This window comes from Pseudophryne corroboree, chromosome 6 (assembly GCF_028390025.1).
Source record: "Pseudophryne corroboree isolate aPseCor3 chromosome 6, aPseCor3.hap2, whole genome shotgun sequence".
Taxonomy (NCBI): domain Eukaryota; kingdom Metazoa; phylum Chordata; class Amphibia; order Anura; family Myobatrachidae; genus Pseudophryne; species Pseudophryne corroboree.
In genome coordinates, this window is record NC_086449.1 from 8314602 (window position 1) to 8386690 (window position 72089).

Consider the following 72089-nt stretch of genomic DNA (forward strand, 5'->3'; position numbering starts at 1 on the left):
AGCATTCCCTAATAACACTGTGGCAGGGCATGCTGGGACTTGTAGTTTCACAACAGCTGGAGAGACACCGACTGGGTCATCCACTTGCAGCCCTCCAGCTGCTATGGAACTACACATCCCAGCATGCCCTGCCTCAGTTTTAGCACACTTTAGTAGCAAATCGGTGGCAGGGCATGCTGGGATGTGTAGTTCCACAGCAGCTGGAAAGCCATAGGTTGAAGACCCATTGCTCTATAGTGATCTCAGCAGGGATATAAAGGAATATGGGTCCTTGAGGGGAAGAATTCTTACTCTAAAACCCCCTGTAATCATTTACGTTCCGGTCCTGTGTTGCAAGCTCATAAAAATAATAAGAATTTACTTACCGATAATTCTATTTCTCATACTCCGTAGTGGATGCTAGGGACTCCGTAAGGACCATGGGGAATAGCAGCTCCGCAGGAGACTGGGCACATCTAAAGAAAGCTTTAGGACTATCTGGTGTGCACTGGCTCCTCCCCCCATGACCCTCCTCCTAGCCTCAGGATACTGTGCCCGGACGAGCGTACACAATAAGGAAGGATTTTGAATCCCGGGTAAGACTCATACCAGCCACACCAATCACACCGTATAACCTGTGATCTGAACCCAGAAAACAGAGGAGCCTCTGAAAGATGGCTCACAACAATAATAACCCAATTTTTGTAACAATAACTATGTACAAGTATTGCAGACAATCCGCACTTGGGATGGGCGCCCAGCATCCACTACGGACTACGAGAAATAGAATTATCGGTAAGTAAATTCTTATTTTCTCTGACGTCCTAGTGGATGCTGGGAACTCCGAAAGGACCATGGGGATTATACCAAAGCTCCCAAACGGGCGGGAGAGTGCGGATGACTCTGCAGCACCAAATGAGAGAACTCCAGGTCCTCCTCAGCCAGGGTATCAATTTTGTAGAATTTTACAAACGTATTTGCTCCTGACCAAGTAGCTGCTCGGCAAAGTTGTAAAGCCGAGACCCCTCGGGCAGCCGCCCAAGATGAGCCCACCTTCCTTGTGGAATGGGCATTTACAGATTTTTGGCTGTGGCAGGCCTGCCACAGAATGTGCAAGCTGAATTGTACTACAAATCCAACGAGCAATAGTCTGCTTAGAAGCAGGAGCACCCAGCTTGTTGGGTGCATACAGGATAAACAGCGAGTCAGATTTCCTGACTCCAGCCCTCCTGGAAACATATATTTTCAGGGCCCTGACAACATCTAGCAACTTGGAGTCCTCCAAGTCCCTAGTAGCCGCAGGCACCACAAATAGGTTGGTTCAGGTGAAACGCTGAAAACCACCTTAGGGAGAAACTGAGGACGAGTCCTCAATTCCGCCCTGTCCGAATGGAACATCAGATAAGGGCTTTTTCAGGATAAAGCCGCCAATTCTGACACACGCCTGGCCCAGGCCAGGGCCAACAGCATGACCACTTTCCATGTGAGATATTTTAACTCCACAGATTTAAGTGGTTCAAACCAATGTGACTTTTGGAACCCAAAACTACATTGAGATCTCAAAGTGCCACTGGAGGCACAAAAGGAGGCTGTATACGCAGTACCCCTTTTACAAACGTCTGAACTTCAGGGACTGAAGCTAGCTCTTTTTGGAAGAAAATTTACAGGGCCGAAATTTGAACCTTAATGGACCCCAATTTCAGGCCCATAGACCCTTCTGTTTGCAGGAAATGTAGGAATCGACCCAGTTGAATTTCCACCGTCGGGCCTTACTGGCCTCGCACCACGCAACATATTTTCGCCAATTGCGGTGATAATGTTTTTGCGGTAACATCCTTCCTGGCTTTGATCAGGATAGGGATGACTTCATCCGGAATGCCTTTTTTCCTTCAGGATCCGGTGTTCAACCGCCATGCCGTCAAACGCAGCCGCGGTAAATCTTGGAACAGACAGGGTCCTTGCTGGAGCAGGTCCCTTCTTAGAGGTAGAGGCCACGGATCCTCCGTGAGCATCTCTTGAAGTTCCGGTTACCAAGTCCTTCTTGGCCAATCCGGAGCCACGAATATAGTGCTTACTCCTCTCCATTTTATCAATCTCAGTACCTTGGGTATGAGAGGCAGAGGAGGGAACACATACCCTGACTGGTACACCCACGGTGTTACCAGAGCGTCTACAGCTATTGCCTGAGGGTCCCTGGACCTGGCGCAATACCTGTCGAGTTTTTTCCAACGGTTTATAATCATGTGGAAGACTTCTGGATGAAGTCCCCACTCTCCCGGGTGGAGGTCGTGCTGAGGAAGTCTGCTTCCCAGTTGTCCACTCCCGGAATGAATACTGCTGACAGTGCTATCACATGATTTTCCGCCCAGCGAAGAATCCTTGCAGCTTCTGCCATTACCCTCCTGCTTCTTGTGCCACCCTGTTTATGTGGGTGACTGCCGTGATGTTGTCCGACTGGATCAACACCGGCTGACCTTGAAGCAGAGGTCTTGCTAAGCTTAGAGCATTGTAAATGTCCCTTAGCTTCAGGATATTTATGAAGTGATGTCTCCAGGCTTGACCATAAGTCCTGGATATTCCTTCCCTGTGTGACTGCTCCCCAGCCTCGCAGGCTGGCATCCGTGGTTACCAGGACCCAGTCCTGAATGCCGAATCTGCGGCCCTCTAGAAGATGAGCACTCTGCAACCACCACAGGAGGGACACCCTTGTCCTTGGTGACAGGGTTATCCGCTGATGCATCTGAAGATGCAACCCGGACCATTTGTCCAGCAGGTCCCACTGGAAAGTTCTTGCGTGGAATCTGCCGAATGGGATTGCTTCGTAGGAAGCCACCATTTTACCCAGAACCCTTGTGCATTGATGCACTGAGACTTGGCTCGGTTTTAGGAGGTTCCTGACTAGCTCGGATAACTCCCTGGCTTTCTCCTCCGGGAGAAACACCTTTTTCTGGACTGTGTCCAGGATCATCCCTAGGAACAGAAAACAAGTCGTCGGAACCAGCTGCGATTTTGGAATATTGAGAATCCAACCGTGCTGCAGCAACACTACCTGAGATAGTGCTACACCGACCTCCAACTGTTCCCTGGATCTTACCCTTATCAGGGAATTGTCCAAGTAAGGGATAACTAAAATTCCCTTCCTTTGAAGGAATATCATCATTTCGGCCATTACCTTGGTAAAGACCTGGGGTGCCGTGGACCATCCATACGGCAGCGTCTGAACTGATAGTGACAGTTCTGTACCATAAACCTGAGGTACCCTTGGTGAGAAGGGTAAATTTTAACATGAAGGTAAGCATCCTTGATGTCCCGAGACATCATGTAGTCCCCTTCTTCCAGGTTCGCAATCACTGCTCTGAGTGACTCAATCTTGAATTTGAACCTCTGTATGTAAGTGTTCAAAGATTTTAGATTTAGAATCGGTCTTACCGAGCCGTCCGGCTTCGGTACCACAACAGTGTGGAATAATACCCCATTCCCTGTTGCAGGAGGGGTATCTTGATTATCACCTGCTGGGAATACAGCTTGTGAATGGCTTCCAAAACTGTCTCCCTGTCAGAAGGAGACAACGGTAAAGCCGACTTTAGGAAACGGCGAGGGGGAGACGTCTCAAATTCTAATTTGTACCCCTGAGATATCACCTGAAGGATCCAGGGGTCTACTTGCGAGTGAGCCCACCGCGCGCTGAAATTCATTGAGACGGGCCCCCCACCGTGCCTGATTCTGCTTGTAAAGCCCCAGCGTATACTGAGGGCTTGGCAGAGGCGGGAGAGGGTTTCTGTTCCTGGGAACTGGCTGATTTCTGCAGCCTTTTTCCTCTCCCTCTGTCACGGGGCAGAAATGAGGAACCTTTTGGCCGCTTATCCACGAAAAGACTGCGCCTGATAATACGGCGTCTTCTCATGTTGAGAGGCGACCTGGGGTACAAACGTGGATTTCCCAGCTGTTGCCGTGGCCACCAGGTCTGAAAGACCGACCCCAAATAACTCCTCCCCTTAATAAGGCAATACTTCCAAATGCCGTTTGGAATACGCATCACCTGACCACTGACGTGTCCATAACCCTCTACTGGTAGAAATGGACAACGCACTTAGACTTGATGCCAGTCGGCAAATATTCCGCTGTGCATCACGCATATATAGAAATGCATCTTTCAAATGCTCTATAAGCAAAAATATACTGTCCCTATCTAGGGTATCAATATTTTCAGTCAGGGAATCCGACCACGCCAACCCAGCACTGCACATCCAGGCTGAGGCGATTGCTGGTCGCAGTATAACACCAGTATGTGTGTAAATACATTTTAGGATACCCTCCTGCTTTCTATCAGCAGGATCCTTAAGGGCGGCCATCTCAGGAGAGGATAGAGCCCTTACAAGCGTGTGAGCGCTTTATCCACCCTAGGGGGTGTTTCCCAACGCACCCTAACCTCTGGCGGGAAAGGATATAATGCCAATAACATTTTAGAAATTATCAGTTGTTATCGGGGGAAACCCACGCATCATCACACACCTCATTTAATTTCTCAGATTCAGGAAAACTACAGGTAGTTTTTCCTCACCGAACATAATACCCCTTTTTGGTGGTACTCGTATTATCAGAAATGTGTAAAACATTTTTCATTGCCTCAATCATGTAATGTGTGGCCCTACTGGAAGTCACATTTGTCTCTTCACCGTCGACACTGGAGTCAGTATCCGTGTCGGCGTCTATATCTGCCATCTGAGGTAACGGGCGCTTTAGAGCCCCTGACGGCCTATGAGACGTCTGGACAGGCACAAGCTGAGTAGCCGGCTGTCTCATGTCAACCACTGTCTTTTATACAGAGCTGACACTGTCACGTAATTTCTTCCAACAGTTCATCCACTCAGGTGTCGACCCCCTAGGGGGTGACATCACTATTACAGGCAATCTGCCCCGTCTCCACATCATTTTTCTCCTCATACATGTCGACACAAAAGTACCGACATACAGCACACACACAGGGAATGCTCTGATAGAGGACAGGACCCCACTAGCCCTTTGGGGAGACAGAGGGAGAGTTTGCCAGCACACACCAGAGCGCTATATATATATACAGGGATAACCTTATATAAGTGTTTTTCCCCTTATAGCTGCTGTATAGTTAATACTGCGCCTAATTTGTGCCCCCCTCTCTTTTTTTAACCCTTTCTGTAGTGTAGTGACTGCAGGGGAGAGCCAGGGAGCTTCCCTCCAACGGAGCTGTGAGGGAAAATGGCGCCAGTGTGCTGAGGAGATAAGGCAGCCGATAAAGGGGCGGAGCCTATCTCCCGTTTTTTTATGTATTTTGGCAGGGGTTAAATGCATCCATATAGCCCAGGAGCTATATGTGATGCATTTTTTGCCATCCAAGGTGTTTATTATTGCGTCTCAGGGCGCCCCCCCCAGCGCCCTGCACCCTCAGTGACCGGAGTGTGAAGTGTGCTGAGAGCAATGGCGCACAGCTGCAGTGCTGTGCGCTACCTTGTTGAAGACAGGACGTCTTCTGCCGCCGATTTTCCGGACCTCTTCTGCCTTCTGGCTCTGTAAGGGGGCCGGCGGCGCGGCTCTGGGACCCATCCAAGCTGGGCCTGTGATCGTCCCTCTGGAGCTAATGTCCAGTAGCCTAAGAAGCCCAATCCACTCTGCACGCAGGTGAGTTCGCTTCTTCTCCCCTTAGTCCCTCGATGCAGTGAGCCTGTTGCCAGCAGGTCTCACTGAAAATAAAAAACCTAAACTAAAACTTTCACTAAGAAGCTCAGGAGAGCCCCTAGTGTGCACCCTTCTCGTTCGGGCACAGAGATCTAACTGAGGCTTGGAGGAGGGTCATGGGGGGAGGAGCCAGTGCACACCAGATAGTCCTAAAGCTTTCTTTAGATGTGCCCAGTCTCCTGCGGAGCCGCTATTCCCCATGGTCCTTACGGAGTCCCCAGCATCCACTTAGGACGTTAGAGAAAATATATTACTTCCAGCATGAAAACGGTCATAATTCGTTAAGAAATTTAATTTATATAAAACCTGTACAGGATAATTAGATTCAGATTAATTACAGAGGTAAGAGTGTAATACACACAGGGGGGAGGGGGGTCTGTGGTCCATGTAGCCGGCCCTAGATTGGGGGGGTGTAGGGTTGGAGTGCCTCCTCACAAGCAGCACAATTATTCCACAAAGTATCCATCCTAATGGCAGAGTAAGTCACGGGATGTGGGTGAAAAATCACACCGCAAAGGATTATGGGAACCAGAACCAACATCACAGTGTGGAAATAAAATATTGTCGGTGCATACACAAATGGGGAGTGGGTCAGTCACAGAGGGAGGGGGTTACCGGCGCTGGTCAGTGGCACCGGTAGTGTGGGATTGGGCCGGGCAGTCTATACCAGGCGAGGGCCTCACACCACAACCGCCGTGGTGGATACCGGCCCCCGCTCTTCCACTGGGACCGGTGGAGGAGAGTCCGCCATGCTTCCAAACGAGGGCGAAGGCCGCAGCAGAGGGGTGCGCTCGTCATCGCCGTCCGCGGCAGCCTCCCCGCCGCCCTCCGAGTCGGAGTCGTCGTCCGAGCGCAGGACGCGGTGTTTGCAGACGGGACAGCTTTTCTTGGTCTTCGTGAGCCAGGGGTCCACACAGCTGCAATGGTACGCTGCAAGGGGAAGAGCAGGGGACCATCACAAACATGCCTACTTCCAGTACACGCAGCTAATAGCCAGATAGAGTGAAAGCTCTTTGGCCGAGAGATTTCCTTTCTAACAAGCTTTGGCTATTCATGTTGTACGGTCATTATCCAGCAGCTGAGAGTGCGCACTGCGCAGATGCGGTTACCATGGGCCGTTTACCTGGCGCAGACTTACCGTGAGAACACGGGAGGACGCGCAACTTGTCACCTTCCTCGTACTCCTCCAGGCAGATGGCGCAGACGTCATACTCGTCCCCTGCCAGACAAGGAGACATGTCAGTCATGATGCACCAACGTCACTAGGGGTGCACAAGTAGGACTAGAGCCTCACATCCCTCTGTGCTGCTGGTAACATTCACAGGCTCTGATTGGCTGCTGGTTGTTCCAGTCACACCCGTTTTATACATCAGTCACTTGTAACTCTCCATAATCTCTAAGCATCTCTTGTAGGGAGCGCCTCTGGAACTACACCTCCCAGCATGCCCGGTCACAGAGCTGCTGGGACGTCTTTTTCCTCAGCAGCTGGAGTGCCACGGGCTGTGTAACACGCTAAGCACACGCAGCACGCAGAGGTGAGGTCCCAGCCGTGTGCAGATTATTACTGAGGAATGTTGGGATGTCATCTAGATAAAGAGCACTGCTGGAGATAAGGCGGCTGAGTGGAAGGTATTGCAGTTGCTGAGTCACCTCACCCCCTCCCTGTCCTCATTGTATGGGGCCCAGGGTTGTGTTTAGTCATTGTGGGTGTGCACTTACACCCGTCACACCCTTCCCCATTACTTCTACTGGGAGGGAAACTGGAAAACGCCAGGAATGAATCCGGAGAATAAACTCACACCTAAATCCAGGCATGTGTCTAGTCTCCTACATAGCAAATACACCACTGCCCCCTCTCAACCAGGCATGTGTCTAGTCTCCTACATAGTAAGTACACCACTGCCACCTCTCACCGAGGCATGTGTCTGGCCTGCCTACATAGCAAATACACCACTGCCCCCTCTCACCCAGGCATGTGTCTAGTCTCCTACATAGTAAGTACACCACTGCCCCCTCTCACCCAGGCATGTGTCTAGTCTACTACATAGCAAATACACCACTGCCCCCTCTCACCCAGGCATGTGCCTAGCCTGCCTACATAGTAAGTGCACCACTGCCCCCTCTCACCCAGGCATGTGTCTAGTCTCCTACATAGTAAGTACACCACTGCCACCTCTCACCGAGGCATGTGTCTGGCCTGCCTACATAGCAAATACACCACTGCCCCCTCTCACCCAGGCATGTGTCGTCTCCTACATAGTAAGTACACCACTGCCCCCTCTCACCCAGGCATGTGTCTAGTCTACTACATAGCAAATACACCACTGCCCCCTCTCACCCAGGCATGTGCCTAGCCTGCCTACATAGTAAGTGCACCACTGCCCCCTCTCACCCAGGCATGTGTCTAGTCTCCTACATAGTAAGTACACCACTGCCCCCTCTCACACAGCATGTGCCTAGCCTGCCTACATAGTAAGTGCACCACTGCCCCCTCTCACCCAGGCATGCGTCTAGTCTCCTACATAGCAAATACACCACTGCCCCTTCTCACCCAGGCATGCGTCTAGTCTCCTACATAGCAAATACACCACTGCCCCTTCTCACCCAGGCATGTGTCTAGCCTGCCTACATAGTAAGTGCACCACTGCCCCCTCTCACCCAGGCATGTGTCTAGTCTCCTACATAGTAAGTGCACCACTGCCCCCTCTCAACCAGGTCACCCCCTCTCACCCAGGCATGTGTCTGGCCTGCCTACATAGTAAGTGCACCACTGCCCCCTCTCACCCAGGCATGTGCCTAGCCTACCTACATAGTAAGTGCACCACTGCCCCCTCTCACCCAGGCATGCGTCTAGTCTCCTACATAGCAAATACACCACTGCCCCCTCTCACCCAGGCATGTGTCTAGTCTCCTACATAGTAAGTACACCACTACCTCTCACCAAGGCATGTGACTAGCCTGCCTACATAGTAACTGCACCACTGCCCCCTCTCACCCAGGCATGCGTCTAGTCTCCTACATAGTAAGTACACCACTGTCCCCTCTCACCCAGGCATGTGTCTAGTCTCCTACATAGTAAGTACACCACTGCCCCCTCTCACCCAGGCATGTGTCTAGCCTGCCTCCATAGCAAATACACCACTGCCCCCTCTCACCCAGGCATGTGTCTAGCCTGCCTACACAGTAAGTGCACCACTGCCCTCTCTCACCCAGGCATGTGCCTAGCCTGCCTACATAGTAACTGCACCACTGCCCCCTCTCACCCAGGCATGCGTCTAGTCTCCTACATAGCAAATACACCACTGCCCCCTCTCACCCAGGCATGTGTCTACTCTCCTACATAGTAAGTACACCACTGCCCCGTCTCACCCAGGCATGTGTCTAGTCTACTACATAGCAAATACACCACTGCCCCCTCTCACCCAGGCATGTGTCTAGTCTACTACATAGCAAATACACCACTGCCCCCTCTCACCCAGGCATGCGCCTAGCCTGCCTACATAGTAAGTACACCACTGCCCCCTCTCACACAGCATGTGCCTAGCCTGCCTACATAGTAAGTGCACCACTGCCCCCTCTCACCCAGGCATGCGTCTAGTCTCCTACATAGCAAATACACCACTGCCCCCTCTCACCCAGGCATGTGTCTAGTCTCCTACATAGTAAGTACACCACTACCTCTCACCAAGGCATGTGACTAGCCTGCCTACATAGTAACTGCACCACTGCCCCCTCTCACCCAGGCATGCGTCTAGTCTCCTACATAGTAAGTACACCACTGTCCCCTCTCACCCAGGCATGTGTCTAGCCTGCCTACATAGTAACTGCACCACTGCCCCCTCTCACCCAGGCATGTGCCTAGCCTGCCTACATAGTAACTGCACCACTGCCCCCTCTCACCCAGGCATGTGTCTAGTCTCCTACACAACAAATACACCACTGCCCCCTCTCACCCAGGCATGTGTCTAGCCTGCCTACACAGTAAGTGCACCACTGCCCCCTTCTCATCCAGGTCACCCCCTCTCACCCAGGCATGTGTCTGGCCTGCCTACATAGTAAGTACACCACTGCCCCCTCTCACCCAGGCATGTGTATAGCCTACCTACATAGTAAGTGCACCACTGCCCCCCTCTCACCCAGGTCACCCCCATCATACATACAGGCATGTGCCTAGCCTGCCTACATAGTAAATACACCACTGCCCCCTCTCACCCAGGCATGTGACTGGTCTGCCTACATAGCAAATACACCACTGCCCCCTCTCACCCAGGCATGTGTCTAGTCTCTTACATAGCAAATACACCACTGCCCCCTCTCACCCAGGCATGTGCCTAGCCTGCCTACATAGTAAGTACACCACTGCCCCCTCTCACCCAGGCATGTGTCTAGCCTGCCTATATAGCAAATACACCACTGCCCCCTCTCACCCAGGCATGTGCCTAGCCTGCCTACATAGTAAGTACACCACTGCCCCCTCTCACCCAGGCATGTGTCTAGCCTGCCTATATAGCAAATACACCACTGCCCCATCTCACCCAGGCATGTGTCTAGCCTGCCTATATAGCAAATACACCACTGCCCGCTCTCACCCAGATCACCTCCCCCCCCCCCCCCCCTCCCCCAATACATCCCCCCTACTCACCTTTCTTAAACTTATGAATGGGGATCTTCTTTAGCTGGTCCTTGGACAGGCGGTTCCTGCGCAGCTTCTTCCTGTGCTGGACGCATCGCGCCACCTGGGCGGAGACATAAACTGCGCAGTCAGTAACACGCAGAGCGCGTCTATTGGCTCTACATGGCTTCTATCAACCCGTGAGTCAGTGACCCTCTGATGGTACAGGACACAGGAGACCGTAACCTGTTGTGGAACTACAAGGCCCAGCATACCTTACCAAGCTGGCACCTTTACATTCAGCTGGATATTGGGGGATTATAATGGTGCAAACCCAGGCGACAGTGCAGCAGCTGTGGAACTACAAGTATAAGCAAGAGTGGGAGAGACGCACTGCCTGGCAGGGGGTGGCAGGGGGCACAGGAGACAGAATAATACAGGAGAGGGCACCGTGTCTGGTACATGAACACTCCTTATCTGACAGGTAATGTAACATGCACACACTCCCTATCCCCAGCCAACTGCACAGTATTCCTCCATAGGCTGCACTGCCCCCTGCAGGCCAACGGAATGCTTACATGAAGGCCAGTTACCAGGGGCAGGGAGAGACCATTGTCCATTTCATTACCTGCCTGTAGCTCCACACAGTTATACTAGAGCAGCAGCGCCAGTCACACAGCCCCAGGGAGAGACAGTCACACAGCCCCAGGGAGAGACAGTCACACAGCCCCAGGGAGAGACAGTCACACAGCCCCAGGGAGAGACAGCGGCGCCAGTCACACAGCCCCAGGGAGAGGCAGCGCCAGTCACACAGCCCCAGGGAGAGGCAGCGCCAGTCACACAGCCCCAGGGAGAGGCAGCGCCAGTCACACAGCCCCAGGGAGAGGCAGCGCCAGTCACATAGCCACAGGGAGAGACAGCGGGAGTCACACAGCCCCAGGGAGAGACAGCGGGAGTCACACAGCCCCAGGGAGAGACAGTCACACAGCCCCAGGGAGAGACAGTCACACAGCCCCAGGGAGAGACAGCGGCGCCAGTCACACAGCCCCAGGGAGAGGCAGCGCCAGTCACACAGCCCCAGGGAGAGGCAGCGCCAGTCACACAGCCCCAGGGAGAGGCAGCGCCAGTCACACAGCCCCAGGGAGAGGCAGCGCCAGTCACATAGCCACAGGGAGAGACAGCGGGAGTCACACAGCCCCAGGGAGAGACAGCGGGAGTCACACAGCCCCAGGGAGAGGCAGCGGGAGTCACACAGCCCCAGGGAGAGGCAGCGGGAGTCACACAGCCCCAGGGAGAGACAGCGCCAGTCACACAGCCACAGGAAGAGACAGCACTAGTCACACAGCCCCAGGGAGAGACAGCACTAGTCACACAGCCACAGGAAGAGACAGCACTAGTCACACAGCCACAGGAAGAGACAGCACTAGTCACACAGCCCCAGGGAGAGACAGCACTAGTCACACAGCCCCAGGGAGAGACAGCACTAGTCACACAGCCACAGGGAGAGACAGCACTAGTCACACAGCCACAGGAAGAGACAGCACTAGTCACACAGCCCCAGGGAGAGACAGCGGGAGTCACACAGCCCCAGGGAGAGACAGCGGGAGTCACACAGCCCCAGGGAGAGACAGCGGGAGTCACACAGCCCCAGGGAGAGACAGCGGGAGTCACACAGCCCCAGGGAGAGACAGCGGGAGTCACACAGCCCCAGGGAGAGACAGCGGGAGTCACACAGCCCCAGGGAGAGACAGCGGGAGTCACACAGCCCCAGGGAGAGACAGCGGGAGTCACACAGCCCCAGGGAGAGACAGCGGGAGTCACACAGCCCCAGGGAGAGACAGCGCCAGTCACACAGCCCCAGGGAGAGACAGCGCCAGTCACACAGCCCCAGGGAGAGACAGCGCCAGTCACACAGCCCCAGGGAGAGACAGCGCCAGTCACACAGCCCCAGGGAGAGACAGCACTAGTCACACAGCCCCAGGGAGAGACAGCGGGAGTCACACAGCACCAGGGAGAGACAGCGGGAGTCACACAGCCCCAGGGAGAGACAGCGGGAGTCACACAGCCCCAGGGAGAGACAGCACTAGTCACACAGCCCCAGGGAGAGACAGCACTAGTCACACAGCCCCAGGGAGAGACAGCAGCAGCGCCAGTCACACAGCCCCAGGGAGAGACAGCACTAGTCACACAGCCCCAGGGAGAGACAGCACTAGTCACACAGCCACAGGAAGAGACAGCACTAGTCACACAGCCCCAGGGAGAGGCAGCGGGAGTCACACAGCCCCAGGGAGAGACAGCGGGAGTCACACAGCCCCAGGGAGAGACAGCGGGAGTCACACAGCCCCAGGGAGAGACAGCGCCAGTCACACAGCCCCAGGGAGAGACAGCGCCAGTCACACAGCCCCAGGGAGAGACAGCGCCAGTCACACAGCCCCAGGGAGAGACAGCGCCAGTCACACAGCCCCAGGGAGAGACAGCGGGAGTCACACAGCCCCAGGGAGAGACAGCGGGAGTCACACAGCCCCAGGGAGAGACAGCGGGAGTCACACAGCCCCAGGGAGAGACAGCGGGAGTCACACAGCCCCAGGGAGAGACAGCGGGAGTCACACAGCCCCAGGGAGAGGCGGCGCCAGTCACACAGCCCCAGGGAGAGGCGGCGCCAGTCACACAGCCCCAGGGAGAGGCGGCGCCAGTCACACAGCCCCAGGGAGAGGCGGCGCCAGTCACACAGCCCCAGGGAGAGGCGGCGCCAGTCACACAGCCCCAGGGAGAGGCGGCGCCAGTCACACAGCCCCAGGGAGAGGCGGCGCCAGTCACACAGCCCCAGGGAGAGGCGGCGCCAGTCACACAGCCCCAGGGAGAGGCGGCGCCAGTCACACAGCCCCAGGGAGAGGCGGCGCCAGTCACACAGCCCCAGGGAGAGGCGGCGCCAGTCACACAGCCCCAGGGAGAGGCGGCGCCAGTCACACAGCCACAGGAAGAGACAGCACTAGTCACACAGCCCCAGGGAGAGACAGCACTAGTCACACAGCCCCAGGGAGAGACAGCGGGAGTCACACAGCCCCAGGGAGAGACAGCGGGAGTCACACAGCCCCAGGGAGAGACAGCGGGAGTCACACAGCCCCAGGGAGAGACAGCGGGAGTCACACAGCCCCAGGGAGAGACAGCGCCAGTCACACAGCCCCAGGGAGAGACAGCGCCAGTCACACAGCCCCAGGGAGAGACAGCGCCAGTCACACAGCCCCAGGGAGAGACAGCGCCAGTCACACAGCCCCAGGGAGAAACAGCGGGAGTCACACAGCCCCAGGGAGAGACAGCGGGAGTCACACAGCCCCAGGGAGAGACAGCGGGAGTCACACAGCCCCAGGGAGAGACAGCACTAGTCACACAGCCCCAAGGAGAGACAGCAGCAGCGCCAGTCACACAGCCCCAGGGAGAGACAGCACTAGTCACACAGCCCCAGGGAGAGACAGCACTAGTCACACAGCCACAGGAAGAGACAGCGGCAGTCACACAGCCCCAGGGAGAGGCAGCGGGAGTCACACAGCCCCAGGGAGAGAAAGCGGGAGTCACACAGCCCCAGGGAGAGACAGCGGGAGTCACACAGCCCCAGGGAGAGACAGCGGGAGTCACACAGCCCCAGGGAGAGACAGCGGGAGTCACACAGCCCCAGGGAGAGACAGCGGGAGTCACACAGCCCCAGGGAGAGACAGCGCCAGTCACACAGCCCCAGGGAGAGACAGCGCCAGTCACACAGCCCCAGGGAGAGACAGCGCCAGTCACACAGCCCCAGGGAGAGACAGCGCCAGTCACACAGCCCCAGGGAGAGACAGCGCCAGTCACACAGCCCCAGGGAGAGACAGCGCCAGTCACACAGCCCCAGGGAGAGACAGCGCCAGTCACACAGCCCCAGGGAGAGACAGCGCCAGTCACACAGCCCCAGGGAGAGACAGCGCCAGTCACACAGCCCCAGGGAGAGACAGCGCCAGTCACACAGCCCCAGGGAGAGACAGCGCCAGTCACACAGCCCCAGGGAGAGACAGCGCCAGTCACACAGCCCCAGGGAGAGACAGCGCCAGTCACACAGCCCCAGGGAGAGACAGCGCCAGTCACACAGCCCCAGGGAGAGACAGCGCCAGTCACACAGCCCCAGGGAGAGACAGCGCCAGTCACACAGCCACAGGGAGAGACAGCGGGAGTCACACAGCCACAGGGAGAGACAGCGGGAGTCACACAGCCACAGGGAGAGACAGCGCCAGTCACACAGCCCCAGGGAGAGACAGCGGCAGTCACACAGCCCCAGGGAGAGACAGCGGCAGTCACACAGCCCCAGGGAGAGACAGCGGCAGTCACACAGCCCCAGGGAGAGGCAGCGCCAGTCACACAGCCCCAGGGAGAGGCAGCGCCAGTCACACAGCCCCAGGGAGAGGCAGCGCCAGTCACACAGCCCCAGGGAGAGACAGCGGGAGTCACACAGCCCCAGGGAGAGACAGCGGGAGTCACACAGCCCCAGGGAGAGACAGCGGGAGTCACACAGCCCCAGGGAGAGACAGCGGGAGTCACACAGCCCCAGGGAGAGGCAGCGGGAGTCACACAGCCCCAGGGAGAGGCAGCGGGAGTCACACAGCCCCAGGGAGAGGCAGCGGGAGTCACACAGCCCCAGGGAGAGGCAGCGGGAGTCACACAGCCCCAGGGAGAGACAGCGGGAGTCACACAGCCCCAGGGAGAGACAGCGGGAGTCACACAGCCCCAGGGAGAGACAGCGGGAGTCACACAGCCACAGGGAGAGACAGCGCCAGTCACACAGCCCCAGGGAGAGACAGCGCCAGTCACACAGCCCCAGGGAGAGACAGCGCCAGTCACACAGCCCCTGGGAGAAGCAGCGCCAGTCACACAGCCCCAGGGAGAGGCAGCGCCAGTCACACAGCCCCAGGGAGAGGCAGCGCCAGACACACAGCCCCAGGGAGAGGCAGCGCCAGTCACACAGCCCCAGGGAGAGACAGTCACACAGCCCCAGGGAGAGACAGTCACACAGCCCCAGGGAGAGACGGCGCCAGTCACACAGCCCCAGGGAGAGACAGTCACACAGCCCCAGGGAGAGACAGCGGCGCCAGTCACACAGCCCCAGGGAGAGGCAGCGCCAGTCACACAGCCCCAGGGAGAGGCAGCGCCAGTCACATAGCCACAGGGAGAGACAGCGGGAGTCACACAGCCCCAGGGAGAGACAGCGGGAGTCACACAGCCCCAGGGAGAGGCAGCGGGAGTCACACAGCCCCAGGGAGAGGCAGCGGGAGTCACACAGCCCCAGGGAGAGGCAGCGGGAGTCACACAGCCCCAGGGAGAGACAGCACTAGTCACACAGCCCCAGGGAGAGACAGCACTAGTCACACAGCCACAGGAAGAGACAGCACTAGTCACACTGCCCCAGGGAGAGACAGCACTAGTCACACAGCCCCAGGGAGAGACAGCGGGAGTCACACAGCCCCAGGGAGAGACAGCGGGAGTCTCACAGCCCCAGGGAGAGACAGCGGGAGTCACACAGCCCCAGGGAGAGACAGCGGGAGTCACACCGCCCCAGGGAGAGACAGCGGGAGTCACACAGCCCCAGGGAGAGACAGCGGGAGTCACACAGCCCCAGGGAGAGACAGCGCCAGTCACACAGCCCCAGGGAGAGACAGCGGGAGTCACACAGCCCCAGGGAGAGACAGCGGGAGTCACACAGCCCCAGGGAGAGACAGCGGGAGTCACACAGCCCCAGGGAGAGACAGCGGGAGTCACACAGCCCCAGGGAGAGGCGGCGCCAGTCACACAGCCCCAGGGAGAGACAGCGGGAGTCACACAGCCACAGGGAGAGGCAGCGCCAGTCACACAGCCACAGGGAGAGGCAGCGCCAGTCACACAGCCCCAGGGAGAGACAGCGCCAGTCACACAGCCCCAGGGAGAGGCGGCGCCAGTCACACAGCCCCAGGGAGAGGCGGCGCCAGTCACACAGCCCCAGGGAGAGGCGGCGCCAGTCACACAGCCCCAGGGAGAGGCAGCGGGAGTCACACAGCCCCAGGGAGAGGCAGCGGGAGTCACACAGCCCCAGGGAGAGACAGCACTAGTCACACAGCCCCAGGGAGAGACAGCACTAGTCACACAGCCCCAGGGAGAGACAGCACTAGTCACACAGCCCCAGGGAGAGACAGCACTAGTCACACAGCCCCAGGGAGAGACAGCACTAGTCACACAGCCCCAGGGAGAGACAGCACTAGTCACACAGCCCCAGGGAGAGACAGCACTAGTCACACAGCCCCAGGGAGAGACAGCGGGAGTCACACAGCCCCAGGGAGAGACAGCGCCAGTCACACAGCCCCAGGGAGAGACAGCGCCAGTCACACAGCCCCAGGGAGAGACAGCGCCAGTCACACAGCCCCAGGGAGAGACAGCGCCAGTCACACAGCCCCAGGGAGAGACAGCGCCAGTCACACAGCCCCAGGGAGAGACAGCGCCAGTCACACAGCCCCAGGGAGAGACAGCGCCAGTCACACAGCCCCAGGGAGGGACAGCGCCAGTCACACAGCCCCAGGGAGAGACAGCGCCAGTCACACAGCCCCAGGGAGAGACAGCGGGAGTCACACAGCCCCAGGGAGAGACAGCGGGAGTCACACAGCCCCAGGGAGAGACAGCGGGAGTCACACAGCCCCAGGGAGAGACAGCGGGAGTCACACAGCCCCAGGGAGAGACAGCGGGAGTCACACAGCCCCAGGGAGAGACAGCGGGAGTCACACAGCCCCAGGGAGAGACAGCGGGAGTCACACAGCCCCAGGGAGAGACAGCGGGAGTCACACAGCCCCAGGGAGAGACAGCGGGAGTCACACAGCCCCAGGGAGAGACAGCGGGAGTCACACAGCCCCAGGGAGAGACAGCGGGAGTCACACAGCCCCAGGGAGAGACAGCGGGAGTCACACAGCCCCAGGGAGAGACAGCGGGAGTCACACAGCCCCAGGGAGAGACAGCGGGAGTCACACAGCCCCAGGGAGAGACAGCGGGAGTCACACAGCCCCAGGGAGAGACAGCGGGAGTCACACAGCCCCAGGGAGAGACAGCGGGAGTCACACAGCCCCAGGGAGAGACAGCGGGAGTCACACAGCCCCAGGGAGAGACAGCGGGAGTCACACAGCCCCAGGGAGAGACAGCGGGAGTCACACAGCCCCAGGGAGAGACAGCGGGAGTCACACAGCCCCAGGGAGAGACAGCGGGAGTCACACAGCCCCAGGGAGAGACAGCGGGAGTCACACAGCCCCAGGGAGAGACAGCGGGAGTCACACAGCCCCAGGGAGAGACAGCGCCAGTCACACAGCCACAGGGAGAGACAGCGCCAGTCACACAGCCACAGGGAGAGACAGCGCCAGTCACACAGCCACAGGGAGAGACAGCGCCAGTCACACAGCCACAGGGAGAGACAGCGCCAGTCACACAGCCCCAGGGAGAGACAGCGCCAGTCACACAGCCCCAGGGAGAGACAGCGGGAGTCACACAGCCCCAGGGAGAGACAGCGGGAGTCACACAGCCCCAGGGAGAGACAGCGGGAGTCACACAGCCCCAGGGAGAGGCAGCGCCAGTCACACAGCCCCAGGGAGAGACAGCGCCAGTCACACAGCCCCAGGGAGAGACAGCGCCAGTCACACAGCCCCAGGGAGAGACAGCGGCAGTCACACAGCCCCAGGGAGAGACAGCGGCAGTCACACAGCCCCAGGGAGAGGCGGCGCCAGTCACACAGCCCCAGGGAGAGGCGGCGCCAGTCACACAGCCCCAGGGAGAGGCAGCACTAGTCACACAGCCACAGGAAGAGACAGCACTAGTCACACAGCCCCAGGGAGAGACAGCACTAGTCACACAGCCCCAGGGAGAGACAGCACTAGTCACACATCCCCAGGGAGAGACAGCACTAGTCACACATCCCCAGGGAGAGACAGCGGGAGTCACACAGCCCCAGGGAGAGACAGCGGGAGTCACACAGCCCCAGGGAGAGACAGCGCCAGTCACACAGCCCCAGGGAGAGACAGCGCCAGTCACACAGCCCCAGGGAGAGACAGCGCCAGTCACACAGCCCCAGGGAGAGACAGCGCCAGTCACACAGCCCCAGGGAGAGACAGCGCCAGTCACACAGCCCCAGGGAGAGACAGCGCCAGTCACACAGCCCCAGGGAGAGACAGCGCCAGTCACACAGCCCCAGGGAGAGACAGCGCCAGTCACACAGCCCCAGGGAGAGACAGCGCCAGTCACACAGCCCCAGGGAGACAGAGCGGGAGTCACACAGCCCCAGGGAGAGACAGCGGGAGTCACACAGCCCCAGGGAGAGACAGCGGGAGTCACACAGCCCCAGGGAGAGGCAGCGCCAGTCACACAGCCCCAGGGAGAGGCAGCGCCAGTCACACAGCCCCAGGGAGAGGCAGCGCCAGTCACACAGCCCCAGGGAGAGGCAGCGCCAGTCACACAGCCCCAGGGAGAGGCAGCGCCAGTCACACAGCCCCAGGGAGAGGCAGCGCCAGTCACACAGCCCCAGGGAGAGGCAGCGCCAGTCACACAGCCCCAGGGAGAGGCAGCGCCAGTCACACAGCCCCAGGGAGAGGCAGCGCCAGTCACACAGCCCCAGGGAGAGGCAGCGCCAGTCACACAGCCCCAGGGAGAGACAGTCACACAGCCCCAGGGAGAGACAGTCACACAGCCCCAGGGAGAGACAGTCACACAGCCCCAGGGAGAGACAGTCACACAGCCCCAGGGAGAGACGGCGCCAGTCACACAGCCCCAGGGAGAGACAGTCACACAGCCCCAGGGAGAGACAGTCACACAGCCCCAGGGAGAGACAGCGGCGCCAGTCACACAGCCCCAGGGAGAGGCAGCGCCAGTCACACAGCCCCAGGGAGAGGCAGCGCCAGTCACACAGCCCCAGGGAGAGGCAGCGCCAGTCACACAGCCACAGGGAGAGACAGCGGGAGTCACACAGCCACAGGGAGAGACAGCGGGAGTCACACAGCCCCAGGGAGAGACAGCGGGAGTCACACCGCCCCAGGGAGAGACAGCGGGAGTCACACCGCCCCAGGGAGAGACAGCGGGAGTCACACAGCCCCAGGGAGAGACAGCGCCAGTCACACAGCCCCAGAGAGAGACAGCGGGAGTCACACAGCCCCAGGGAGAGACAGCGGGAGTCACACAGCCCCAGGGAGAGACAGCGGGAGTCACACAGCCCCAGGGAGAGACAGCGGGAGTCACACAGCCCCAGGGAGAGACAGCGGGAGTCACACAGCCCCAGGGAGAGACAGCGGGAGTCACACAGCCCCAGGGAGAGACAGCACTAGTCACACAGCCCCAGGGAGAGACAGCAGCAGCGCCAGTCACACAGCCCCAGGGAGAGACAGCACTAGTCACACAGCCCCAGGGAGAGACAGCACTAGTCACACAGCCACAGGAAGAGACAGCGGCAGTCACACAGCCCCAGGGAGAGGCAGCGGGAGTCACACAGCCCCAGGGAGAGACAGCGGGAGTCACACAGCCCCAGGGAGAGACAGCGGGAGTCACACAGCCCCAGGGAGAGACAGCGGGAGTCACACAGCCCCAGGGAGAGACAGCGCGAGTCACACAGCCCCAGGGAGAGACAGCGCCAGTCACACAGCCCCAGGGAGAGACAGCGCCAGTCACACAGCCCCAGGGAGAGACAGCGCCAGTCACACAGCCCCAGGGAGAGACAGCGCCAGTCACACAGCCCCAGGGAGAGACAGCGCCAGTCACACAGCCCCAGGGAGAGACAGCGGGAGTCACACAGCCCCAGGGAGAGACAGCGGGAGTCACACAGCCCCAGGGAGAGACAGCGGGAGTCACACAGCCCCAGGGAGAGACAGCGCCAGTCACACAGCCCCAGGGAGAGACAGCGCCAGTCACACAGCCCCAGGGAGAGACAGCGCCAGTCACACAGCCCCAGGGAGAGACAGCGCCAGTCACACAGCCCCAGGGAGAGACAGCGGGAGTCACACAGCCCCAGGGAGAGACAGCGGGAGTCACACAGCCCCAGGGAGAGACAGCGGGAGTCACACAGCCCCAGGGAGAGGCAGCGCCAGTCACACAGCCCCAGGGAGAGACAGCGCCAGTCACACAGCCCCAGGGAGAGACAGCGCCAGTCACACAGCCCCAGGGAGAGACGGCGCCAGTCACACAGCCCCAGGGAGAGACGGCGCCAGTCACACAGCCCCAGGGAGAGGCGGCGCCAGTCACACAGCCCCAGGGAGAGGCGGCGCCAGTCACACAGCCCCAGGGAGAGGCAGCACTAGTCACACAGCCACAGGAAGAGACAGCACTAGTCACACAGCCCCAGGGAGAGACAGCACTAGTCACACAGCCCCAGGGAGAGACAGCACTAGTCACACATCCCCAGGGAGAGACAGCGGGAGTCACACAGCCCCAGGGAGAGACAGCGGGAGTCACACAGCCCCAGGGAGAGACAGCGCCAGTCACACAGCCCCAGGGAGAAACAGCGCCAGTCACACAGCCCCAGGGAGAGACAGCGCCAGTCACACAGCCCCAGGGAGAGACAGCGCCAGTCACACAGCCCCAGGGAGAGACAGCGCCAGTCACACAGCCCCAGGGAGAGACAGCGCCAGTCACACAGCCCCAGGGAGAGACAGCGCCAGTCACACAGCCCCAGGGAGAGACAGCGCCAGTCACACAGCCCCAGGGAGAGACAGCGCCAGTCACACAGCCCCAGGGAGAGACAGCGCCAGTCACACAGCCCCAGGGAGAGACAGCGCCAGTCACACAGCCCCAGGGAGAGACAGCGCCAGTCACACAGCCCCAGGGAGAGACAGCGCCAGTCACACAGCCCCAGGGAGAGACAGCGCCAGTCACACAGCCCCAGGGAGAGACAGCGCCAGTCACACAGCCCCAGGGAGAGACAGCGGGAGTCACACAGCCCCAGGGAGAGACAGCGGGAGTCACACAGCCCCAGGGAGAGACAGCGGGAGTCACACAGCCCCAGGGAGAGACAGCGGGAGTCACACAGCCCCAGGGAGAGACAGCGGGAGTCACACAGCCCCAGGGAGAGACAGCACTAGTCACACAGCCCCAGGGAGAGACAGCACTAGTCACACAGCCCCAGGGAGAGACAGCAGCAGCGCCAGTCACACAGCCCCAGGGAGAGACAGCACTAGTCACACAGCCCCAGGGAGAGACAGCACTAGTCACACAGCCACAGGAAGAGACAGCGGCAGTCACACAGCCCCAGGGAGAGGCAGCGGGAGTCACACAGCCACAGGAAGAGACAGCGGCAGTCACACAGCCCCAGGGAGAGACAGCGGGAGTCACACAGCCCCAGGGAGAGACAGCGGGAGTCACACAGCCCCAGGGAGAGACAGCGGGAGTCACACAGCCCCAGGGAGAGACAGCGGGAGTCACACAGCCCCAGGGAGAGACAGCGGGAGTCACACAGCCCCAGGGAGAGACAGCGCCAGTCACACAGCCCCAGGGAGAGACAGCGCCAGTCACACAGCCCCAGGGAGAGACAGCGCCAGTCACACAGCCCCAGGGAGAGACAGCGCCAGTCACACAGCCCCAGGGAGAGACAGCGCCAGTCACACAGCCCCAGGGAGAGACAGCGCCAGTCACACAGCCCCAGGGAGAGACAGCGCCAGTCACACAGCCCCAGGGAGAGACAGCGCCAGTCACACAGCCCCAGGGAGAGACAGCGCCAGTCACACAGCCCCAGGGAGAGACAGCGCCAGTCACACAGCCCCAGGGAGAGACAGCGGGAGTCACACAGCCCCAGGAAGAGACAGCGGGAGTCACACAGCCCCAGGAAGAGACAGCGGGAGTCACACAGCCCCAGGGAGAGACAGCGGGAGTCACACAGCCCCAGGGAGAGACAGCGGGAGTCGCACAGCCCCAGGGAGAGACAGCGGGAGTCGCACAGCCCCAGGGAGAGACAGCGGGAGTCGCACAGCCCCAGGGAGAGGCAGCGCCAGTCGCACAGCCCCAGGGAGAGGCAGCGCCAGTCACACAGCCCCAGGGAGAGGCAGCGCCAGTCACACAGCCCCAGGGAGAGGCAGCGCCAGTCACACAGCCCCAGGGAGAGGCAGCGCCAGTCACACAGCCCCAGGGAGAGGCAGCGCCAGTCACACAGCCCCAGGGAGAGGCAGCGCCAGTCACACAGCCCCAGGGAGAGGCAGCGCCAGTCACACAGCCCCAGGGAGAGGCAGCGCCAGTCACACAGCCCCAGGGAGAGGCAGCGCCAGTCACACAGCCCCAGGGAGAGGCAGCGCCAGTCACACAGCCCCAGGGAGAGGCAGCGCCAGTCACACAGCCCCAGGGAGAGGCAGCGCCAGTCACACAGCCCCAGGGAGAGGCAGCGCCAGTCACACAGCCCCAGGGAGAGGCAGCGCCAGTCACACAGCCCCAGGGAGAGGCAGCGCCAGTCACACAGCCCCAGGGAGAGGCAGCGCCAGTCACACAGCCCCAGGGAGAGGCAGCGCCAGTCACACAGCCCCAGGGAGAGGCAGCGCCAGTCACACAGCCCCAGGGAGAGGCAGCGCCAGTCACACAGCCCCAGGGAGAGGCAGCGCCAGTCACACAGCCCCAGGGAGAGGCAGCGCCAGTCACACAGCCCCAGGGAGAGGCAGCGCCAGTCACACAGCCCCAGGGAGAGGCAGCGCCAGTCACACAGCCCCAGGGAGAGGCAGCGCCAGTCACACAGCCCCAGGGAGAGGCAGCGCCAGTCACACAGCCCCAGGGAGAGGCAGCGGCATCGCCAGTCACACAGCCCCAGGGAGAGACAGCGGCATCGCCAGTCACACAGCCCCAGGGAGAGACAGCGGCATCGCCAGTCACACAGCCCCAGGGAGAGACAGCGGCATCGCCAGTCACACAGCCCCAGGGAGAGACAGCGGCAGCGCCAGTCACACAGCCCCAGGGAGAGACAGCAGCAGCGCCAGTCACACAGCCCCAGGGAGAGACAGCCGCAGCGCCAGTCACACAGCCCCAGGGAGAGACAGCAGCAGCGCCAGTCACACAGCCCCAGGGAGAGACAGCGCCTGTCACACAGCCCCAGGGAGAGACAGCGCCAGTCACACAGCCCCAGGGAGAGGCAGCACCAGTCACACAGCCCCAGGGAGAGGCAGCGCCAGTCACACAGCCCCAGGGAGAGACAGCAGCAGCGCCAGTCACACAGCCCCAGGGAGAGGCAGCGCCAGTCACACAGCCCCAGGGAGAGGCAGCGCCAGTCACACAGCCCCAGGGAGAGACAGCACTAGTCACACAGCCCCAGGGAGAGACAGCGGGAGTCACACAGCCCCAGGGAGAGACAGCGGGAGTCACACAGCCCCAGGGAGAGGCAGCGCCAGTCACACAGCCCCAGGGAGAGACAGCGGCATCGCCAGTCACACAGCCCCAGGGAGAGACAGCCGCAGCGCCAGTCACACAGCCCCAGGGAGAGACAGCGGGAGTCACACAGCCCCAGGGAGAGACAGCGGGAGTCACACAGCCCCAGGGAGAGACAGCGGGAGTCACACAGCCCCAGGGAGAGACAGCGGGAGTCACACAGCCCCAGGGAGAGACAGCACCAGTCACACAGCCCCAGGGAGAGACAGCGCCAGTCACACAGCCCCAGGGAGAGACAGCGCCAGTCACACAGCCCCAGGGAGAGACCGCGCCAGTCACACAGCCACAGGGAGAGACAGCACTAGTCACACAGCCCCAGGGAGAGACAGCACTAGTCACACAGCCCCAGGGAGAGACCGCGGGAGTCACACAGCCCCAGGGAGAGACCGCGGGAGTCACACAGCCCCAGGGAGAGACAGCGCCAGTCACACAGCCCCAGGGAGAGACAGCACTAGTCACACAGCCCCAGGGAGAGGCATCGCCAGTCACACAGCCCCAGGGAGAGACAGCGGCAGCGCCAGTCACACAGCCCCAGGGAGAGACAGCGGCATCGCCAGTCACACAGCCCCAGGGAGAGACAGCGGCATCGCCAGTCACACAGCCCCAGGGAGAGACAGCGGCATCGCCAGTCACACAGCCCCAGGGAGAGACAGCGGCATCGCTAGTCACACAGCCCCAGGGAGAGACAGCCGCATCGCCAGTCACACAGCCCCAGGGAGAGACAGCCGCATCGCCAGTCACACAGCCCCAGGGAGAGACAGCCGCATCGCCAGTCACACAGCCCCAGGGAGAGACAGCAGCATCGCCAGTCACACAGCCCCAGGGAGAGACAGCGGGAGTCACACAGCCCCAGGGAGAGACAGCGGGAGTCACACAGCCCCAGGGAGAGACAGCAGCAGCGCCAGTCACACAGCCCCAGGGAGAGACAGCAGCAGCGCCAGTCACACAGCCCCAGGGAGAGACAGCAGCAGCGCCAGTCACACAGACACAGGGAGAGACTGCGCCAGTCACACAGCCCCAGGGAGAGACAGCACTAGTCACACAGCCCCAGGGAGAGACAGCACTAGTCACACAGCCCCAGGGAGAGACAGCACTAGTCACACAGCCCCAGGGAGAGACAGCACTAGTCACACAGCCACAGGAAGAGACAGCGGGAGTCACACAGCCCCAGGGAGAGACAGCGGGAGTCACACAGCCCCAGGGAGAGACAGCGGGAGTCACACAGCCCCAGGGAGAGACAGCGCCAGTCACACAGCCCCAGGGAGAGACCGCGCCAGTCACACAGCCCCAGGGAGAGACAGCGGAAGTGGTTTTAGTGGGGGGTTGGGGACAGAAGGAGACGCGTTTCACCTCCAGTATCGGGGAAGATGCGTTACCATAGCAGTGCTGCGGGCGTTACAGAAACGCGGAGTAGTGATCTCGCACTATCACAGACACACGGATGGAGGAACTCACCATCACACCACACATGACTACAATAATAATCGCCACCACCACCACGAAGGGGATGAGATAGTACTGGAGGTTGAAGGAATAATCTGGGATGAGGAAGACGTGGGCACTGCGGAGAGAGAGAGAGCGATTACAAAACGCAGTGCGGCCGGCCCCAGGAGCCGCAGCGGAATCACCGGATTCCTTACCTGTCATAATAAGAGAACTGGTCCCGCAGCCGCTTCCCGGCGGACTCTCCGGTGAACACAGAGGGGATGGTGATCTGGCTGTAGGTGTGCTCTGCAGGAGAGAGAGAGGAGGGGCGGCGTGACACCGGGGGAGAGACCGCAAGCGGAGGGGGAGAGACAGCGCCGGGCGCACTCACCTTCATTCCCCGCCATATTCAGCAACTTATCCGAATCAATATTGTGGACAATAGCAGCATCATATCCCGACAGCTGTGCGTGCAGTACCTGGGCCAGAAATAATCACATTATCACCCTGCAGGGGGAGGAGCCAACCCTCAGCGCCATATAGCTTTATTCTATCAGTGTAACCCTGCATGGGGAGGAGCCAACCCTCAGCGCCATATAGCTTTATTCTATCAGTGTAACCCTGCAGGGGGAGGAGCCAACCCTCAGCGCCATATAGCTTTATTCTATCAGTGTAACCCTGCATGGGGAGGAGCCAACCCTCAGCGCCATATAGCTTTATTCTATCACTGTCACCTTGCATGGGGAGGAGCCAACCCTCAGCGCCATATAGCTTTATTCTATCAGTGTAACCCTGCATGGGGAGGAGCCAACCCTCAGCGCCATATAGCTTTATTCTATCAGTGTAACCCTGCATGGGGAGGAGCCAACCCTCAGCGCCATATAGCTTTATTCTATCACTGTCACCTTGCATGGGGAGGAGCCAACCCTCAGCGCCATATAGCTTTATTCTATCAGTGTAACCCTGCATGGGGAGGAGCCAACCCTCAGCGCCATATAGCTTTATTCTATCAGTGTAACCCTGCATGGGGAGGAGCCAACCTTCAGCGCCATATAGCTTTATTCTATCAGTGTAACCCTGCATGGGGAGGAGCCAACCCTCAGCGCCATATAGCTTTATTCTATCACTGTCACCTTGCATGGGGAGGAGCCAACCCTCAGCGCCATATAGCTTTATTCTATCAGTGTAACCCTGCATGGGGAGGAGCCAACCCTCAGCGCCATATAGCTTTATTCTATCAGTGTAACCCTGCATGGGGAGGAGCCAACCCTCAGCGCCATATAGCTTTATTCTATCACTGTCACCTTGCATGGGGAGGAGCCAACCCTCAGCGCCATATAGCTTTATTCTATCAGTGTAACCCTGCATGGGGAGGAGCCAACCCTCAGCGCCATATAGCTTTATTCTATCAGTGTAACCCTGCATGGGGAGGAGCCAACCTTCAGCGCCATATAGCTTTATTCTATCAGTGTAACCCTGCATGGGGAGGAGCCAACCCTCAGCGCCATATAGCTTTATTCTATCACTGTCACCTTGCATGGGGAGGAGCCAACCCTCAGCGCCATATAGCTTTATTCTATCAGTGTAACCCTGCATGGGGAGGAGCCAACCCTCAGCGCCATATAGCTTTATTCTATCACTGTAACCCTGCTGGAGGAGGAGCCAACCCTCAGCGCCATATAGCTTTATTCTATCAGTGTAACCCTGCATGGGGAGGAGCCAACCCTCAGCGCCATATAGCTTTATTCTATCAGTGTAACCCTGCATGGGGAGGAGCCAACCCTCAGCGCCATATAGCTTTATTCTATCACTGTAACCCTGCTGGAGGAGGAGCCAACGCTCAGCGCCATATAGCTTTATTCTATCACTGTCACCTTGCATGGGGAGGAGCCAACCCTCAGCGCCATATAGCTTTATTCTATCAGTGTAACCCTGCAGGGGGAGGAGCCAACGCTCAGCGCCATATAGCTTTATTCTATCAGTGTAACCCTGCAGGGAGAGGAGCCAACCCTCAGCGCCATATAGCTTTATTCTATCAGTGTAACCCTGCTGGGGAAGAAGCCAACCCTCAGCGCCATATAGCTTTATTCTATCAGTGTGACCCCCTTCTACCGCTGTCAGTGTCACCCTGCAGGGGGAGGAGCCAACCCTCAGCGCCATATAGCTTTATTCTATCACTGTAACCCTGCAGGGGGAGGAGCCAACCCTCAGCGCCATATAGCTTTATTCTATCACTGTCACCGTGCATGGGGAGGAGCCAACCCTCAGCGCCATATAGCTTTATTCTATCACTGTCACCCTGCAGGGGGAGGAGCCAACCCTCAGCGCCATATAGCTTTATTCTATCAGTGTGACCCCTTCTACCGCTGTCAATGTCACCCTGCAGGGGGAGGAGCCAACCCTCAGCACCATATAGCTTTATTCTATCACTGTAACCCTGCAGGGGGAGGGGCCAACCCTCAGCGCCATACAGCTTTATTCTATCACTGTCACCCTGCAGGGGGAGGAGCCAACCCTCAGCACCATATAGCTTTATTCTATCACTGTAACCCTGCAGGGGAAGGGGCCAATCCTCAGCGCTATATAGCTTTATTCTATCACTGTAACCCTGCAGGGGGAGGAGCCAAGATTCATAGACCCCGTCTACCGCTGTCAGTGTCACCCTGCAGGGGGAGGAGACAGCCGTCAGTGCCATATAGCTTTATTCTATAATTGTGTCACCCTTCAGGGGGAGGGACAGGCTCATAGCTCCCATCTGTTTGTGTCACCCTGCAGGGAGAGGAACAGGCTCATAGCTCCCATCTGTCAGTGTCACTCTGCAGGGGAGAGGAGCCAACCGTCAGCGCCATACTGCTTTATTCTATCATGGTGTCACCCTAGCTTTCTCCTGTCTGTGTCACCCTGCAGGGAGAGGGACAGGCTCATTGCTCCCTTCTGCCTGTGTCACCCTGCAGGGGGAGGGACAGGCTCATAGCTCCCATCTGTCAGTGACAGCCTGCAGGGGGGAGGAGCCAACCATCAGCGCCATACTGCTTTATTCTATCATGGTGTCACCCTGCAGGGGGAGGGACGGGCTTATAGCCCCCCTTCTGCCTGTGTCACCTTAATATCAAAGTTGCATTCATATCGCCGTATAAGAGCAATGAAGACGGTCTTGTTGTCGGTGGCAGGCGGGGGAGTGATGAGGGTGCAGGCATTTGTAGGCTCAGCCTGGATGACATAGCCCTGCAGAAGAAGAGAGACAGTAATGTAACAAGATCTGATTCCACCATATAATATACAGCTAGTGGCTGGTTGCTGACCCCCCCAACAGCTGACTGAAAGTGACTGCACATCCTCCGATATTTCCCGACCCCCGATAGACATCCAGGGTGGTACAGTGGTCAGCACTGCAGCTACCGCTCGGCCATACACACAGTGACTTGCGGCCCGTTCGGTAGGGTCAGATCAGTGGGAACCCAACAACACGTAAACCTGAGATCACTCTGCATTCCATGTGATCAGAGGTCGCGGCTGCAAATATTATGACCAGGACGCTCAGGGGGAGGGGCCCTGACCACGCCATCATAAAGGATGGTTACTGACACTGCGTGACCCGTGCCGTGGGGTGTTCTTATGGTAAGGTGTGGGTGTATGCAGCCCACTGCACGGAAGATCCTGTTATACTATTTACTGGGAGGAATTCTGCAGTCAGTACAATGATAATCCGACACAATCCACAGGATCCCGTCTCCGGGAAGCAGTATAACAGATGCGGGTACACAATGCCCGGGACACCCTCCTGCCGGTGTGCGGATAGCATGGGCTGGGAGGTAGGTAGGTAGGGCTCAGACATCCAATCACAGGTTACATCACATAAATACACAATAAGAAGCTAGAATTACCCTCAATCCTTCTATTGGCAACGAGGAACCAAAGAGAGAAGGAAGATCCTCAAACACTCGCGGCTCAGTAGTATTCTTATCCGTGTACTGAAAGATACAGGAACTTACATGTATCACTGCAAAACCCTATAACATATAGGTATCCCGTGTGTGACACTATTATCCCATCAGAGGGGTCACTGACCCTATAACATATAGGTATCCTGTGTGTGTGACGCTATTATCCCATCAGAGGGGTCTCTGACCCTATAACTTATAAGTATTCTGTGTGTGACACTATTATCCCATCAGAGGGGTCACTGACCCTATAACTTATAGGTATCCTGTGTGTGTGACACTATTATCCCATCAGAGGGGTCACTGACCCTATAACTTATAAGTATTCTGTGTGTGACACTATTATCCCATCAGAGGGGTCACTGACCCTATAACTTATAGATATCATGTGTGTGTGATGCTATTATCCCATCAGAGGGGTCACTGACCCTATAACTTATAGGTATCCTGTGTGTGTGACACTATTATCCCATCAGAGGGGTCACTGACCCTATAACTTATAGGTATCCTGTGTGTGCGACGCTATTATCCCATCAGAGGGGTCACTGACCCTATAACTTATAGGTATCCTGTGTGTGTGACACTATTATCCCATCAGAGGGGTCACTGACCCTATAACTTATAGGTATCCTGTGTGTGTTACACTATTATCCCATCAGAGGGGTCACTGACCTTATAACTTATAGGTATCCTGTGTGTGACACTATTATCCCATCAGAGGGGTCACTGACCCTATAACTTATAGGTATCCTGTGTGTGACAGTATTATCCCATCAGAGGGGTCACTGACCCTATAACTTATAGGTATCCTGTGTGTGTGACACTATTATCCCATCAGAGGGGTCACTGACCCTATAACTTATAGGTATCCTGTGTGTGTGACACTATTATCCCATCAGAGGGGTCACCGACCCTATAACTTATAGGTATCCTGTGTGTCTGACACTATTATCCCATCAGAGGGGTCACTGACCCTATAACTTATAGGTATCCTGTGTGTGTGACACTATTGTCCCATCAGAGGGGTCACTGACCCTATAACTTATAGGTATCCTGTGTGTGTGACACTATTATCCCATCAGAGGGGACACTGACCCTATAACTTATAGGCATCCTGTGTGTGACACTATTATCCCATCAGAGAGGACACTGACCCTATAACTTATAGGTATCCTGTGTGTGTCACTATTATCCCATCAGAGGGGTCACTGACCCTATAACTTATAGGTATCCTGTGTGTGTGACACTATTATCCCATCAGAGGGGTCACTGACCCTATAACTTATAGGTATCCTGTGTGTGTGACACTATTATCCCATCAGAGGGGTCACTGACCCTATAACTTATAGGTATCCTGTGTGTGTGACACTATTATCCCATCAGAGGGGTGACTGACCCTATAACTTATAGGTATCCTGTGTGTGTGACACTATTATCCCATCAGAGGGGACACCTACTCTATAACTTATAGGTATCCTGTGTGTGTGACACTATTATCCCATCAGAGGGGACACTGACTCTATAACTTATAGGTATCCTGTGTGTGTGACACTATTATCCCATCAGAGGGGACACTGACTCTATAACTTATAGGTATCCTGTGTGTGTGACACTATTATCCCATCAGAGGGGACACTGACTCTATAACTTATAGGCATCCTGTGTGTGTGACACTATTATCCCATCAGAGGGGTCACTGACCCTATAACTTATAGGTATCCTGTGTGTGTGACACTATTATCCCATCAGAGGGGTCACTGACCCTATAACTTATAGGTATCCTGTGTGACGCTATTATCCCATCAGAGGGGTCACTGACCCTATAACTTATAGGTATCCTGTGTGTGTGACACTATTATCCCATCAGAGGGGACACTGACCCTATAACTTATAGGTATCCTGTGTGTGTGACACTATTATCCCATCAGAGGGGACACTGACCCTATAACTTATAGGCATCCTGTGTGTGACACTATTATCCCATCAGAGGGGTCACTGACCCTATAACTTATAGGTATCCTGTGTGTGTGACACTATTATCCCATCAGAGGGGACACTGACCCTATAACTTATAGGCATCCTGTGTGTGACACTATTATCCCATCAGAGGGGACACTGACCCTATAACTTATAGGTATCCTGTGTGTGTGACGCTATTATCCCATCAGAGGGGTCACTGACCCTATAACTTATAGGTATCCTGTGTGTGACGCTATTATCCCATCAGAGGGGTCACTGACCCTATAACTTATAGGTATCCTGTGTGTGTGACACTATTATCCCATCAGAGGGGTCACTGACCCTATAACTTATAGGTATCCTGTGTGTGTAACACTATTATCCCATCAGAGGGGTCACTGACCCTATAACTTATAGGTATCCTGTGTGTGTGACACTATTATCCCATCAGAGGGGTCACTGACCCTATAACATATAGGTATCCTGTGTGTGACACTATTATCCCAACAGAAGGGTCACTGACCCTATAACTTATAGGTATCCTGTGTGTGTGACACTATTATCCCATCAGAGGGGTCACCGACCCTATAACTTATAGGTATCCTGTGTGTGTGACACTATTATCCCATCAGAGGGGTTACTGACCCTATAACTTATAGGTATCCTGTGTGTGTGACACTATTATCCCATCAGAGGGGACACTGACCCTATAACTTATAAGTATCCTGTGTGTGACACTATTATCCCATCAGAGGGGACACTGACCCTATAACTTATAGGTATCCTGTGTGTGACACTATTATCCCATCAGAGGGGTCACTGACCCTATATCTTATAGGTATCGTGTGTGTGTGTGTGTGTGTGTGTGTGTGTGTGTGTGTGTGTGTGTGTGTCACTATTATCCCATCAGAGGGGTCACTGACCCTATAACTTATAGGTATCCTGTGTGTGACAGTATTATCCCATCAGAGGGGTCACTGACCCTATAACTTATAGGTATCCTGTGTGTGTGACACTATTATCCCATCAGAGGGGTCACTGACCCTATAACTTATAGGTATCCTGTGCGTGTGACGCTATTATCCCATCAGAGGGGTCACTGACCCTATAACTTATAGGTATCCTGTGTGTGTCACTATTATCCCATCAGAGGGGTCACTGACCCTATAACTTATAGGTATCATGTGTGTGTGACACTATTAACCCATCAGAGGGGTCACTGACCCTATAACTTATAGGTATCCTGTGTGTGTGACGCTATTATCCCATCAGAGGGGTCACTGACCCTATAACTTATAGGTATCCTGTGTGTGACACTATTATCCCATCAGAGGGGTCACTGACCCTATAACTTATAGGTATCCTGTGTGTGTGACGCTATTATCCCATCAGAGGGGTCACTGACCCTATAACTTATAGGTATCCTGTGTGTGTGACACTATTATCCCATCAGAGGGGTCACTGACCCTATAACTTATAGGTATCCTGTGTGTGTGACACTATTATCCCATCAGAGGGGTCACTGACCCTATAACTTATAGGTATCCTGTGTGTGTGACACTATTATCCCATCAGAGGGGTCACTGACCCTATAACTTATAGGTATCCTGTGTGTGTGACACTATTATCCCATCAGAGGGGTGACTGACCCTATAACTTATAGGTATCCTGTGTGTGTGACACTATTATCCCATCAGAGGGGACACCTACTCTATAACTTATAGGTATCCTGTGTGTGTGACACTATTATCCCATCAGAGGGGACACTGACTCTATAACTTATAGGTATCCTGTGTGTGTGACACTATTATCCCATCAGAGGGGACACTGACTCTATAACTTATAGGTATCCTGTGTGTGTGACACTATTATCCCATCAGAGGGGACACTGACTCTATAACTTATAGGCATCCTGTGTGTGTGACACTATTATCCCATCAGAGGGGTCACTGACCCTATAACTTATAGGTATCCTGTGTGTGTGACACTATTATCCCATCAGAGGGGTCACTGACCCTATAACTTATAGGTATCCTGTGTGACGCTATTATCCCATCAGAGGGGTCACTGACCCTATAACTTATAGGTATCCTGTGTGTGTGACACTATTATCCCATCAGAGGGGACACTGACCCTATAACTTATAGGTATCCTGTGTGTGTGACACTATTATCCCATCAGAGGGGACACTGACCCTATAACTTATAGGCATCCTGTGTGTGACACTATTATCCCATCAGAGGGGTCACTGACCCTATAACTTATAGGTATCCTGTGTGTGTGACACTATTATCCCATCAGAGGGGACACTGACCCTATAACTTATAGGCATCCTGTGTGTGACACTATTATCCCATCAGAGGGGACACTGACCCTATAACTTATAGGTATCCTGTGTGTGTGACGCTATTATCCCATCAGAGGGGTCACTGACCCTATAACTTATAGGTATCCTGTGTGTGACGCTATTATCCCATCAGAGGGGTCACTGACCCTATAACTTATAGGTATCCTGTGTGTGTGACACTATTATCCCATCAGAGGGGTCACTGACCCTATAACTTATAGGTATCCTGTGTGTGTAACACTATTATCCCATCAGAGGGGTCACTGACCCTATAACTTATAGGTATCCTGTGTGTGTGACACTATTATCCCATCAGAGGGGTCACTGACCCTATAACATATAGGTATCCTGTGTGTGACACTATTATCCCAACAGAAGGGTCACTGACCCTATAACTTATAGGTATCCTGTGTGTGTGACACTATTATCCCATCAGAGGGGTCACCGACCCTATAACTTATAGGTATCCTGTGTGTGTGACACTATTATCCCATCAGAGGGGTTACTGACCCTATAACTTATAGGTATCCTGTGTGTGTGACACTATTATCCCATCAGAGGGGACACTGACCCTATAACTTATAAGTATCCTGTGTGTGACACTATTATCCCATCAGAGGGGACACTGACCCTATAACTTATAGGTATCCTGTGTGTGACACTATTATCCCATCAGAGGGGTCACTGACCCTATATCTTATAGGTATCGTGTGTGTGTGTGTGTGTGTGTGTGTGTGTGTGTGTGTGTGTGTCACTATTATCCCATCAGAGGGGTCACTGACCCTATAACTTATAGGTATCCTGTGTGTGACAGTATTATCCCATCAGAGGGGTCACTGACCCTATAACTTATAGGTATCCTGTGTGTGTGACACTATTATCCCATCAGAGGGGTCACTGACCCTATAACTTATAGGCATCCTGTGTGTGACACTATTATCCCATCAGAGGGGTCACTGACCCTATAACTTATAGGTATCCTGTGTGTGTCACTATTATCCCATCAGAGGGGTCACTGACCCTATAACTTATAGGTATCCTGTGTGTGTGACGCTATTATCCCATCAGAGGGGTCACTGACCCTATAACTTATAGGTATCCTGTGTGTGTCACTATTATCCCATCAGAGGGGTCACTGACCCTATAACTTATAGGTATCATGTGTGTGTGACACTATTAACCCATCAGAGGGGTCACTGACCCTATAACTTATAGGTATCCTGTGTGTGTGACGCTATTATCCCATCAGAGGGGTCACTGACCCTATAACTTATAGGTATCCTGTGTGTGACACTATTATCCCATCAGAGGGGTCACTGACCCTATAACTTATAGGTATCCTGTGTGTGTGACGCTATTATCCCATCAGAGGGGTCACTGACCCTATAACTTATAGGTATCCTGTGTGTGTGACACTATTATCCCATCAGAGGGGTCACTGACCCTATAACTTATAGGTATCCTGTGTGTGTGACACTATTATCCCATCAGAGGGGTCACTGACCCTATAACTTATAGGTATCCTGTGTGTGTGACACTATTATCCCATCAGAGGGGTCACTGACCCTATAACTTATAGGTATCCTGTGTGTGTGACACTATTATCCCATCAGAGGGGACACTGACCCTATAACTTATAGTTATCCTGTGTGTGACACTATTATCCCATCAGAGGGGTCACTGATCCTATAACATATAGGTATCCTGTGTGTGTGACACTATTATCCCATCAGAGGGGTCACTGACCCTATAACATATAGGTATCCTGTGTGTGTGACACTATTATCCCATCAGAGGGATCACTGTAAAACCCTATAACTTATAGGTATCCTGTGTGTGTGACACTATTATCCCATCAGAGGGATCACTGTAAAACCCTATAACATATAGGTATCCTGTGTGTGACACTATTATCCCATCAGAGGGGTCACTGACCCTATATCTTATAGGTATCGTGTGTGTGACACTATTATCCCATCAGAGGGGACACTGACCCTATAACTTATAGGTATCCTGTGTGTGACACTATTATCCCATCAGAGGGGTCACTGACCCTATATCTTATAGGTATCGTGTGTGTGTGTGTGTGTGTGTGTGTGTGTGTGTGTGTGTGTGTGTGTGTGTGTGTGTGTGTGTGTGTGTGTGTCACTATTATCCCATCAGAGGGGTCACTGACCCTATAACTTATAGGTATCCTGTGTGTGTGACACTATTATCCCATCAGAGGGGTCACTGACCCTATAACTTATAGGTATCCTGTGTGTGTGTGACACTATTATCCCATCAGAGGGGTTACTGACCCTATAACTTATAGGTATCCTGTGTGTGTGACACTATTATCCCATCATAGGGGACACTGACCCTATAACTTATAAGTATCCTGTGTGTGACACTATTATCCCATCAGAGGGGTCACTGACCCTATAACTTATAGGTATCCTGTGTGTGACACTATTATCCCATCAGAGGGGACACTGACCCTATAACTTATAGGTATCCTGTGTGTGACACTATTATCCCATCAGAGGGGTCACTGACCCTATATCTTATAGGTATCGTGTGTGTGTGTGTGTGTGTGTGTGTGTGTGTGTGTGTGTGTGTGTGTGTGTGTGTGTGTGTGTGTGTCACTATTATCCCATCAGAGGGGTCACTGACCCTATAACTTATAGGTATCCTGTGTGTGTGACACTATTATCCCATCAGAGGGGACACTGACCCTATAACTTATAGGTATCCTGTGTGTGTGACACTATTATCCCATCAGAGGGGTCACTGACCCTATAACTTATAGGTATCCTGTGTGTGTGACACTATTATCCCATCAGAGGGGACACTGACCCTATAACTTATAGGTATCCTGTGTGTGTGACACTATTATCCCATCAGAGGGGTCACTGACCCTATAACTTATAGGTATCCTGTGTGTGTGTGACACTATTATCCCATCAGAGGGGTCACTGACCCTATAACTTATAGGTATCCTGTGTGTGTGACACTATTATCCCATCAGAGGGGTCACTGACCCTATAACTTATAGGTATCCTGTGTGTGTGACACTATTATCCCATCAGAGGGGTCACTGACCCTATAACTTATAGGTATCCTGTGTGTGTGACACTATTATCCCATCAGAGGGGACACTGACCCTATAACTTATAGGTATCCTGTGTGTGTGACGCTATTATCCCACTAGTAAGTGTCTTCTTTGACATGGTGAATATGACACACAAGCATTGATACATATTCTTACCGCATATATGAATGAGTGGGAGACGGGGGCGATAAGGAGAATTAGTATCAGTGATCCGAGGCCGTGACATGGAGGACGTATTCGCCCCATCTCGAGTAGCAAACCTTTTGACGGAGAAAAATATTGATCAGGAAACGCTGTGTAAGTAATGGGAACCTCAGGACATTAATACAGAAAAAGACACACAAGTGAACCTATGGAGGGGAAAGGGGGGCGTTTACCTCCGGGAAGGAGCCGCGAAAGGTCATTTTGCGTCACTGAATTAAATGTTTGCTCTGCTCGGTCACAAGTGCAGCGGTGGGGGTAAGAATTTTGGTACTGGTCTGCTCCCATTGCAGTACGGCCAAAAGTTGAACACCCGCACGGGTGTCCGTACGATGAGCGTCGTCGGTTCTCCATGCCGAACGAGCAGCTCTCTGCATTACGGATGTACCCGGACCACCGATGTCAGCTACCTGTCCAGAATCGGTGAGCACCGTGACTGCTACTTACAATGACTTACCACCACTTGATCTGACCACAGTGTTGATGTATCGCACCGCCTGGGTATCTGTGATAAATAGGGGCACGATGCAAGCTCTGCATATTGGTAATTGCGGTACTGCCGACATCGAGGTGCAAGGGAGAAATTGTGACGCCAGCAGATGTCATGTGCCATTGTGGAGCGAGACATGGTGCCGATGTTGGGCAATTGAAACCCCCCCTATTGTTTCCACCTGTGAGAACGTCCTGCAGTCATCAGTTATAGCCTGATCCGAGAGCCCGGACCACCTGTGACGTTCATCACCTCTGGATTTACTTACTTGTGCCAGGTCATATCCAGGCTCCATATTATAGGCCTCTACATAAGAGCACCTGAGACTACGGACAAGTCCGCGCTATAGGACGTTACGTGATATGTACTAATGATCAGACATCTCCTGCATGTCACATTACTTCATATTAAAATATATTGTATAGCTCAGGCTACGTCACTGGGCGAGTGTGTATTATGGCGCTGTATAATCCCCCCAGCACCAGAATGTCTCAGTGCGCTGACAGGCTGCGTATACATGGATGTATTGGGTTATAATATCAAATATTATATATACACACTAACACAGGCATATATACATAATCCTCAGGGTACACTGTGGGGATTCACACATGCGCACGTAGGGGGGGGGCAGTACAGGGATGGAGGGGTACACAGGATATGGGGGGGCAGTACAGGGATGGGGGGGCAGTACAGGGTATGGAGGTGTAGGGGAGGGGTACACAGGGTATATGGGGGCAGCACAGGGATGGGGGGGTACACTGTGTATAAGGGGGGTAGTGATGGGATGGGGGGGAGGGGGCAGCACAGGGTATATGGGGGGAGGGGTATACAGTATATATGGGGGCAGTACAGGGATGGGGGGTACACTGTGTATAAGGGGGTAGTGATGGGATGGGGGTGTAGGGGAGGGGGCAGCACAGGGTATATGGGGGGAGGGGTATACAGGGTATATGGGGGCAGTACAGGGATGGGGGGGTACACTGTGTATAAGGGGGTAGTGATGGGATGGGGGTGTAGGGGAGGGGCCAGCACAGGGTATATGGGGGGAGGGGTATACAGTGTATATGGGGGCAGTACAGGGATGGGGGGAGGGGTATACAGTATATATGGGGGGCAGTACAGGGATGGGGGGTACACTGTGTATAAGGGGGGTAGTGATGGGATGGGGGTGTAGGGGAGGGGGCAGCACAGGGTATATGGGGGGAGGGGTATACAGTATATATGGGGGCAGTACAGGGATGGGGGGGTACACTGTGTATAAGGGGGTAGTGATGGGATGGGGGTGTAGGGGAGGGGGCAGCACAGGGTATATGAGGGGAGGGGGCAGCACAGGGTATATGGGGGCAGTACAGGGATGGGGGGGTACACTGTGTATAAGGGGGTAGTGATGGGATGGGGGTGTAGGGGAGGGGCCAGCACAGGGTATATGGGGGGAGGGGTATACAGTGTATATGGGGGCAGTACAGGGATGGGGGGAGGGGTATACAGTATATATGGGGGGCAGTACAGGGTATGGGGGGGCAGTACAGGGATGGGGAGGGGTATACAGTATATATGGGGGGCAGTACAGGGTATGGGGGGCAGTACAGGGATGGGGGGAGGGGTATACAGTATATGGGGGCAGTACAGGGTGTATACATATAATATGAGTGTCACCAGGCTGTGGAGCTGTCTCTCTGCGGTCACATCCTCGGCTGTCTCTCTCTCTCTCTCTCAGGGTCAGTCAGTGCTGGAGTCTATCTCTGTGTTTTCCTCCTCAGGCTCCGCCCCGGGACCGTCCGTATCCGGCTCCTCCCCCTCCCCCAGACTCAACAGCACATCCTTCTGACGTCACCGGTCATGTGACTGCTGCGGATAGCGGGACCGCGCCTCGTGCGTGATCCCTGTAACCCGCCCCCGTGTCCTGTACACGCCCTTGTGCCCCCAGCTTCTGCCCCCCCCCCCCCCCGTGTCGTGTGCCCCCAGCTTCTGCCCCACACCCCCTCCTGTGTCCTGTGCCCCCAGCTTCTGCCCCCCCCCCCGTGTCCTGTGCCCCCAGCTTCTGCCCCACACCCCCTCCTGTGTCCTGTGCCCCCAGATTCTGCCCCCCCCGTGTCTTCTGCCCCCAGCTTCTGCCCCACACCCCCTCCTGTGTCCTGTGCCCCCCCCCCGTGTCCTGTGCCCCCAGCTTCTGCCCCCCCCCGTGTCCTGTGCCCCCAGCTTCTGCCCCACACCCCCTCCTGTGTCCTGTGCCCCCAGATTCTGCCCCCCCCGTGTCTTCTGCCCCCAGCTTCTGCCCCACACCCCCTCCTGTGTCCTGTGCCCCCCCCCCGTGTCCTGTGCCCCCAGCTTCTGCCCCCCCCCGTGTCCTGTGCCCCCAGCTTCTGCCCCACACCCCCTCCTGTGCCCCCAGCTTCTGCCCCCACCCCCCGTGTCCTGTGCCCCCAGCTTCTGCCCCCACCCCCCGTGTCCTGTGCCCCTCTTCTGCCCCACACCCCCTCCTGTGTCCTGTGCCCCCAGCTTCTGTTTCCCCCCCCCTGTGTCCTGTGCCCCTCAGCTTCTGCCCCATCCACCCCCCGTGTCCTGTGCCCCCAGCTTCAGCCTCCACCCCTCCTTGTCCTGTGCCCCAGCTTTTGCCCCCCCCCCCCCCGTGTCCTGTGCCCCTCAGCTTCTGCCCCATCCACCCCCCGTGTCCTGTGCCCCCAGCTTCTGCCTCCACCCCCCCTTGTCCTGTGCCCCAGCTTCTGCCCCCCCCTATGTCCTGTGCCCCTCAGCTTCTGCCCCATCCACCCCCCGTGTCCTGTGCCCCCAGCTTCTGCCTCCATCCCTCCTTGTCCTGTGCCCCAGCTTTTGCCCCCCCCCCCTGTGTCCTGTGCCCTCAGCTTCTGCCCCATCCACCCCCCGTGTCCTGTACCCCCAGCTTCTGCCTCCACCCCCCCTTGTCCTGTGCCCCAGCTTCTGCCCCCCCCGTGTCCTGTGCCCCTCAGCTTCTGCCCCCTCTTCCCCCCACCCGTGTCCTGTGCCCCCAGCTTCTGCCTCCACCCCTCCTTGTCCTGTGCCCCAGCTTTTGCCCCCCCCTGTGTCCTGTGCCCCCCAGCTTCTGCCCCATCCACCCGCCGTGTCCTGTGCCCCCAGCTTCTGCCTCCACCGCCCTGTGTCCTGTGCCCCCAGCTTCTGCCCCACACACCCCTGTGTCCTGTGCCCCCAGCTTCTGCCTCCACCACCCTGTGTCCTGTGCCCCCAGCTTCTGCCCCCCCACCCCTCTGTGTCCTGTGCCCCCAGCTTCTGCCCCACACACCCTTGTGTCCTGTGCCCCCAGCTTCTGCCTCCACCGCCCTGTGTCCTGTGCCCCCAGCTTCTGCCCCCCCACCCCTCTGTGTCCTGTGCCCCCAGCTTCTGCCCCACACACCCCTGTGTCCTGTGCCCCCAGCTTCTGCCCCACACACCCCTGTGTCCTGTGCCCCCCAGCTTCTGCCCACACCCCCGTGTCCTGTGCCCCCAGCTTCTGCCCCACACACCCCCGTGTCCTGTGCCCCCAGCTTTTGCCCCCCCCCCCCCCCCGTGTCCTGTGCCCCCAGCCTCTGCCCCACACACCCCTGTGTCCTGTGCCCCCCAGCTTCTGCCCCACACCCCCGTATCCTGTGCCCCCAGCCTCTGCCCCACACACCCCTGTGTCCTGTGCCCCCAGCTTCTGCCCACACCCCCGTGTCCTGTACCCCCAGCCCGTGCCCCACACATCCCCCTGTGTCCTGTGACCCCAACTTCTGCTCCACACCCCTCCTGAGTCCTGTGCCCCATGTCCCCAGCCTCCACCTGTCCCCCTGCCCGTGCCCCACACATCCCCCTGTGTCCTGTGCCTCCAGCTCCTGCCCCCCTGTGCCCCAGCTTCTACATGTGCTCCTGCCCCACACATGCTGGCTGTCAGGTGGTTACTAGTGATCACTCTAGGGGGTAGATTTACTGAAGCTTCTCAAAATGAAAAGGGGAGGTTGTTGTCCATAGCAACCGATCAGATTCTAGCGATCATTTCTCTGTTACAGTCTAAATAAATGATAGAACCTTATAGGTTGCTATGGGCAACAGCACTTTTTTTTTCTTAGAAACTAGTAAAACTACCCCTGGGAGCATTTGGGCGGGGTGCGGACTACTGAGGAGGGGATATAACTATGGGTGACACAAAGAAGGACGCCTTGAGGGATGGCCGTTGATAGTTGCCAAACATCGATGTCTAACGACCAATGGTGGATAGTTTTGTCATCGATGACAGAGCCAATGTTTCTGGCCATCAATGGCTGAGTATAACTACATTTTTTTATTTATGTTTTAATGGCATAGTGCTTAGCTCCGCCCCTGGCTCCAGCTAAGCCCCGCCCAAGAATTTTTATTGACCTGTGGCCCGGCCAGCTCCCAGCAGTGGAGCAAACCATAGATGGTTCAAAGATGGTTTAAGTGCCATTGGTGGTTATCACCGATGATGCCATCGATGGCCATACCTAGATGCCTCTGTCTGCGGCCTAGGTAGAGACGGGTTTCCTAGCTGCACCCCAGGATCTGGCGCTGAGATAATAGATGTCAATGCAGTGTCTCCGGGGGAGAGGAGGGGGGTGGCGTGAGACGGGGGGGAGGGGGTCGGTGACTATAGGATGTGAGTGACTAGACAGTCTCGCTGCTCATGTATAAGCGCTTATTAGTAATACCGGGAATGTGTCCAGAAAACCATCGCAACCTCATGCACGGTGACTCATACCTCTTACACAACGCTATCGGGAGGCACCCTGAGCTCTGTATAGTACAAAGTGTTTGTGTTACATTAATTGGCTTATTACACATTAAACTCCTTGTCATACAGTAGATAAATGTTCAAATATAACAACGTTGAATTCAATATAAAAAAAAGTTGAGACGTTTCCGCGTCACGATAACGGCGCAGTGGCCGGGGAAGAAGTGTGACGCGGGGAATGCGGTATCGTATGGCAGTGCTGCTGAGCTGTTCAGTGTGACCGCTCCGGATGCTAACGTCTGACACCGGAGATTGCACGGCTTTACGATTAGTTATGCCGTGAGACCACACATCGGAGCGTGCATTGCGTCAGTTTTGCTGTTGGGGCATGCTAAAACTGTGGCAGGGCGTGCTGGGATTTGTAGTCCCACAGCCGCTGGAGCACCGCTGGTTGTCTACCTCTGTCCTGACTTAACTTTTATCTAGTAAATTCTGTTAAATGATAGCTATGGTCTGCTTGGTTGCTATAGGCAACCCCATTTGTCCTTTGTATAATTTTTGATCTATCCCCCCCCCATATCCCCCCTCGGAGGGGCAGCGTGCGACCATATACACTGACTGCGCTGTGCGGCATTCTTGATTCTCTCCTGAGCCCCACACTAAGAGACATTTGGGGGCTACCACAGGACGCCCCATCATTGTTCACAGGTAAGCTGCATTGTCCACAAAAATCTGCCACAAATATATACTGTATATAACTATGTGTTCTGTAAATAACAATTCTCTTACGTCCTAGAGGATGCTGGAGCCACATTAGTACCATGGGGTATAGACAGGTCCACCAGGAGCCATTGGCACTTTAAGAGTTTGCGAGTGTGGGCTGGCTCCTCCCTCTATGCCCCTCCTACCAGACCCAGTTTAGAAAATGTGCCGGGAGGAGCAAAAAGTTAAGTTTATTATTTTACAGGGAGGCTGCTGGCAACAGCCTGCCTGCAGTGAGGGACTGAGGGGGGGAGCAGTGTCTGCCATGCGGGGTCTGAGCCACTATCTCCGCTGACTGGACACTGAGCTCCAGAGGGGTCTGATCGTTCCCCGCCACAGGGGACCGCTCGCCCCAGCAGCATGCCGCCAACCCCTTACAGAGCTGAAGCAAGTGGTGAGTTAGTCACCGACCCCCCTAGCAAGCGGGGGACCGATGTGAAGATGGCGGCAACAGGGGATGGAGCGTGGTATTAACCGCGCTCCTGGACGGTGCCAGAGGCACACTGTGCGGCGCTGTGAGGGGCGCCCTGGGCCAGCGCTTACCCCTCACACTGGTCAGCAAGTCTGTCGGGGTCCAGGGATCTCAGCCAGCACATTTCTCCTCAGGCCAGCATAATCACCTGAAGAGCGGGAAGACAGCGCCATTAAGGGGGCGGAGCTTCTCCTCAGAGCGGACCCAGCAGCGTTCCAGTGCCATTTTCCTGCAAGCAAGCAAGCTGAAAGGAAGAACAGGACCCTCCACAGCAGCTCCAGCTTACTGTACACGGTACCAGGGGGTTGTAGAAGGGAGGGGAGGCTGATATATTGACTGTGTGTCCTATTAAGGTGCACAGTCAGCGCTGATAAGGGGGTTTCTCCTTGTGATAAAGCGCTGTGTGTGGGTTGGCTCCAATCTCTGTGTCTCTCTTGCCATTCTTTGTGTGTGTGTGTGTGTGTGTGTGTGTGTGTGTGTGTGTGTGTGTGTGTGTGTGTTTGTGTGTGTGGAGTGTTTGGTGGTCTCCTTTAGCTATGTCCAGGGACACTGTGTCATATGCTGCAGAGGATTTATCCTCCCAGGATGATCCCATTCCATGTAATCAGGATAGCACTGGTTTAGCACAGATACCAGCAAGGGAGCCTGAGTGGTTTTCCTCTATCAAATTTTGGATTTCTCAGATTTCTGACAGGGTTGCTAGTAATGAATCTGCAGCCCAGGTATTGCAGACCTCTATGGCTGTGTGGCCTGGTTCTGGTACCTCAGTAAACACCGTTATATACCCCCACAAACGCGCGCTTGTGCAGGTCACACAAGACGGCACGGATACCGATTCTGACACCACAGACGGTGATGGGGATGTGTTGCGGGGGTCCGCAATTGTTGATAGAGGCTATCAGGGATGTGTTGAATATTAATGATACCACACCTGAGCAGGTTGAGGAGGCTTTTTTCACAGAAAATAAAAAAGCCTCGCTAACCTTCCCTGCATCAAAGTAATTGAACGCTATTTTTGAAAAAGCATGGGAAAACCCTGAAAATAAATTTCAGATCCTAAAAAGGGTTCTGGTAGCTTTTCCTTTCCCTGACAAGGACAGGCAAAAATGGGAAAACCCTCCAAATGTTGACGCATCTGTGTCCAGACTGTCAAAAAAGGTGGTTTTACCTCTTCCGGGATCTACCGCCTTAAAGGAGCCAGCTGATAGAAAGATTGATAACACGCTTAAATCAATGTACACTGCTTCTGGGGCCATATTACGTCCCACTATTGCTAATGCATGGATAGCAAAAGCAATAATGAAGTGGTCAGCTACCTTGCTTGAGGATTTGGATACAATGGATAGGGATGACGTTGCATTATATTTACGCAGCATCCATGATTCTGCGGGTTTTATGGTTGACTCCATGAAAGACCTGGGTTCCATGGCTGCCAGAATTTCTTCCATGTCTGTTTCAGCTCGTCGGGGACTTTGGCTGCGCCAGTGGTCGGCCAACGTGGAATCCAGTAGAAGTGTGGAGTTGCTGCCCTATACAGGTCATTCTTTTCTTTGTGGAAGCTCTAGATGCGTGGATTTCTACCGCCACAGCGGGTAAGTCTCCGTTTCTTCCCTCAGCAGCACCTGCTCCGAAGAAATCATTCTCCGCAGCTGCGCAGCAGTCCTTTCGGCCTAACAGGCCTAGAAAGCCCAGGACTTCCAATACCTTCTTTAGGGGAGGTCGGGTTAAGTCCAAGAAACCTGCCGCTGCAGGTTCCCAGGAACAAAGCCTGCATCAAGTACCCCTAAGTCCTCAGCATGACGGTGGACTGTTAGCCCCGGTGGTGGGGCCAGTCGGAGCGAGACTCAGACATGTCAGTCACGTCTGGGTGTCGTCCGGCCTGGATCCCTGGGTACTAGATATTGTGTCTCAGGGATACAGACTGGAATTTCAAAGTCTCCCTCCACACCGTTTTTTCAAGTCAGGTTTACCAACTCTGTTGGAAGACAGCACCGTTCTTCAGGACGCTGTCCAAAAGCTGGTGGAGGCACAGGTCATTGTGCCAGTACCACCTCACATGCTGACCAAAGGTTACTATTCAAACCTTTTCGTGGTACCGAAACCGGATGGTTCGGTCAGGCCCATTCTGAACCTAAAATCATTGAACCCCTTTCTAAAGGAATTCAAGTTCAAGATGGAGTCTCTCAGGGCGGTGATATCAGGTCTGGAAGAAGGGGAATTCCTGGTATCACTGGATATCAAGGATGCGTACCTCCACATTCCGATATGGCTGCCGCATCAGGGTTATCTCCGCTTCGCATTGCTGGACTGTCATTTCCAGTTCCAGGTCCTGCCATTCGGCCTCTCCATAGCACCGAGGTTATTTACCAAGGTGATGGCGGAGATAATGATACTGCTCCGCAAACAGGGTGTGAACATCATTCCATATCTGGATGACCTGCTGATAAAGGCATCGTCCAAGGAGAAGCTGCAGCAGTCCATTGTTCTCACAACACGTCTGCTCCAGAGTCACGGTTGGATTCTGAATTTTCAAAGTCACATTTGGAACCAACCCAGAGGTTGTCCTTTTTGGGAATGATCCTGGACACGGAAGTGCAGCGGGTGTTTCTTCTGCAGGAAAAGGCGTTGGTGATACAAGCTATGGTCCGGGATGTACTGAAGCCACCCCGGGTGTCTGTTCATCACTGCATCCGCCTATTGGGAAAGATGGTTGCCTCTTACGAGGCTCTCCAGTACGGGAGGTTCCATGTTTGGCCCTTCCAACTGGATCTCCTGGACAAGTGGTCGGGATCTCACCTCCACATGCACCAGCGAATTCGTCTGTCACCAAAGGTGAGGATTTCACTCCTCTGGTGGCTTTAGCTGCCTCACCTCCTGGAAGGCCGCCGGTTCGGGATTCAGGAATGGGTCCTGCTAACAACGGATGCGAGCCTCAGGGGCTGGGGAGCGGTCACTCAAGCAGTAACCTTCCAAGGAAGGTGGTCAAGCCTGGAAGCCGGCCTGCCCATCAACATTCTGGAACTAAGAGCCGTATAAAACGGTCTTCTTCAGGCGGCCGCTCTTCTAAGAAATCGGGCCATTCAGGTGCAGTCGGACAACGTAACAACAGTGGCTTACATAAACCCACAAGGCGGAACGAAGAGCAGAGCGGCAATGTCAGAGGTGTCAAGAATACTCCTCTGGACAGAAAAACACGCGTTGGCACTGTCAGCCATCTTCATTCCGGGAGTGGACAACTGGGAAGCAGACTTCCTCAACAGACACGATCTCCATCCAGGAGAGTGCGGACTCCATCCGGAAGTGTTCAAGGACATAACAGATCTTTGTGGCTTGCCCCAAATAGACACGATGGCCTCTCGTCTCAACAAGAAACTTTGGCGTTATTGTTCCAGGTCGAGGGACCCACAGGCAGTGGCAGTGGACACGCTGGTGTCTCCGTGGGTGTTCCAGTCAATGTACGTGTTTCCTCCACTCCCACTCATCCCAAGAATCCTAATCGTAAGGAGAACAAGGATTCAAGTGATCCTCATTGCCCCGGACGGGCCAAGAAGGCCTGGTACGCGGACCTTCTGAATCTACTGCAGGAAGTTCCGAGGCCTCTTCCTCTTCGGGAGGACCTGCTGCAGCAGGGGCCGTTCGCCTATCAAGACTTACTGCGGCTACGTTTGACGGCATGGAAGTTGAGCGCCTGATTCTTGCTCGGAAGGGCATTCCGAAGACGGTTATTCCTACCCTCATACAGGCTAGGAAAGGGGTAACGTCTAAACATTACCATCATATTTGGAAGAAATATGTCTCTTGGTGCGAGTCCAAGAGCTTTCCTGCGGTGGAGTTTCAACTGGGACGTTTCCTCCTCTTCCTGCAAGCAGGAGTGGATATGGGCCTGCGATTGGGGTCTGTGAAGGTCCAGATTTCGGCCCTATCCATTTTCTTTCAGAAACAATTGGCTGCCCTCCTAGAGGTTCAGACCTTTTTGAAGGGTGTTCTGCATATCCAACCTCCCTTTGTATCGCCTACGGCGCCCTGGGACCTTAACGTGGTGTTGCAGTTCCTCCAGTCGGATTGGTTTGAGCCTCTACAGGAGGTGGAGGTCAAATTTCTCACATGAAATGCGGTCACTTTGTTGGCCTTAGCTTCTGCTAGGCGGGTGTCCAAAATCTGTTAAGGCCCACTCTGCTCGTAAGGTGGGGTCTTCCGGGGCGGCTGCTCGGGGTGTGTCGGCATTGCAACTTTGCCGAGCTGCAACTTGGTCTCGGTCGAACACGTTTGCAAAGTTTTACAAGTTCGATACTTTGGCCTCCGATGATCTGAAGTTCAGTCAATCAGTTCTGCAGGAGCCTCCGCGCTCTCCCTCCCGTTCTGGGAGCTTTGGTACATCCCCATGGTACTAATGTGGATCCCAACATCCTCTAGGACGTAAGAAAAAATAGGATTTTGGTTACCTACCGGTAAATCCTTTTCTCGTAGTCCGTGGAGGATGCTGGGCGCCCGCCCAGCGCTTCGTTTTCCTGCATATGTTGTTTGGTTCAGTACCACTTCGTTTTCGTTGAGTACTGCATTGTTACTTGGTGAGTAATGTTTCAGCGGTTGCTGAAGTAGTTCAAGCTAGGTGTCTTGACGTGCCTTGTATGTGTGAGCTGGTATGAATCTCACCACTGTCTGTGTTAAGTCCTTCTCTCTAAGTATGTTGTCTCCTCGGGCACAGTTTCTAGACTGAGTCTGGTAGGAGGGGCATAGAGGGAGCAGCCAGTCCACACTCTCAAACTCTTAAAGTGCCAATGGCTCCTGGTGGACCCGTCTATACCCCATGGTACTAATGTGGACCCCAGCATCCTCTATGGACTACGAGAAAAGGATTTACTGGTAGGTAACCAAAATCCTATTTTTCGTCACTGTACACTATATAGAACAATTACGCCTTGCACAACAACAGTTTTCTAAGGGCGGCTGCCAGCTATTATTGCATAAGGAGCGTTTATAGGCGCTGCATTATTTTATTAATTTTGCACAAATGTCTATTGTTATAGTTGTAATATACACAAAGGAGTTTTGTATCATTGATGAATGACACAGAAAATGTAAGTAAGTTCTCTACTGTCACAAGTGCCCTTATCCATTCACATACACCATAGAGCTACATATATTGGGGGTAATTCAGACCTGACTGTAGCAGCAAATTTGTTAGCAGTTGGGCAAAACCATGTGCACTGCAGGTGGGGCAGATGTAACATGTGCAGAGAGAGTAAGATTTGGGTGGGTTATATTGTTTCTGTGCAGGGTAAATACTGGCTGCTTTATTCTTACACTGCAATTTTGATTTCAGTTTGAACACATCCCACCCAAATCTAACTCTTTCTGCACATGTTACATCTGCCCCACCTGCACTACACATGGTTTTGCCCAACTGCTAACAAATTTGCTGCTACGATCAGGTCTGAATTAACCCCATTGTTAGAGAAAGTGCTTGGCAATCTATCCCACTTGGGAAAGCTGGTATGGTGAGTCTGAATAGGTCGCCATAGAGACTCTTCCACCTAAATGGGAAAGATGTAAGGTTCGGAAGAGGCTGTACAGGACACAACGCGTTTGGTTCAGGGCACTTCATCAGGGGTGTAGCCTTCCATACTGCTATAGATTCATATAGGCATCAAAGTATATTAATGAGGCCAGTATTACTGTGTGTTGTTTGCAAGACAGGTATTTTTCTGAGGAAGCCGCCAGTAGTGTAAGGTGGAGAAACGCGTTGATGATTGACTATTTCAGTGTGACATCTGGTTTTGGAGCATTACAAGAACTCGGCTCTTTATACAGTAGGTAACTAGATACTCTCATCAGATATTTGCCTGTGAGCACAATACAAAAATAAAATAAAATTATCTGTGTGTTTTTAATTAAAACTATGCTTTTCCACCCTGCCGGTACAATTAGTTACCACTCCGCTATTTGGGAAACGATTGCCAAGAAATGTTTCTCATAAAATAATGATTTATTCAGTATAAAACTTGTTGCAAAAAGAACAATATTTCTTTTACTATATTTTAAACATCGTTACATTGGGTGTCAGTTTTCATAAATAGTGACTTGCATAAGTACTCAACCCCCTAAAAAGCAAACGCACCAAGTGGAGTGTCTATACGCCGTGCAAGTGTGCGATCCCATGTGTATGCCCCATCAGTAGCGGCTCTTGCCACGGACAAGCAGGACATTTGCCCGGGGCACCGCTGTCCCGGGGGCACCACTGCCGTGACGAGCCGCTACTAACTGGGATGGCGACGGCGGTGGTTAGGAAAAGGTTCTCTCCACGAAGGGAAACTAGACACGCAGGGAGGTAGCGTCTAGTTTCCATTCGCAACGTCTCTCCCATAGAGCAGAGGAGCGGCGCTGGCGGCGGAGACGGAGTGCAGCAGTGGTCGGGAAGCAGGAACGGGGCTGGTAAGTATTTTTTATTTTTTTACTTGGGGCACAGCTACTGGTGGGCATACTAATGGGGGCACAGCTGCAGGGGGCACAATAGCTACTGTGGACACAGCTCTACAGGGTGCACAACTGTACAGGGGGTAAAACTACAGGGGGCAAAACTGACCACGCCCCTTCCCTATGAAGCCATGCCCCTATTTTTTGACACACGCTTGCGGCGCCAGAGGAAACTTTCGCCCTGGGCGCCACAAGGTCTAGAACCGGCCCTGTGCCCCATGCTACAAATATCCCTCAATCAGCGGACAGCTGCAAATCCGTTCGCACATCACTCACCAGTGAATGATGTTTGCAGTGTGTGCATAGCCCAGGACTTACTCCTACAGTGCGATGAGAACAGGCTGATCGGGGCCGGAGCTGACGTCACACACCCTCCCTGACAACGTTTTGTGTTTTCCTGACACTCCCAGAAAACAGCCAGTTACCACCCACAAACGGCCTCTTGATGTGCGATTGAAATTTCTCTGACGTCCTATTGGATGCTGGGAACTCCGTAAGGACCATGGGGAATAGCGGCTCCGCAGGAGACTGGGCACAAAAGTAAAAGCTTTAGGACTACCTGGTGTGCACTGGCTCCTCCCCCTATGACCCTCCTCCAAGCCTCAGTTAGATTTTTGTGCCCGAACGAGAAGGGTGCACACTAGGTGGCTCTCCTGAGCTGCTTAGTGAAAAAGTTTAAGTATAGGTTTTTTATTTTCAGTGAGTCCTGCTGGCAACAGGTTCACTGCACCGAGGGACTAAGGGGAGAAGAAGCGAACTCACCTGCGTGCAGAGTGGATTGGGCTTCTTAGGCTACTGGACATTAGCTCCAGAGGGACGATCACAGGCCCAGCCATGGATGGGTCCCAGAGCCGCGCCGCCGGCCCCCTTACAGAGCCAGAAGACAGAAGAGGTCCGGGAAATCGGCGGCAGAAGACGTCCTGTCTTCAATAAGGTAGCGCACAGCACCGCAGCTGTGCGCCATTGCTCTCAGCACACTTCACACTCCGGTCACTGAGGGTGCAGGGCGCTGGGGGGGGGCGCCCTGAGACGCAATAAAAACACCTTGGATGGCAAAAAAATGCATCACATATAGCTCCTGGGCTATATGGATGAATTTAACCCCTGCCAGAATACACAGAAAAACGGGAGATAAGGCCGCCGAGAAGGGGGCGGAGCCTATCTCCTCAGCACACTGGCGCCATTTTCCCTCACAGCTCCGTTGGAGGGAAGCTCCCTGGCTCTCCCCTGCAGTCACTACACTACAGAAAGGGTTAAAAAAGAGAGGGGGGCACTAATTACGCGCAGTATTAAAAATACAGCAGCTATAAGGGGAAAAAACACTTATATAAGGTTATCCCTGTATATATATATATATATAGCGCTCTGGTGTGTGCTGGCAAACTCTCCCTCTGTCTCCCCAAAGGGCTAGTGGGGTCCTGTCCTCTATCAGAGCATTCCCTGTGTGTGTGCTGTGTGTCGGTACGTTTGTGTCGACATGTATGAGGAGAAAAATGATGTGGAGACGGAGCAGATTGCCTGTAATAGTGATGTCACCCCCTAGGGGGTCGACACCTGAGTGGATGAACTGTTGGAAGGAATTACGTGACAGTGTCAGCTCTGTATAAAAGACAGTGGTTGACATGAGACAGCCGGCTACTCAGCTTGTGCCTGTCCAGACGTCTCATAGGCCGTCAGGGGCTCTAAAGCGCCCGTTACCTCAGATGGCAGATATAGACGCCGACACGGATACTGACTCCAGTGTCGACGGTGAAGAGACAAATGTGACTTCCAGTAGGGCCACACGTTACATGATTGAGGCAATGAAAAATGTTTTACACATTTCTGATAATACGAGTACCACCAAAAAGGGGTATTATGTTCGGTGAGGAAAAACTACCTGTAGTTTTCCTGAATCTGAGAAATTAAATGAGGTGTGTGATGATGCGTGGGTTTCCCCCGATAACAACTGATAATTTCTAAAATGTTATTGGCATTATATCCTTTCCCGCCAGAGGTTAGGGTGCGTTGGGAAACACCCCCTAGGGTGGATAAAGCGCTCACACGCTTGTAAGAACAAGGGCTCTACCCTCTCCTGAGATGGCCGCCCTTAAGGATCCTGCTGATAGAAAGCAGGAGGGTATCCTAAAATGTATTTACACACATACTGGTGTTATACTGCGACCAGCAATCGCCTCAGCCTGGATGTGCAGTGCTTGGTTGGCGTGGTCGGATTCCCTGACTGAAAATATTGATACCCTAGATAGGGACAGTATATTATTGCCTATAGAGCATTTAAAAGATGCATTTCTATATATGCGTGATGCACAGCGGAATATTTGCCGACTGGCATCAAGTCTAAGTGCGTTGTCCATTTCTGCCAGTAGAGGGTTATGGACACGACAGTGGTCAGGTGATGCGGATTCAAAACGGCATTTGGAAGTATTGCCTTATTAAGGGGAGGAGTTATTTGGGGTCGGTCTTTCAGACCTGGTGGCCACGGCAACAGCTGGGAAATCCACGTTTGTACCCCAGGTCGCCTCTCAACATAAAAGACGCCGTATTATCAGGCACAGTCTTTTCGTGGGCAAGCGGGCAAAAGGTTCCTCATTTCTGCCCCGTGACAGAGGGAGAGGAAAAAGGCTGCAGAAATCAGCCAGTTCCCAGGAACAGAAGCCCTCTCCCGCCTCTGCCAAGCCCTCAGTATGACGCTGGGGCTTTACAAGCAGAATCAGGCACGGTGGGGGCCCGTCTCAATGAATTTCAGCGCGCAGTGGGCTCACTCGCAAGTAGACCCCTGGATCCTTCAGGTGATATCTCAGGGGTACAAATTGGAATTCGAGACGTCTCACCCTCGCCGTTTCCTAAAGTCGGCTTTACCGATGTCTCCTTCTGACAGGGAGGCAGTTTTGGAAGCCATTCACAAGCTGTATTCCCAGCAGGTGATAATCAAGGTACCCCTCCTGCAACAGGGAACGGGGTATTATTCCACACTGTTGTGGTACCGAAGCCGGACGGCTCGGTGAGACCGATTCTAAATCTAAAATCTTGAACACTTACATACGGAGGTTCAAATTCAAGATTGAGTCACTCAGTGCAGTGATTGCGAACCTGGAAGAAGGGGACTACATGATGTCTCGGGACATCAAGGATGCTTACCTTCATGTCCCAATTTACCCTTCTCACCAAGGGTACCTCAGGTTTATGGTACAGAACTGTCACTATCAGTTTCAGACGCTGCCGTATGGATGGTCCACGGCACCCCGGGTCTTTACCAAGGTAATGGCCGAAATGATGATACTCCTTCAAAGGAAGGGAATTTTAGTTATCCCTTACTTGGACGATTCCCTGATAAGGGTAAGATCCAGGGAACAGTTGGAGGTCGGTGTAGCACTATCTCAGGTAGTGTTGCGGCAGCACGATTGGATTCTCAATATTCCAAAATCGCAGCTGATTCCGACGACTCGTCGTCTGTTCCTAGGGATGATCCTGGACACAGTCCAGAAAAAGGTGTTTCTCCCGGAGGAGAAAGTCAGGGAGTTATCCGAGCTAGTCGGGAACCTCCTATAACCGAGCCAAGTCTCAGTACATCAATGAAAGGGTTCTGGGAAAAATGGTGGCTTCCTACGAAGCAATCTCATTCGGCAGGTTCCACGCAAGAACTTTCCAGTGGGACCTGCTGGACAAATGGTCCGGGTCGCATCTTCAGATGCATCAGCGGATAACCCTGTCACCAAGCACAAGGGTGTCTCTCCTGTGGTGGTTGCAGAGTGCTCATCTTCTAGAGGGTCGCAGATTCGACATTCAGGACTGGGTCCTGGTGACCACAGATGCCAGCCTGCGAGGCTGGGGAGCAGTCACACAGGGAAGGAATTTCCAGAGCTTATGGTCAAGCCTGGAGACATCACTTCACATAAATATCCTGAAGCCAAGGGCCATTTACAATGCTCTAAGCTCAGCAAGACCTCTGCTTCAAGGTCACCCGGAGTTGATCCATTCGGACAACATCACGGCAGTCACCCACGTAAACAGACAGGGTGACACAAGAAGCAGGAGGGCAATGGCAGAAGCTGCAAGGATTCTTCGCTGGGCGGAAAATCATGTGATAGCACTGTCAGCAAGTGGGGACTTCACCCAGAAGTCTTCCACATGTTTATAAAACTCGACAAGTATTGCGCCGGGTCAAGGGACCCTCCGGCAATAGCTGTAGACGCTCTGGTAACACAGTGGGTGTACCAGTCAGTGTATGTGTTCCCTCCTCTGCCTCTTATACTCAAGGTACTGAGAATTATAAGATGGAGAGGAGTAAGCACTATATTCGGGCTCCGGATTGGCCAAGAAGGACTTGGTAACCGGAACTTCAAGAGATGCTCACGGAGGATCCGTGGCCTCTACCTCTAAGAAGGGACCTGCTCCAGCAAGGACCCTGTCTGTTCCAAGACTTACCGCGACTGCGTTTGACGGCATGGCGGTTGAACGCCGGATCCTGAAGGAGAAAGGCATTCCGGATGAAGTCATTCCTATCCTGATCAAAGCCAGGAAAGATATAACCGCAAAACATTATCACCGCATTTGGCGAAAATATGTTGCGTGGTGCGAGGCCAGTAAGGCCCCGACGGAGGAATTTTCAACTAGGTCGATTCCTACATTTCCTGCAAACAGGAGTGTCTATGGGCCTGAAATTGGGGTCCATTAAGGTTCAAATTTCGGCCCTGTCAATTTTCTTCCAAAAAGAACTAGCTTCAGTCCCTGAAGTTCAGACGTTTGTGAAAGGGGTACTGTATATACAGCCTCCTTTTGTGCCTCCAGTGGCACCTTGGAATCTAAATGTAGTTTTTGGGTTCCAAAAGTCACATTGGTTTGAACCACTTAAATATGTGGAGTTAAAATATCTCACATGGAAAGTGGTCATGCTGTTGGCCCTGGCCTGGGCCAGGTGCGTGTCAGAATTGGCGGCTTTATCCTGTAAAAGCCCTCATCTGATTTTCCATTCGGACAGGGCGGAATTGAGGACTTGTCCTCAGTTTCTCCCTAAGGTGGTTTTCAGCGTTTCACCTGAATCAACCTATTGTGGTGCCTGCGGCTACTAGGGACTTGGAGGACTCCAAGTTGCTAGACGTTGTCAGGGCCCTGGAAATATAGGTTTCCAGGACGGCTGGAGTCAGAAAACCTGACTCGCTGTTTATCCTGTATGCACCCAATAAGCTGGGTGCTCCTGCTTCTAAGCAGACTATTGCTCGTTGGATTTGTAGTACAATTCAGCTTGCACATTCTGTGGCAGGCCTGCCACAGCCAAAATCTGTAAAAGCCCATTCCACATGGAAGGTGGGTTCATCTTGGGCGGCTGCCCGAGGGGTCTCGGCTTTACAACTTTGCCGAGCAGCTACTTGGTCAGGGGCAAACACGTTTGCTAAATTCTACAAATTTGATACCCTGGCTGAGGAGGACCTGGAGTTCTCTCATTCGGTGCTGCAGAGTCATCCGCACTCTCCCGCCCGTTTGGGAGCTTTGGTATAATCCCCATGGTCCTTACGGAGTTCCCAGCATCCACTAGGACGTCAGAGAAAATAAGAATTTACTTACCGATAATTCTATTTCTCATAGTCCGTAGTGGATGCTGGGCGCCCATCCCAAGTGCGGATTGTCTGCAATACTTGTACATAGTTATTGTTACAAAAATCGGGTTATTATTGTTGTGAGCCATCTTTCAGAGGCTCCTCTGTTATCATGCTGTTAACTGGGGTCAGCTCACAGGTTGTACGGTGTGATTGGTGTGACTGGTATGAGTCTTACCCGGGATTCAAAATCCTTCCTTATTGTGTACGCTCGTCCGGGCACAGTATCCTAACTGAGGCTTGGAGGAGGGTCATAGTGGGAGGAGCCAGTGCACACCAGGTAGTCCTAAAGCTTTTACTTTTGTGCCCAGTCTCCTGCGGAGCCGCTATTCCCCGTGGTCCTTACGGAGTTCCCAGCATCCACTACGGACTATGAGAAATAGAATTATCGGTAAGTAAATTCTTATTTTCAGTGAGACCTGCTGGCAACAGGCTCACTGCAGCGAGGGACTAAGGGGAGAAGAAGCGAACTCGCCTGCTTGCAGCCGGATTGGGCTTCTTAGGCTACTGGACACCATTAGCTCCAGAGGGATCGACCGCAGGCCCAGTCCTTGGTGTTCGGTCCCGGAGCCGCGCCGCCATCCCCCTTACAGAGCCAGAAGCAAGAAGAGGTCCGGAAAATCGGCGGCAGAAGACATCAGTCTTCACCAAGGTAGCGCACAGCACTGCAGCTGTGCGCCATTGCTCCTCATGTACACCTCACACTCCGGTCACTGAGGGTGCAGGGCGCTGGGGGGGGGGCGCCCTGAGCAGCAATATTAACACCTTGGCTGGCAAAAATACCACAATATATAGCCCCAGAGGCTATATATGTGGTAAATACACCTGCCAGAATCCAGAAAAAAGCGGGAGAAAAGTCCGCGAAAAAGGGGCGGAGCTATCTCCCTCAGACACACTGGCGCCATTTTCTCTTCACAGTGCAGCTGGAAGAAAGCTCCCCAGGCTCTCCCCTGTAGTTTTCAGGCTCAAAGGGTTAAAAAGAGAGGGGGGGGCACTAAATTTAGGCGCAATATTATATATACAAGCAGCTATTGGGGAAATTTCACTCAGTTATAGTGTTAATCCCCACATTATATAGCGCTCTGGTGTGTGCTGGCATACTCTCTCTCTGTCTCCCCAAAGGGCTTTGTGGGGTCCTGTCCTCAGTCAGAGCATTCCCTGTGTGTGTGCGGTGTGTCGGTACAGCTGTGTCGACATGTTTAATGAGGAGGCTTATATGGTGACGGAGCAGATGCCGATAAATGTGATGTCGCCCCCTGTGGGGCCGACACCAGAGTGGATGGTTAGGTGAAAGGTATTAACCGACAGTGTCAACTCCTTACATAAAAGGGTGGATGACGTAACAGCTGTGGGACAGCCGGCTTCTCAGTCCGCGCCTGCCCAGGCGTCTCAAAGGCCATCAGGGGCTCAAAAAACGCCCGCTCACTCAGATGGCAGACACAGATGTCGACACGGAGTCTGACTCCAGTGTCGACAAGGTTGAGACATATACACAATCCACTAGGAACATCCGTGACTTAATCACGGCAATAAAAAATGTGTTACACATTTCTGACATTAACCCAAGTACCACTAAAAAAGGGTTTTATGTTTGGGGAGAAAAAGCAGGCAGTGTTTTGTTCCCCCATCAGATGAATGAATGAAGTGTGTGAAAAGCGTGGGTTCCCCCCGATAAGAAACTGGTAATTTCTAAAAAGTTACTGATGGCGTACCCTTTCCCGCCAGAGGATAAGTTACGCTGGGAGATATCCCCTAGGGTGGATAAGGCGCTCACACGGTTGTCAAAAAAGGTGGCGCTGCCGTTTTAGGAACGGCCACTTTGAAGGTACCTGTTGATAAAAAGCAGGAGGCTATCCTGAAGTCTGTATTTACACACTCAGGTACTAGACTGAGACCTGCAGATCGTGCTGCTGCAGCGTGGTCGGTGACCCTGTCACACATGAGAACATATTAAAGACGTCGTCTTATATATGAGGGATGCACAGAGGGATATTTTGCCGGCTGGCATCCAAAATGAATGTAATGTCCATTCTGTCAGGAGGGTATTAGAGACCTGTCACTGGACAGGTGATGCTGCCTTTAAAAGGCGCATAGAGACTCTGCCTTATAAGGGTGAGGAATTATTTGGGAATGGTCTCTGGGACCTCGTATCCATTACCTCAGGTTTCCTCACAGACTAAGAAAGCACTGTATTATCAGGTACAGTCCTTTCGGCTTCATAAAAGCAAGCGGGTCAAAGGCGCTTCCTTTCTGTACAGAGACATGGGGAGAGGGAAAAAGCTGCACCAGTCAGCCTGTTCCCAGAATCAAAATTCTTCTCTCGCTTCCTCTGAGTCCACAGCATGACGCGGGGGCTCCACAGGTGTAGCCAGGTACGGTGGGGGGCCGTCTCAAAAATTTCAGCGATCAGTGGGCTCGCTCACAGGTGGATCCCTGTTTCATTCAAGTAGTATTTCAGGGGTACAAGCTGGAATTCGAGATGTCTCCCCCCCGCCGTTTCCTCAAATCTGCCTTGCCGACAACTCCCTCAGGCAGGGAGGCTGCGCTAGAGGCAATTAATAAGCTGTATTCCCAGCAGGTAATACTCAAGGTGCCCCTACTTCAACAAGGACGGGGTTACTATTCCACACTGTTTGGGGTACCGAAACCGCATGGTTCGGTGTGACCCATTTTATATTTAAAATCCTTGAACACATACATAAAAAAATTCAAGTTCAAGATGGAATCGCTCAGGGCGGTTATTGCAAGCCTGGACGAGGGGGATTACATGGGATCCCGGGACATCAAGGATGCTTACCTGCATGTCCCCATTTACCATCCTCGCCAGGAGTACCTCAGATTTGTGGTACAGGATTACCATTACCAAGTCCAGACACTGCCGTTTGGACTGTACATGGCACCCTGTACATGGCACCGAGGGTGTTTACCAAGGTAATGGCCAAAATGATGATACTCCTTCGAAAAAAGAGAGTTTTAATTATCCCGTACTTGGACAATATCCTTATAAGGGCAAGGTCCAAGGAGCAGTTGCTAGTCGGGGTAGCACTATTTTGGAAAGTGCTACAACAGCACGGTTGGATTCTAAACAGTCCAAAGTCACAGCTGGTTCCTACGACACGTCTACTGTTCCTGGGTATGGTTCTGGACACAGAACAGAAATAAGTGTTTCTCCCGGAGGAGAAAGCCAAGGAACTGTCATCTCTAGCCAGAGACCTCCTGAAGCAAAAACAGGTATCGGTGCATCATTGCACGCGAGTCCTGGGAAAAAATGGTAGCTTCCTACGAAGCAATCCCATTCGGCAGGTTCCATGCAAGAGGGCCGCAGGTTCGGCATACAGGACTAGGTCCTAGTGACCAGTGACCATGGATGCCAGCCTTTGAGGCTGGGGGGCAGTCACACAGGGAAAAAACTTCCAGGGACTTTGGTCAAGTCAAGTGACTTCCCTACACATAAATATTCTGGAACTGAGGGCCATTTACAATGCCCTGAGTCAGGCAAGGCCTCTGCTTCAAAACCAGCCGGTACTGATCCAATCAGACAACATCACGGCGGTCGCCCATGTAAACCAACGGGGCAGCACAAGAAGCAGGATGGCGATGGCAGAAGCCACAAGGATTCTCCGATGGACGGAAAATCATGTGTTAACACTGTCAGCAGTGTTCATTCCCGGAGTGGACGACTGGGAAGCAGATCTTCTCAGCGGACACGACCTCCACCCGGGAGAGTGGGGATTTCATCCAGAAGTCTTCCAAAGGATTGTACACCATTGGGAAAGGCCACAGGTGGACATGATGGCGTCCCGCCTCAACAAAAAGCTATAAAAGATATTGCGCCAGGTCAAAGGACCCTCAGGCGATAGCTGTGGACGCTCTGGTAACACCGTGGGTGTACCAGTCGGTTTATGTGTTCCTCCCTCTGCCTCTCATACAAAAGGTACTGAGAATAATAGGAAGGCGAGGAGTAAGAACGATACTCGTGGTTCCGGATTGGCCAAGAAGAGCTTGGTACCCAGAACTTCAAGAAATTATATCAGAGGACCCATGGCCTCTGCCGCTCAGACAGGACCTGCGGCAGCAGGGGCCCTGTCTGTTCCAAGACTTACCGCGGCTACGTTTTGACGGCATGGCGGTTGAACGCCGGATCCTAAAGGAAAAGGGCATTCCGGAGGAAGTCATTCCTACGCTGATTCAAGCCAGGAAAGATGTAACTGCAAAACATTATCACCGCATATGGCGATAATATGTTGCTTGGTGTGAGGCCAAAAAGGCCCCAACAGAGGAATTTCAACTAGGTCGATTTCTGCATTTCCTACAAGCAGGAGTGTCTATGGGCCTAAAATTAGGCTCCATTAAGGTACAGATCTCGGCTCTGTCGATTTTCTTCCAAAAAGAACTAGCTTCAGTACCTGAAGTTCAGACATTGTAAAAGGAGTGCTGCATATTCAGCCCCCGGTTGTGCCTCCAGTGGCACCTTGGGTTCTCAACGGGGTGTTGAGTTTCTTAAAATCACATTGGTGTGAGCCACTAAAAACCGTGGATCTAAAATATCTCACGCGGAAAGTGGTCATGTTATTGGCCTTGGCTTCGGCCAGGCGTGTATCAGAATTGGCGGCTTTGTCATATAAAAGTCCTTATCTGATTTTCCATATGGATAGGGCAAAATTGAGGGCTCGTCCCCAGTTTCTCCCTAAGGTGATATCAGCTTTTCACTTGAACCAGCTATTGTAGTGCCTGCGGCTACTAGGGACTTGGAGGATTCCAAGTTACTGGACGTAGTCAGGCCCTTGAAAAATTATGTTTCCAGGACGGCTAGAGTCAGGAGAACTGACTCGCTGTTTATCCTGTATGCACCCAGCAAACTGGGTGCTCCTGCTTCTAAGCAGACTATTGCTCGCTGGATTTGTAGCACAATTCAGCTGGCGCATTCTGCGGCTGGACTACCGCAGCCAAAATCTGTAAAAGCCCATTCCACAAGGAAGGTGGGCTCATCTTGGGCAGCTGCCCGAGGGGTCTCGGCTTTCCAACTTTGCCGAGCTACAACTTGGTCAGGGGCAAACACGTTTGCTAAATTCTACAAAATTGATACCCTGGCTGAGGAGGACCTAGAGTTCTCTCATTCGGTGCTGCAGAGTCATCCGCACTCTCCCGCCCGTTTGGGAGCTTTGGTATAATCCCCATGGTCCTTACGGAGTTCCCAGCATCCACTAGGACGTCAGAGAAAATAAGATTTTACTCACCGGTAAATCTATTTCTCGTAGTCCGTAGTGGATGCTGGGCGCCCATCCCACGTGCGGATTGTCTGCAATACTTGTATATAGTTATTGCCTAACTAAAGGGTTATTGTTGAGCCATCTGTTGAGAGGCTCAGTTATATTCATACTGTTAACTGGGTGACAATGCTAAATTCCTTTGTCGTATAAACAACCCTTTATGAAGTCTAAGAACACTGTACGCTGTTTGCTTAAGAAGTACCGTAATGGTACGCTAGTTGCGTAACGATCGCTCAGCCGTAGGCGAGACGCTCAAGCGTCACGTTCGCTCACGGCCCAGTGATCACAGGACACGTTATTGGCTATGACTAGAGTAATGATTCGCTATGGCGTAGCATACGCTCGAGACCACGAGGAGGTCACCAGCGGCGCAGACGCTCACAACGCTATACCTTAAAGTTTAAACCTTATACCAATGAAATACACAGAATAACTTAATGTGAATACAGGGTGTAAGTGCAACCTTGTGTAACCTGACTAACTACAAAGCTGCTTGAGCGTCACCGACGCTCAAGTGAACACTTAACACTATAGAAAATACACAGATACTGGTTTAGGTTCCAAAGCCTATTAACTGTATTATATCTAATATATTTGTAAAAGGGGATAACAGTACAAATGATACACTACAATATAACAGAGACTTCCTAACCACAGAACTAAACAATAAATACAAAAGGACAATACTACACTGACCTAAATGCAATACAATACAATACTATCTAATACAATACAATACTAGCCTAGTCTAGGGGAGATATGAGAGAACAGAACAGAGAGAGAGAGAGAGAGAGAGATGAGAGAAATTGGCTCACAGAAAGACAATGATTACGGAGAGAAACTTACGCACAAAGGGTATGATCGCCTGCGCCTCGATATCCAGCTCCCGGCTATCAGCAGATAACCGTTGATGAGAGAGTCAGAGCTGGATGTGGTCGGCCTGCCTATTTATGCCCCACACACAATGCAATCTCCTGGTCCTACAATCCCATTGTCCATTGGCCGAAGGAATTCGGCCCTGCATCATAACAAAAGGTCATAGGGTGATTCATACAGGTGGGCTGTGACGATTTCCAACAGCTCAGGTGGGTGGGAAACTGGGTTTCCCGCCGCATACCTGAGTATGTGTAAATAATAGAAATGGACATAAACTTCTTATGTCCATAACTATTCGCACGAGCGATTAATACGCTCCAAACCAACACCGGAATATTACTAATTAAATACTCTTCCGATGGGTACCAAACACTGCTGTATGATTCCTGTCAGACCCTTCGTACGATACAAAGAGGGATTCCTTTAACCAGGGACCTTCTATTTTAACCAAACTTTCAGAATCTATCAAGGGGACCATGATCTACAAACTACATTAATTGTGAACATTTGTAACGAATGAGTCGCACGCTACGACTACATAAACTCTACCGTAAATACGCATACCGCGCCTGCGAGTGCACGCTATCGCGGGTATGCGCCTTCACGGGAGAGCGTACGCATGCGCAGCGCGGACCAGTGTGCGGTGCAAATATGGCAACGTCCATAGAGACATTTTTCTGACTTTGACAGTCCACCCTTTGGCAGTCAATAATAACTGCCACCTTCTAAAATATTTAAGGAGAAAAATGTAAGTCAGGGGTTAATTGATTTCCATGGTTGGGTAGGGGAGAAGAGTGGAGTAGGTGTGAAGAGGGTATGACCTAGTGAGAAAGCAGAAGCATGTGTGTATGAGTCCATGTTTGGAGGGTCATGTATCATCGTGCCGTACGTGTGGTAAATCAAGCTTCGAGGTATTGCGAAGTATACATTTGAATTCCTTCTTATCCTGTGGTACAGGTCTGTGGATGGGCTGTCAAACTCTACCGAGCTCATTTCGGCTGTGGTTGTAACAAAATGGGGATGCACATTTTAGTTGATGATACATGAATGGGGGAGGTATGTGGTTGCTGATATCTGTGCCTGTGTTCCCTATCGTCTATGTGTGTCGTTACCTGAGGGTTGTAGAGATGAAGATAAAGAACACTTACGAAAAATGCAATGATATTCTATGTCAGGGAAATGTACATCTGTTGTTGAAGTTGTGTTCGGTATCTGTTGAGAGTCGTCTTCTTTGCGCTGTTTTGCTCCTTAGGCATGAGCAACAAGCTTTGTCAGTGCCATCAGATTTACAAAAATGTTGGGCTAGCGTGAGTTTAAAAATACTAGGGAAACTGGGGATCCATGGCAAAGTTCATCAAGTGTCCATATTTAAAGTTGTCAAATCTTCTTCTTTGGTGCTTGTCTGTTGTCTGTATAGCGTCTCGTCAACTTCCTCGTCCAAGGGGGTCTTTGTATCTTGGAGAAAAGCAGAAAAACAGGTGAAAGAAACGGACCGTATAATCGCATTTTCATCACATTCTGGTTTCTATCATTGGGTCATAAATCAAATCCAGGTTAATTACAGTTTCCTCGCTCCTCAAGCTCATCACTCTTGTACTTTGTTTGCACCTCATTAAAGCCTGCCCGCATCTAAATATCAATCCAATCGATATAACAACACCCAAGATACATAGGAGAAACTTTCCAACATCCATTATGACTCCTTGAGCCCAGTCTCCTAAACCGGAGAACCAATTTCGCGGGTTCAACCATGACACCCAACCAGTCAGCTCATTACCTACAGCAGCAAGGGCGAGATTGTGTTTTCGACGAAATTCCCACTTCAATTGGAGAATATCGTCCATCTTTTGGTCTATGACCTCTACCGGATCCTCGGTGCTATTTGTGATATACGTGCAACACTTTATGCCGTACTGTGTTGCCAATGTAACACAATATCCGCCTGTTACTGCTGTAAGATAATTAAGAACCATCCTATGCTGAACTAGTTCTGTTTTGTAAGCTTGAAGTTCTCTTCCAGTGTATCTAAACGTGTCATCATACATTTCAGTGATATTATCTAACAAATTGGCGAGTGCGGAAATGTATCTATAATTCATCACACCTCGAGCGGTGCGAGTGAAATCTAACGCTACCAGAACCTGAATCCCGGTGGATTCATGGATAAGATCAGAGGCCGGATGCTCTAACCTTTCTGACAGTTGTCTTTTAACTCGGTGCTCGTAATGAGTGTGAGTATAAGGAGCTTGGGCACCACGGTGTATGTCCTTCATTTTGTCATGTGTTACAGTCATCACTTCAGGCAATACTTTTCCAATATAACACAATCCTTCAGAGTTTGGGGCAAGCCACTTGTACACCTTTCTCCCGCATATGAAATATGCATCATCGGGGAGAACATAAGGGACGGAGAAGGACATGACCATGTTACAAACCTTCCAGGTGAAATCTCCTGACCCTAATTCTTCCATCTGCTTAATGCACGTATCAGTTTGTACGATATGTGCACAGTATCCTGGTGATACCTCTCCAACTCTAGTAATCCTATTTCCTAAGGTATATCGATACCGGAAAGATTTTCCTCTACTGGCTATGTGGCGTACGAGCTCTGTATCTGTAGGCATTCTATCTGCTCTGTGTGAAAAGGTCATGGTAAGGTTGCTCCACGACACTTCCCAATTTCCCGGTTTTCTGGGATTGGAGATGTTGAAACATAAGAGGGACCTATCCACATGGTATTGGTGGAGCTTCAAACTAGGAGGGCTGGAGATGTTAAACCTCCGGTCCACCGGTCTCCCACCACTTAGCTCAAGTACCTCCCCTAACGTTAAAGGAAATGGTACTAGCCCTGATTTGCTGTGACCCTGAGGTACTTGAGAGCATACCCAACAATCTGTTTGGTTTAACACGTTACCCACTAAGGAGTGATAGTCACTCAATGGATGCCGGTCCATATGGATATTAAAACTAGATTGGCATTTCTTTATGCATCCATCTTCAACCAGATTATCACAGAGCCTACAGATACAATTTTCTTCAGCTAACAATCCATCACAATTTCTTCTATCGGATCGTTTTCTGATACTCGCCTTTGCTTGTTGGTTTGGTTGATCTTGGAAAACTACGCCTCCATCATCATAATCGGAACCCATTCCAGAACCTCTCTCGACCTCTATGGTACTCTCGCCGGAACAGACTGCTCTGGTCAACATCATGGTTAACATCAAAATCCGGATCACAGTCTCTTGGGGCAAGTCCATCTTTGAGGAGGAAATAGAGAAGAATGAGAAGGGGGAAAAAGAAATTTTTAAGGGAGAGGGGCTGGGAAGTGGAGAAAAACAATAAAAGGGAGATGGGAGTCGACAACTGCTTCCGGTCTTCAAGGCTCAGGTGCCGCCTCAGTCCTCCTGGAACAGACACTCTAGTGATACAACCTCTACCGTCTGTTCCTTATCACGGGACTTCTCTGGATCAGCAACCTTTTTGCAGTGGGATGAATGGACCCAAGTCTCTCTCTCAGCAACCTTCAATGCTGTGGTGCTAGTCAATAAGACCTGGTATGGTCCTTCCCATCTATCAATAAGACAACCTGAGCGTAGAAAATTTCGTATCATTACATAATTCCCAGGTTCAATGTCATGACAATTACTATCTGGTAAATCAGGAATCACCAACTTCAGATTATCATTTTGATTCCTCAACTGTTTACTCATGTTAATTAAGTATTTTACAGTTACTTCATTGTTACATTTCAAATCATCCTGAGGGTTAATCATGACATGCGGTTGTCGACCAAACAAGATTTCAAAAGGAGACAGATTAAGAGGGGACCTGGGAGTGGTTCTGATGCTATACAAAACAATGGGTAAAGCTTCTGGCCACGTCAATCCTGTCTCTGTCATTACTTTACTCAATTTATTTTTAATAGTGCTGTTCACTCTTTCGACCTTCGCACTCGCCTGTGGACGGTACGGAGTGTGCAGCTTACTATCAATTCCCATCAACTTACACATTCCTTGAAAGACATCACCTGTAAAATGGGTACCCCTATCACTTTCAATGATTCTAGGGATACCATATCTACATACAAATTCCTGCACAATTTTCTTAGCTGTAAACATGGCAGTATTTGTAGCTGCTGGAAATGCTTCGACCCAATTCGAGAAAACATCTATACAGACAAGTACATATTTCAAATTTCGACATGGGGGTAATTGAATTAAGTCAATTTGTATTACCTGGAAAGGGCCGCCGGCAGGTGGGATATGGGATGGTTCTGTAGGTATTGCTTTTCCAATATTCTTTCTCAGACAGGTAAGGCATGACATTGCTCTTTTACCCGCATGAGAGGAGAATCCTGGGGCGCACCAGTATGCTCTTACCAATTTGCACATCCCCTCCTTGCCTAGATGAGTCAGCCCGTGAGCTGCTTCAGCCAGACATGGAAGGTATGCCCTGGGGGCCACCGGTTTACCATGTCCATCCGTCCAGAGCCCTGAGGACTCCTGGCCATATCCCTTTGCCTTCCAGACTGCTCTCTCCTGTGTGGAACACAAATTCTGCATCTCACACAACTTTTGTGTGTTGATGGTATTAAATACCATCAGTTGTGTGGTGTCTGTCCGTATGGGGGTAGCAGCTGCAAGCTTTGCGGCTTCGTCTGCTCGGCTGTTACCAAGGGATACTGGGTCTTGGCTATATGTATGTGCTTTACATTTGATAACAGCCACTCTGTCGGGTTCCTGTATCGCTGTTAGAAGCCTTTTTATATGAGCTGCATGCGCTATCGGTGTGCCAGCTGCCGTCATGAAATTTCTGAGCCGCCATAGGGCTCCGAAATCATGGACTACCCCGAAGGCGTATCTAGAATCGGTGTAGATATTGGCAGACTTACCCTTAGCCAATTCACATGCTCTGGTTAGGGCGACCAGTTCAGCAACCTGGGCTGAGTGAGGTGGGCCTAGCGGTTCCGCTTCTATGGTGTCTTGGTCATCTACGACTGCGTATCCAGTACACAAGTCTCCCGAGTCTGACTGTCTGTGACAACTACCGTCCGTGTAGAACGTGAGTTCTGCATCTTCTAGTGGATTGTCACTGATGTCAGGCCTTGCGGTAAAATTTTGGGTCAAATATTCCATACAATCATGTGTATCTTCCTTTGCATTAAATCCTCCTTCCCCACCACTCTCACCTTCCACCCTTTGTGCCTGACCAGGCACACCTGGGAGAAATGTTGCAGGATTTAATGCACTGCATCTCCTTATGGTGATGTTTACTGGGGCCATTAATGCCAATTCCCATCTTGTAAACCTTGCTGATGAGACGTGTCTGGTTTGGGCAGAATTCAATAAGGCAGATACCGCATGCGGTGTATGGATTGTGAGGTTGTGGCCTAGCACGACATCTTCGCTTTTTGTCACTAGCAATGCTATCGCCGCAACGCTACGCAAGCATGTGGGGAGGGATCGCGCTACCGTGTCTAGCTGAGCGCTGTAATATGCAACTGGCCTGCTGGCATCACCGTGTTTTTGTGTTAGTACACCTGCTGCGCACCCAGCACTTTCTGTTCCGTATAGTTCAAAGGGTTTCCCATAGTCTGGCATACCTAGTGCTGGTGCCTGCGTTAGGCATTGCTTGAGTCTCTCAAATGCTGTTTCAGATTCGTCTGTATGCGAAATCCGATCAGGTTTGTTTGAAGAGACCATTTCCTGCAGAGGTAGCGCCAATATGGAAAACCCTGGGATCCAATTACGGCAATACCCACACATTCCTAGAAACGTCCTGATCTGTTGCTGGGTTTGTGGCAGTGTCATGTCTCTAATGGCTTGAATTCTATCAGCGGTCAGGTGTCTCAGTCCTTGTGTTAGACAGTGTCCCAAATATTTTACCTTAGTTTGGCATAATTGTAACTTGTCTTTGGAAACCTTGTGACCTGTGTCTGAAAGATGAAACAGGAGCTGTTTCGTATCCTTCAGGGATGCCTCCAATGAATCAGAACACAGTAGTAGATCATCCACGTACTGTATCAACACTGATCCACTCTCCGGTTGGAAAGACTGTAAACAATCATGCAAAGCTTGAGAAAATATACTTGGACTATCTATGAAACCTTGGGGTAACCGAGTCCACGTGTATTGGACTCCTCTGTATGTGAATGCAAACAAATATTGGCTGTCAGGGTGCAGAGGTACCGAAAAGAATGCGGAGCAGAGGTCAATAACAGTGAAAAATTTGGCAGTGGGAGGAATTTGCATTAGGATGACAGCTGGATTAGGCACTACGGGGAACTGACTCTCAACTATTTTGTTAATCCCCCTTAGATCTTGCACTAGCCTGTAACCCCTCCCCCCACTCTTTTTAACAGGGAAGATGGGACTATTTGCTGTGCTGGACGTTCTTACTAGAATGCCCTGTTGTAGCAAGCGCTCTATTACTGGGAAAACTCCTAACTCCACCTCTGGCTTCAGAGGATACTGTGGGATTTTTGGAGCTATCCTACCATCTTTTACTTGTACAACTACTGGAGCTACGTTTGCCATTAATCCAGTGTCCTGTCCATCTTTTGTCCAAAGTGACTCTGGTATCTGAGATGTCATCTCTTCTACTTGGGATGGATTCTTATTTGTCATAATGGAATGTGACATTAATTTTGATGGGGAGTCTAACATGTCTCGTACTTCCTGAGCGTGATTCTCAGGTATGTCCAAGAATACACCTTCAGGAGTACAATAAATGACGCAACCCATTTTACATAGTAAGTCTCTTCCCAGGAGATTAGTTGGTGCCGATGCAGCCAGCAAAAAGGAATGCTTGGTATGCAAAGGCCCTATTGTAATCTCGGCTGGTTTGCTAACAGGGTAGTGCTGGACTACTCCTGTTACTCCCATGGCTGGAATTGTCCTACCAGTGGTTCTCATGCCCACTGTCGAATTTATCACTGACTTGGCCGCCCCTGTGTCTACAAGAAAGTTTAAAGTTTTACCAGCTACATTGATTGCAATCTCTGGTTCGCTTCCAAGACTAGCAATCAACTTAACTGGGTGCAGATTACAGGTATGGCCACACCCCTATTGGGTATGCTGACCTCCCTGAATCCCGCTGGCAGCGACTACTTGTGCGGGGGTTAGCTGGGAACTACCAGAGGCATGCCAATCTCTGTTCGGGGGATATCTTTTTGTTTCCCCTGTATGTGGCTCAAAACTCCGCCTCTGTGGACCCTGCTCCCAATGTCGTGTGTCGTGTCGTTGTCTAGGGGGTTGAAAAGATCTTTGTACATTCTTTGTTCTACATTCTCGTGCAAAGTGTCCCGGTCTGTTACAAGAAAAACATGTTATTACACTTGCCTTACCCACAGGATTCGGTGGTACATACGCAGGCTGCTTTGTGGTCAGCGCCTGTATACTTACTGACATCAACTTATCACTTTGCGACTCCCTGTGCCTAGTGATATTTCTGTCGTGATCAATAGCAGCCTCTCTCAATGTGGACACTGACAGACCTCGCCAGCATGGTTGCGTGGTCTGTACCCTAGCTTTTAATGTTTCTTTCAAACCATCCATCAGTACAGATACTGCTACTTCTCGATGGTTTGGGTTGGTCTTAATGTCTTCTATACCAGTGTACTTTGCCATTTCTAATAGTGCCCGGTGAAAATATTCTGTTGCCGTTTCGGACTCCTTTTGCTTAATGGAAAATATTTTATTCCATTTAACAACGGCTGGAAAATACTCCTTTAGCTGTAAATTTATCCTTTTTACATTATCCTTGTTGTACACGTCTGTAAGCGGTACATCTTTATCCAATGCACAGTCAGCTAAAAATTGAGTTGCGTCAACATTGGAAGGTAAACAAGCTCTTAGCAGTATCTGCCAATCCTTGTTGTTGGGTTCTACAGTGTTACCTAGATCCCTGATGTATTTTTGGCTAGCAACTAAATCCTTCCTGGGGTCAGGAAATTCGGACACTATTGTTCTTAATTCCATTCTGGAAAATGGAGTGTACATGGCAATGTTCCTTATGGGAGTGGCTCCAGACACATCTGTTTTTCCATTGGGAACTGCTATTACCCTTACAGGAGCAATTCTAACAGCCTCTTCCTGTGTAGATTCTACAGCTTGTTGTGGTACAATTGTTTCAGTGTAGTGCATGGTGCCGTACTTACCCGTTGACACGACCTCACCTATCCCTCCGCTAGGGGCTTTCACTAATCTCGTGGGTGTCGCTGTGCCTACTGTGGTCTCTGCTATGGTGGCTGCAAGAGAGAGAGCTGAAATTGTTGCTGAATCGTCTTCTTGATCACACTCCTGAGGAAGGTTCAAAACAGGGTACATCTTGCACGGGTTAATACTTGCATGAGTTATTTGGTTAACATCATTAACATTTACAAGGTTACTAAGAGTTTTTGTTTTATAACCCAGTGCGTTTCTCTCCGTAATCAACTTCTCTCCTGCAATGTATGGTGGAGGAGGAGCTGTGGCTATCAGCTTCCTGACTGCCCCAGATCCTGCCGCCAGAGCCAAACCTCTCTGTATCTCACCTTCCTGGTGCCATAACTGTAAATAATCATGATGCTGAATTCGTCTCTTTGCTGATTTTACGAGACATATCCTCCTCCTTAAATTTTGTAACACTTCTGGACTAAAGCTACCTATTCTTGGGAATTTGTCCCTGTCTTGTACAGTCATTCTCTCCCATTCATCACATAAAGATTCGGTGTGACTTCCATATTTTTCACACATTACATATCGTGCCGACCCAACTGGTCGGTTCACAGAATCAACCTGAACCAGGGTTGATCGCCCCCTACCTGAGCAACTGGCCCCCATAGTCTGCAGGTGTTGCTTAGTCCTCCTTGGATCTCTGTATCAAGGTTTTCAGCAAGCCTTTTCAGACAACCAAATTACTCCACAGTAGGCCGGCGGTGGCGGTTTACCGAGTACCCCACTCACTCGCCCACCTCGACCAATACGACCTGATCACACCGACGTGGTGCTGGCGTACTCGATACAGGGCCCCTATGGAACCTTCAGTTTACTGGAACATATGAGGGTTACCCGCAGGACACTTACTCTTTCCAGTAAAGGTGGGGTTGTTAGATAGTTCCTGAGTGACCAGCGAACTTCCCTTCCAAAAATAAAAAATTACACAAATCACGTCAGAATGTACAAATAGCGTTTGTGACCACTTTACTCTAATGGTATTAGGTCAGATTACTAACTACTGCACACAATTACGTGCGGTCCAATCGTTCAGTACACAAGCACTACTTGTTATGTACTGAATGATCAATGGAATCGATGTTTCCGGCCGCGATTCCTTCAGCAAGAGCTTGTATGGCCTATATGGGTTCTGCACCAACACCCCAGGCGTTGTGCCACTGGACTTTTATAGCGGACCTTTTACCTTACGACCTCCTGGTCTTGTTACCTTATGACCTCCTGGTCTTTTTACCTTATGGTCCGCTATACTCTAATGCTCAAATATTATTTAACCAGGGATGCCTCCCTAGCCACCGTATATGTCACTTACACGTATGTCCCTTGACGAGTACCCGGCTTTCCTTTTGGTTCCACCTTAAAGTTGTATAAACTTATGTATACAAAACCACACTCACTCAACACATGTACACTTTGTTTCTATATCTATTTCTGCGCAGAAATTGTCTTCAGTCCAACAGTGTTACCAATTAGGAGCAGGATCTGTTAAACTAAATTTCAGATTTTTCCAAAAATAGATTTGCGTTATTTACCGCTTCGCGTTATTTATCGCTGTGCGTTACTTATCGCCTTTGCGCTAATTCTCGCTTTGCGCTAATTCACCTTTTTCGTGACTTGAGCTACGTGAGCGTAACCAGACGCTACGTTGCGTAATGTACGCTGCGTGCGTCTGCCTTTTGGATTGCGTACGCTAGTCTTTGTTAGCGACACGTGTACGCAATGCAAAGATCCACCGTAACACAATATATATTTTTATCAATGTAAATGATCCCTGATCATCTACCGCAATCCACACTGACTGCCTTATCTCCCAGGCAGATCGTGTGTTGTTCTATACTTTAACTATTACCTTTACTATGAAATAACAGCAAATCTCTTTTTAGCACTTTCTATCAACTATAAAAATTGGCAAACAGGAATAGTGATATACGAAATTGAAAAAGAAATGCAGATAAATGTATGCGTGCGTGTATACGCAAGACAGAAGAGAAATAAAACAGTTTTAAAAGACACAAGCGTTTTGTTCTTACTTCCGGTTACCGGATTCCTTCAGCACTCTTTATCTAAGCGAAGCAGACGCTTATCCCGTCAGCACTGGGAGACAACCTCCCACCCTTTGCTGGGGGATAATGTCTGCTGATCTACCTAGTGCAGATATGAGAAGGATAGGACGAGTACCCAATTGACAATGCTAAATTCCTTTGTCGTATAAACAACCCTTTATGAAGTCTAAGAACACTGTACGCTGTTTGCTTAAGAAGTACCGTAATGGTACGCTAGTTGCGTAACGATCGCTCAGCCGTAGGCGAGACGCTCAAGCGTCACGTTCGCTCACGGCCCAGTGATCACAGGACACGTTATTGGCTATGACTAGAGTAATGATTCGCTATGGCGTAGCATACGCTCGAGACCACGAGGAGGTCACCAGCGGCGCAGACGCTCACAACGCTATACCTTAAAGTTTAAACCTTATACCAATGAAATACACAGAATAACTTAATGTGAATACAGGGTGTAAGTGCAACCTTGTGTAACCTGACTAACTACAAAGCTGCTTGA

The 72089-nt window shown here is 52.8% G+C and overlaps 1 protein-coding gene across 2 annotated transcripts; it reads right to left on the reverse strand.

Annotated features, from left to right (window-relative positions):
- Positions 1–5967: 5967 nt before the first annotated feature.
- Positions 5968–38981, reverse strand: RNF167 (ring finger protein 167). Of its 2 annotated transcripts, none has more exons than XM_063930745.1 (10): positions 38806–38981; positions 36630–36733; positions 29017–29103; positions 28235–28357; positions 25524–25611; positions 25348–25438; positions 25163–25268; positions 10334–10427; positions 6830–6910; positions 5968–6621 (listed from the first exon to the last, which is right to left on the reverse strand). In XM_063930745.1, the coding sequence occupies exons 2-10, from the start codon at positions 36717–36719 to the stop codon at positions 6371–6373; spliced, it is 1011 nt and encodes a 336-aa protein (XP_063786815.1). In that variant the 5' UTR covers positions 36720–36733; positions 38806–38981; the 3' UTR covers positions 5968–6370. The 2 variants fall into 2 exon arrangements, with proteins under 2 accessions (XP_063786815.1, XP_063786814.1); XM_063930744.1 differs by having other exon boundaries at positions 38824–38980.
- Positions 38982–72089: the final 33108 nt, after the last annotated feature.

Coding starts and splice junctions, on each gene's coding strand:
- RNF167 (XM_063930745.1), bottom strand. CDS start 36,719: ATGGGGCGAATACGTCCTCCATGTCACGGCCTCGGATCACTGATACTA. Junction 6,911..10,333: donor CATTCATAAGTTTAAGAAAG/GTGAGTAGGGGG, acceptor CTTGTCTGGCAG/GGGACGAGTATGACGTCTGC. Junction 6,622..6,829: donor CGTCCTCCCGTGTTCTCACG/GTAAGTCTGCGC, acceptor TTCCCCTTGCAG/CGTACCATTGCAGCTGTGTG.